Source organism: Eretmochelys imbricata, chromosome 1 (assembly GCF_965152235.1).
Source record: "Eretmochelys imbricata isolate rEreImb1 chromosome 1, rEreImb1.hap1, whole genome shotgun sequence".
NCBI lineage: Eukaryota > Metazoa > Chordata > Testudines > Cheloniidae > Eretmochelys > Eretmochelys imbricata.
The window spans coordinates 3,711,440-3,782,166 of record NC_135572.1 but is presented as its reverse complement, the minus strand read 5'-3'; the positions used below and the strand labels follow the sequence as shown (position 1 = coordinate 3,782,166).

General features: G+C 50.9%; 3 protein-coding genes and 4 pseudogenes across 3 annotated transcripts; 5 read left to right on the top strand and 2 right to left on the bottom strand.

Moving 5' to 3' along the window:
• Window positions 1-1,874: 1,874 nt before the first annotated feature.
• Window positions 1,875-2,835, top strand: LOC144278156 (olfactory receptor 52B2-like; annotated as a pseudogene).
• Window positions 2,836-8,447: 5,612 nt separating this feature from the next.
• Window positions 8,448-9,407, top strand: LOC144259561 (olfactory receptor 52B2-like). The gene has a single exon (XM_077807846.1). It carries the CDS (start codon window positions 8,448-8,450, stop codon window positions 9,405-9,407), a length of 960 nt encoding a protein of 319 aa, XP_077663972.1.
• Window positions 9,408-25,920: 16,513 nt separating this feature from the next.
• LOC144278146 (olfactory receptor 52B2-like) lies at window positions 25,921-26,883 on the top strand. Its single transcript, XM_077839349.1, has one exon. The coding sequence runs from the start codon at window positions 25,921-25,923 to the stop codon at window positions 26,881-26,883; it is 963 nt and encodes a 320-aa protein (XP_077695475.1).
• Window positions 26,884-38,187: 11,304 nt separating this feature from the next.
• LOC144259547 (ubiquilin-1 pseudogene) lies at window positions 38,188-39,826 on the top strand (annotated as a pseudogene).
• Window positions 39,827-45,121: 5,295 nt separating this feature from the next.
• Window positions 45,122-46,924, top strand: LOC144278138 (ubiquilin-1 pseudogene; annotated as a pseudogene).
• Window positions 46,925-57,504: 10,580 nt separating this feature from the next.
• Window positions 57,505-59,163, bottom strand: LOC144278129 (ubiquilin-1 pseudogene; annotated as a pseudogene).
• A 6,372-nt stretch (window positions 59,164-65,535) lies between these two features.
• Window positions 65,536-66,480, bottom strand: LOC144278121 (olfactory receptor 51I1-like). Its single transcript, XM_077839318.1, has one exon. The coding sequence runs from the start codon at window positions 66,478-66,480 to the stop codon at window positions 65,536-65,538; it is 945 nt and encodes a 314-aa protein (XP_077695444.1).
• Window positions 66,481-70,727: the final 4,247 nt, after the last annotated feature.

The window sequence follows — 70,727 nt, the reverse complement described above, 5'->3', positions numbered from 1 at the left end:
ATTGCATAAGACTGGTTTGTGGTGTCGTGTGTTTGTCAGGCCTGAGATGAGAGCTGTTTGAAAGAACAGGGAACTCTTTGCGAGGGGAGGAAAGGGTTAATTCTCTGCTGCTCTTCACCACCTGAGCCTACCACAGAGGCCAGGTCCCTGGGGATCTGGGCTGGCTCTGAGCCCCGCTCTGGGATTCACAGGGCAGCAGTATAAATATCCCTGTAGCTCAGCCCTGGTCAGTGTGGATTCCCTGCCGCCTCCTGACTGGGTCACAGACGGAGATTCCTCCTCCCCAGCTGGTGCCGGAGCCTGGTGAGTCCTTTGCATGGAAGGAATCAGTGAAGGGGCAAATGGAAACACATGAAAGCTATGAAATGTTTGAGCTGGGGTTAGGTACAATGCGGGGGAAACCTCTGACTGCAGGGGCAGGATGGGAGCCGGGGCACGGAGATAACGCTGCTGTGACTGCGCTCAGGTTCAGTGTTAGGAAGAGGTCACCGGGTTACCCTGATCCACTCCCACGGAAGTCACTGGGGGTCCTGCTGTTGAACTCAGTGGGCTCTGGACTGGGCCGTTCTTGGTTATGTGACTGTGCAGAGTAAACCTCATTGAAAACCTACTCAGGCCCTGTATTATTCTGCACCCCAAATCCTGAAGCCTTCACTAACGCAAAACTTCCATTGAAATCAGTACAGACCTCAGGACTGGGTCCGTTCCGATTGGCAGAAGTTAGCTGGTTTCAAGCAGCAGAGCTGTGAATCTCCAAACTGTAGAACCCAGGAACAACTAATTATAAGGGCTCTTTTGATGCTGATTGTGACGGGTTCCCCCCGGGTTGCCATCTGGAACTGGGGTACCACTGAGCCCGCTGACCCACCCGCCTGGGCTGCCACTCACCCTGTACTGCTGTGACAAGCTGCAAAGCCCTCCAGCCTGCACCTTCACCAGCATTCACACAGGTAGAGACACACCCAGCTGCAATTACACGCAGGCTCTTTAACCACCAGCTTTCCAGGCTAGGACCCCAGAGCAGAACCATCCTGCCCTGGTCAAATCTGGCCAGTGTGTGTGTTTAATACCCGGTCGCCTCTCCCGCAATGTGAAGAGGACCTTGCACACTTGGGGTAACCAAGCAGAGATTTTCACCAAGCACTCTACTCAACGCTCACTGGTTTAGATTATAACAAAACAAGGTTATTACCTGCAAAAGATAGATTTTAAGATTTTATATAAAGGTTAGGTTGCATTTTTGTTTATTTGCTAGGTAATCTGCTTTGATCTGTTTGCTTTCACTTATAATCACTTAAAATCTGTCTTTCATTGTAAATAACATTGTTTTTGCTTTATCTAAACTAGTGAGTTGGAATGAAGTGCATGGGGAAATCATAGCTCGAGGGACAAAGGCTGTTGTATATTCCTTTACTCATTCAGGGAGGGGCAAATTCTATGAGCTTACGCTGTACAGTTATGTGTGCAGGGTAAGATGGTAACATTTTGGGTTTATACTCCAGTGGGTGGTATGAATCTGGGAAGCTGGTGGTTAATTTGGCTGCAGCCTCTCTTTTGTTGGTTCACATGCGGTGGCTGGTTAAAGAGCCTGCATGTCACTGCAGCTGGGTGTGCATCTTGATCTGTGTGTATCCTGGTGTAATGGTAAGACTGGGAGCAGGTCTGCAGTTTTTGACAGCAGCACAGTGTGAGAGGGAGTGCAGACTGGTGGGACAGAGGGCTCAATGAAACCCCAGTTCCAGGTGGCACCCCTGGGGGAACCCGTTACGCTGTCAACAAATGCACCCCAGGGCTAGCTGACACTTGAGTTCTCACTGATTGTTTCTTTTGCTGTTAGTTATTGGAATCTGAATAGAAGATCCAAGCAATGGTAAATGATGCCAGCTGACAATCACACCTTTTTTGCCCCTGTGACCTACATCCTGACCGGTATCCCGGGTACGGAGGAGTCTCATGTCTGGATCGCCATCCCCTTCTGTCTGATGTACGTTACAACACTTCATGGGAACTTTCTCCTACTATTCATCATACTAACAGAACGAAGCCTTCATGAGCCCATGTATCTTTTCCTGCCCATGCTGGCCGCTGCTGATCTGCTGTTATCGACCACCGCAGTACCCAAGATGCTGGCTGTATTCTGGTTTAGAGCGAGGGAAATTTCTTTTGCTGGCTGCCTGACCCAGATGTTCTTCATCCATGCCAGTTTTATTGCAGAGTCGGCCATCCTTCTGGGCATGGCATTTGATCGGTACGTTGCCATCTGCGACCCCCTGAGATACACCACCAGGCTCACCAAGTCTCTGATCGGGAAGATAGGGCTGGCAGTTGTCACAAGAAGTTTCTGTATCATTTTCCCTCTCATCTTTCTGGTGAAGCAGCTGAAGTTCTGCAGAACCAACCTCCTGCCTAACAACTATTGCGACTACATGGGCGTAGCCAGGTTGGCCTGTGATGACATCTCAGTCAATGTCTGGTATGGCTTAGCCGTGGCTATTTTAGCAATCGGTTTGGATGCTGTGCTCATTGCTTTGTCTTATGGGTTGATCCTCAGGGCTGTCTTCCAGCTACCCTCCAAGGACGCCCGGATCAAGGCTCTCCGCACCTGCGGCTCCCATGTCTGTGTCATACTGATGTTCTACATGCCAGCTTTTTTCTCTTCTTTTGCACACCGATTTGGGCACATAATCCCAGGTTATATTCTCAACCTACTGGCCAACCTCTATGTGCTCATTCCCCCAATGTTAAACCCCATAGTTTATGCGGTGACAACAAAAGAGATCCTGAAACAGGTGATCAATCTATTTTATCGATGCTGCAGCAGAAGCTTTTTGCTAAGCCCAAGGAGGCAACAGAAAATGCTCTGGGACTTGGAAATTAAAGCCAGGTTTTCATTGGAACTGTAGGGGAGTATTTACTATGTACTTACACTGTGTAACCTCGAAAGCTGGTCTCTCTCGTCAAGAGAATTTGGGTCCAATGAAAGCTATTCCCTCCTCAACTTGTCTCTTTAATATCCTGGAACCAACATGTCTACAACAACAAAGCTCCCTTCCACAAAAGGCAGCCAGACTGAATGAGTCTCTGTTCTAAGATGAAGGGAAACAACAAACCAAGAAAGCACAAATGTAAAATCAGCCTGTGAGAGAGCACGGTGTGTGCATCTCCTCCGTGACAAGCTGCATCTGAGCTGCACTCTTAGTGGCAACAGAAAGCAGCAGCCAAGGGGGCCATGTCCCGGGACAGTGGGAAGTGCCCTGGACTGCACATTGGGAGAGAGGGGCTCGAGGCTTGGTTCTCCCTCCAACCTGCTGTGTCACCGTGGGAGACTTTCTTTCCTCCTCGGTTTCCTCATTGGCAAAGTGAGCACATTTTGGGGCCAGCATGGAAGTCAGGAGCAAGTCTCCTCAGGGAGGCAGCACAGGGATTGCATGGCCCTCCTCTGCACAGCCCAGAACCCGAGCAGGGGTGGCTTTGACTGTGCTCTCATGGGCCTCCTTGACCTGGAGATCCGCCCCAAGAGGACATGGCAAGGGTACCACACACCCCACACTCCACCCCACAGCAAACATGGTGATTCATAATGTTTAAGGCCAGAAGGAACCACAGTCTGACTGCCTGTATAACACAGGCCCTAGAATTTTACCCATTCACCCCTTTATTGAACCCAGTAATTTATTTTTCATTACAGCACCTTCCACAACGATATGTGAACTCCTAAATCCTTCTCAGGGTCACTGCTTTTTATCCACCTTTCAGTCCATTCGTCCAATCCATATTTCTCTAACTTGGTGGCAAGAATACTGTGGGGGACCATATGAAAAGCTTGCAAAAGTCAAGATATAAATCCACTGCTTTCCCCACATGCACAGAGCCACTTATCTCATCATAGAAGGCAATCAGGTTGGTGAGGCATGACTTGCCCTTGGTGAATCCATGTTGACTGTTCCTGATCATCCTCCTCTCCTCCGAGTGCTTCAAAATGGATTCCTTGAGGATCTGCTCCTTGATTTTGCTGGGGACTGAGGTGAGTCTGATCGGTCTGAAATTCCCCACGTTCTCTTTCTTCCATTTTTTGAAGATGGGCACTATATTTGCCTTTTTCTGATTGTCCGTCACCTCCCCCGATCTCCAGAAATTTTCAAAGATAATGGGCAATGGCTCTGCAATCACATCAGCTAACTCCCTCAGCACCCTTGCATGCATTAGATCTGGACCCATGAACTTGTGTATGTCCAGCTTTTCTAAATAGTCCTCAACCTCTTCTTTCAACACAGAGGGCTGGTCACCTCCTCCCCATGCTGTGTTGCCCAGTGCAGTAGTCTGGGAGCTGACTTTGTCTGTGAAGACCACGACGAAAAAAGCACTGAGTTCTTCAGCTTTTTCCATATCCTCTGTCACTATGCTGCCTCCTCCATTCAGTCTCCCTGACCGTCTTGGCTAACAGCTATTGATGGATTGATCCTCCATGGACTTATCTATTTCTTTTTTGATCCCAGTTATACATGTCTTGTTCTTTTTCGAATGTAGTTGTACTTTTGGCCATCACTACATCCCCTTGCAATGAGTTCCACAGGTTACATCTGCGTTGCATGAATAAATACGTCCTCTTCTTTGTCTTAAATCTGCTGCCTATCAATTTCATCGGGTAACCTCTGGTTTTTGTATATTGTGAGAAAGTAAATAATATTTCTCTATTCAGTTTCTCCACACCAATCATAATTTTATAGACCGCTGTCATATCCCCCTGTAGAGGTCTTTTTTCTAAGCTGAACAGCCCAAGTCTTTTTAGGCCCGGTGGAAACACCCAAGGTGAGGAAGGAGTTTGTGGGGAAGCCAGAGGGCCCTGCACCCGACTCCGCAGTCAGCTGTGACTCTCAGCCAGTGTGGAAAACAAAAGGTTTATTTGTCGAAGGAACAGAGTGTAGAACAGAACTTGTTAGCCCAAAGTCCGCGACTTTCAGCAAATCCACTTTGGGGAGACCGGTCTGGACACCCCAGACTTCCATCTCCCGAGTCCCTCACAGCAGACGCCCAGCTTCCAGCGGCCTAATCTCCGACATGCCCGTTGCTCCTCCTCCTGGTCTGTGTCTCCCTTCCCAGGCAAAGTGCCACCTGGTCGCATACCCCTCCTGGCTTTCAGGTGATGAAGGGCACGGGCCATTCCTTACATGCAGGCAGCTGGAGCCACCTCCCCTGGCCCCGAGGGCCTCAGCAATAGTCACACACCCTTATTCCCACCACCTAGTCATTGGTCAAGCACACAGGGAAACTGAGGCACACACAGTATTCATGCAAAACCGTAAGACTCAAATAGGCTCGCATGTAACATAATAAGGAGGAAAAACCCACTTTGTAACAGGTGTGTAGTCGTGCCGAAGGGCCCTGTAGACCGATGTTCAAGACCTGTGATCCCTGACACACAGACAGTAATGGAGACAGAGTCAAACAGGCCGATGGCAGCCTTCTCTCCTGGCGCCCTTTACTATTGCTGCCAATGAAGTCTGGACCGAGAAGACAAATTCTCTGACTCTGCCCCTCGCTGACACAAGCGATCAGGACAGCCCACCTGACCCAGAATCTCTAGGGGACATCGCCCAGTGATAATCCGAGACGTGTAGGACTGGAAGGGACCTAAACGGCTCATCAAGTCCAGTCCCCTACACTCAAGGCAAACATTTTGCAAAGTGGCTGCTGATTTAAAGATTTTCAGGTTTGGACGCAGGGGCACCAGAACGAGGCGGGCCAAGGTGCATGGCCCCATCACTTACAACAGTTGAAGGGCTGAGAACTCGCAGTGTTTACTAGCCAGAAGGGCAAGCGAGAGGGGGATGGGGTGGAGAGGAGTGAGTGGGGGGCAGAAGATTGGGGAGAAGGGAGGGGGTGGGGTATCAGTGGGAGGGGTGGTGTGAGGGTGGGATTTGAGAGAACAGGTGGGCTGGGGCTTCAGGGGGAGGGGCAGTGCAGGTTTGGGGTGCAGGGGGGGTGGTGCGAGTCTGGGGGATCAGGGAAGGGGTGGTGCAGGGCGGGGCCTCACGAGAAGGGGCCGTGCCAGGGCGGGGGCTCAGGGGAAGGGCTGTTGCAGGATGGGGGATCAGGTGAGGGGTGGTGCGAAGACGGGACATCAGGGGATGGGGCTGTGCCAGGGCAAGGTGCTTAGGGGAAGGGGCGGTGTAGGGTGGGGGCTCAGGGAGGAGGGGAGGGGCAAGTCAAGGCCTTGGGGAAAGGGGAGATGAGGGTGGAGGGGCAGGCCAAAGTTCAGGCACCGGTGCCCCCCACAACACCACACGGACACTTTTTTGGAGCTTCCGCCGCTCCTGTTTGGATGCTGAGCTTGAGTCATCCAGGGTCTGACTGTCCACAGCTGCTGAGCACCCGCCACTCCGGTGGCAGAGAGTGGGCGACACACTATGCCCTGGTGACTTACCTTCCACTCAAGTCCAGAGAGCCACTGTCAATATCAATATCTGTTATTCCTTAACTATTACCTGGACATGCCTTTTGCAATGGTTATGAAGCTTGAGACTTTACAAGGTTTCTGCACAGCCCTCACGTGCTTCTCTTTATGGGTAAATATTGCATAAGACTGGTTTGTGGTGTCGTGTGTTTGTCAGGCCTGAGATGAGAGCTGTTTGAAAGAACAGGGAACTCTTTGCGAGGGGAGGAAAGGGTTAATTCTCTGCTGCTCTTCACCACCTGAGCCTACCACAGAGGCCAGGTCCCTGGGGATCTGGGCTGGCTCTGAGTCCCCCTTTGGGATTCACAGGGCAGCAGTATAAATATCCCTGTAGCTCAGCCCTGGTCAGTGTGGATTCCCTGCCGCCTCCTGACTGGGTCACAGACGGAGATTCCTCCTCCCCAGCTGGTGCCGGAGCCTGGTGAGTCCTTTGCATGGAAAGAATCAGTGAAGGGGCAAATGGAAACACATGAAAGCTATGAAATGTTTGAGCTGGGGTTAGATACAATGCGGGGGGAACCTCTGACTGCAGGGGCAGGATGGGAGCCGGGGCACGGAGATAACGCTGCTGTGACTGCGCTGAGGTTCAGTGTTAGGAAGAGGTCACCGGGTTACCCTGATCCACTCCCACGGAAGTCACTGGGGGTCCTGCTGTTGAACTCAGTGGGCTCTGGACTGGGCCGTTCTTGGTTATGTGACTGTGCATAGTAAACCTCATTGAAAACCTACTCAGGCCCTGTATTATTCTGCACCCCAAATCCTGAAGCCTTCACTAACGCAAAACTTCCATTGAAATCAGTATAGACCTCAGGACTGGGTCCGTTCCGCTTGGCAGAAGTTAGCTGGTTTCAAGCAGCAGAGCTGTGAATCTCCAAACTGTAGAACCCAGGAACAACTAATTATAAGGGCTCTTTTGATGCTGATTGTGACGGGTTCTCCCCCGGGTTGCCATCTGGACCTGGGGTACCACTGAGCCCGCTGACCCACCCACCTGGGCTGCCACTCACCCTGTACTGCTGTGACAAGCTGCAAAGCCCTCCAGCCTGCACCTTCACCAGCATTCACACAGGTAGAGACACACCCAGCTGCAATTACACGCAGGCTCTTTAACCACCAGCTTTCCAGGCTAGGACCCCAGAGCAGAACCATCCTGCCCTGGTCAAATCTGGCCAGTGTGTGTGTTTAATACCCGGTCGCCTCTCCCTCAATGTGAAGAGGACCTTGCACACTTGGGGTAACCAAGCAGAGATTTTCACCAAGCACTCTACTCAACGCTCACTGGTTTAGATTATGACAAAACAAGTTTATTAACTGCAAAAGATAGATTATAAGATTTTATATAAAGGTTAGGTTGCATTTTTGTTTATTTGCTAGGTAATCTGCTTTGATCTGTTTGCTTTCACTTATAATCACTTAAAATCTGTCTTTCATCGTTAATAACATTGTTTTTGCTTTATCTAAACTAGTGAGTTGGAATGAAGTGCATGGGGAAATCATAGCTCGAGGGACAAAGGCTGTTGTATATTCCTTTACTCATTCAGGGAGGGGCAAATTCTATGAGCTTACGCTGTACAGTTATGTGTGCAGGGTAAGATGGTAACATTTTGGGTTTATACTCCAGTGGGTGGTATGAATCTGGGAAGCTGGTGGTTAATTTGGCTGCAGCCTCTCTTTTGTTGGTTCACATGCGGTGGCTGGTTAAAGAGCCTGCATGTCACTGCAGCTGGGTGTGCATCCTGATCTGTGTGTATCCTGGTGTAATGGTAAGACTGGGAGCAGGTCTGCAGTTTTTGACAGCAGCACAGTGTGAGAGGGAGTGCAGACTGGTGGGACAGAGGGCTCAATGAAACCCCAGTTCCAGGTGGCACCCCTGGGGGAACCCGTTACGCTGTCAACAAATGCACCCCAGGGCTAGCTGACACTTGAGTTCTCACTGATTGTTTCTTTTGCTGTTAGTTATTGGAAACTGAATAGAAGATCCAAGCAATGGTAAATGATGCCAGCTGACAATCACACCTTTTTTGCCCCTGTGACTTACATCCTGACCGGTATCCCGGGTACGGAGGAGTCTCATGTCTGGATCGCCATCCCCTTCTGTCTGATGTATGTTACAACACTTTGTGGGAACTCTCTCCTACTATTCATCATACTAACAGAACGAAGCCTCCATGAGCCCATGTATCTATTCGTCTCCATGCTGGCCGCTGCTGATCTGCTGTTATCTACCACTGCAGTGCCCAAGATGCTGGCTGTATTCTGGTTTAGAGCGGGGGAAATTTCTTTTGCTGCCTGCCTGACCCAGATGTTCTTCATCCATGTCAGTTTTATTGCTGAGTCAGCCATCCTGCTGGCCATGGCGTTTGATCGGTACGTTGCCATCTGTGACCCCCTCAGATACACTGCTGTGCTAACCAAGTCTCTGATCGGGAAGATAGGGCTGGCAATTGTCACAAGAAGTTTCTGTATCATTTTCCCTCTCATCTTTCTGGTGAAGCAGCTGAAGTTCTGCAGAAGCAACCTCCTGCCTCACACCTATTGTGAGCACATGGGTGTAGCCCGGCTGGCCTGTGACGATGTCACAGTCAACATCTGGTATGGCGTAGCCATGGCTATATTAGCAATCGGTTTGGATGCTGTGCTCATTGCTGTATCTTATGGGCTGATCCTCAAAGCCGTCTTCCGGCTCCCCTCCAAGGATGCCCGGCTCAAGGCTCTCCGCACCTGCGGCTCCCATGTCTGTGTCATACTGATGTTCTACACGCCGGCCTTTTTCTCCTTTTTTGCACACCGATTTGGGCACATCATCCCAGGTTATATTCTCATCCTGCTGGCCAACCTCTACGTGCTCATTCCCCCCATGTTAAACCCCATCGTTTATGCGGTGACAACGAAAAAGGTTCTGAAACGGGTGATCAATGTGTGTCGTCAGTGTGCTGTAGGAGCTTCCTGCTGAGCTAAAGCAGGCAACAGAAATTACACTGGGACTCGGAAATTAAAGCCAGGTTTTCATTGGAACGACAGGGGTGTATTTACTATGTACTTACACTGTGTGAGGTCGAAAGCTGGTCTCTCTTGCCAACAGAATTTGGGTCCAATGAAAGATATCTCCACTCCCACTTTGTCTCTCTAATATCCTGGGACTGACAGGGCTACAACAGCACCGATCACTTCCACAAAAGGCAGCCAGACTGAATGAGTCTCTGTTCTAAGATGAAGGGAAACAACAAACCAAGAAAGCACAAATGTAAAATCAGCCTGTGAGAGAGCACGGTGTGTGCATCTCCTCCGTGACAAGCTGCATCTGAGCTGCACTCTTAGTGGCAACAGAAAGCAGCAGCCAAGGGGGCCAGGCCATACAGCCATGGGAAGTGCACTGTGCTGCACATTGGGACACAGGGGCTCTAGTGTTCATTCTGCCACTGACCTGCTGTGTCACCTTGGAGAGTTTCTTTCCTCCTTCGTTTCCTCATTGGCAAAGTGAGCACACTTTGGGGCCTGCATGGAAGTCAGGAGCAAGTCTCCTCTACTCAGGGAGACAGTGCAGTGATTATATGGGCCTCCTGCACACAGCCCAGAACCTGAGCAGGGGTGGCTTTGAGTGTGCCATCGTGGGCCTCCTTGACCTGGAGATCCACCCTAATAGGAAATGGCTAGGGCAGCACAAACCCCACACACCATCCCAGGGCAAACATGGTGATTCAGTGTTTAAGCAGGCCCTAGAATTTCAGCCAGTGACCTCTGTATTCAGCCCAATAACTTGTGTTTGGCTAAGGCACTCTCCACAAAGATATGCAATCTCCTGAATCCTTCTCAGGGTCACTGGTTTGCCGGCCTCCGTCCCCCATTCCGTAGCCAAGGACCTTGTGTTTGGTACCTTACGGCACATTTTGCATGGATGGGCCCTACTTACCCAGGCTGATCTCACTCTCTTCCCTACATAGGTGGCTTCATGGGGCTGACCGAGAGGGAGAGAGGTCAGGGGGTGCTGTGGCCAGGTGCAGTGGGTGAGGGACTCATCTGCACGTGCTCTCTGGTCCACCGAACGTGGGAGAGAGAGACAAAAATCTTGTGTGTGGTTAGCTGTGCCTTACCCCCTGCTAGTGGGATGTTTTGCCACTGAGGATAATGTGATGACTTCTCCTGGGGATTAGAGGCTTGTGTAACCATCTGCTAATGCACAAAAATGCTGCGGGAAAGTTTTTCTACTTTTATTCCCACCTTCCATTCCTGGAGCTGTGCAGTAGAAATGTCTCATAAGAACATAAAAATGGCATATACTGTGTCAGACCAATGGTCCATCTCGCCCAGTGTCCTGCCTTCTGACAGTGACCAATGCCAGGTGCTTCAGGGGAGTGAGCAGAACAGGAAAATCATCAAGTGATCCATGCCCTGTCATCCCATCCCGGCTTCTGGCAGTCAGAGTTTTTGGGACACCAGCAGCATGGGGTTGAATCCTTGACCATCGTGGCTAATAGCCATTGATGGACCTATCCTCCTTAAACTTATGTAAGTCCTTTTCAATCCTTTTCCATCACAACATCCCCTGGCAATGAGTTCCACAGGTTAGCTCTGTGTTCCATAAAAAAAGAAAAAACTTTCTCTTTTTTGTATTAAATCTGCTGCCCTGGTTTGTGCAGTGTGTGAAAAAGTAAATCACATTTCTCTATTCACTTTCTCCACACCTTGGTTGTCTCTTTTCCAAGCTGAACAGTCCAAGTTTCTTTAGTCTCTCTTCATACGGAAGCTGTTCCATCCCCTTAATCATCTTTGTTGGCCTTCTCTGAACCTTTTCAAGTTACACTATATCCTTTTTGAGATGGGGCTACCAGAACTGGACATACTATTGAAGGTGTGAGCGTACCATGGATTTATATTGCGGCAGTATGATATTTTCTATCCATTCCCTAATGGTTCTTAACCATCCATTAGCCTTTTTAACCGCTCCTATGCCTAGACCAGAATTTTTCAAAGAACTACTCATGTTGACTCCATGATCTCTTTGTTGGTAGTATCAGCTAATTTAGACCCCATCCTTATATATGTGTAGTTAGGATTATTTATTCCAGTGTGCACCATTTTGCACTTATCAGTGCTGAATTTCATCGGCTGTTTCGTAGCCCAGTCATCCAGTTTTGTGAGATCCCTCTGTAACTGTTCACAGTCTGCTTTGGACTTAACTAGCTTGAATAATTTTGTATCCCCTGCTACCTTTGCCACTTCAGTTTTCTGGATCATTAAGGAATGTGTTGAACAACACTGATCTCAGGACAGATCCTTGGGGCACCCCAGCATTTACTTCACTCCGTTGTGAAAATGGAACATTTCCCCCCCCTTTGTTTCCTATATTTTAATCAGTAACTGAACCACATGGGGGCCTTCCGTCTTATCCCATGACAGCTTATTTTTCTAAACAGCCTTTGGTGAGGGACCTTGTCAAAGGCTTTCGGAAAGTCCAAGTGCACTATAGCCACTGGACCACCCTGCTCCGCATTCTTGTTGATGCCCTAAAGAATTCTCTTAGCTTGGTGAGGCATGATTTCCCTTGACAAAATCAGTGTTAACTCTTCTCCACATATTGTGTTTATCTTGTAAACCACTGGAGATATTTGCTGCTAGCCGTCGCAGATGTGCCATAGGCCACTAGAGGCTGTTTCATTATCCCATCCCATCCATCAACTCATCCAGCTCACTTTGTGATGAGGAAATTTCTGGGAGGCAGAGTGGGCCTGAGGGGGGCTGATACCTCAGGATGGGGGATCACAGCTGGGGGCTGCCACCTCTGCGAGGGCGGAGCCAGGCTGCGGAGCGGAGGCAGGGCAGGAGCAGGTTTGCACCTCAATGAACTTGAAGTTCACAACCTGTTTAATTTTCCCCATTTTTCCTGCAGCTTTTGGTCGGGGGTTGGGGGCCCTCTGGCTTGGGAAGGAAAGAGGCAGGCAGAGAGTTTGTTACAGATCCCGTTACACACTGGCTCTAAGTTAGTTACCTCTTGTTCCCTCTGTACCTCACTAAAGGACAAGAGAAAATGGATCTTTCCTTCCTCCCTAGGCCAGTCCTGTAACCCCTGGGTAAAGGGTCTGCGTGGCAGGGAGATATAGATCCTGGATGACATCCACACAGGCTGTGAATTGGGACTGGGACTCAGGAGATCTGGGTTCTATCCCTACACTCTACCAACAGGCTGCTGGAGAACCTTGGGCAAATCACTTCGCTGCCCTGTGCCTCAGTCTCCCCATTTGTAAAATGGGAATAATGATACTGCTGTGCTTTGAGACGCCCCAATGAAACAGCTCAAAATTATTATTATTTAATCTTGTTTCTAATGGGGCCCAATGGCCTGTGCCAGACACCTCTGAAACAGAGATCCCTGCCCCGAGGAGCTTACAAACTAGGCTAGACATCGCACCAAGGCAGAGGAGAATCTAACCCAGGGAGCTGGCCCGGTGCTGGCTTCACATCCCCGTTATTCCCAGATTCATTAATTCCAAGGCCAGAAGGGATCATTGTGCTCATCCAGTCTGATCCCCTCCGTCGCACAGGCTGGAGGCCTGCCTCCAAATAATTCCCAGAGCAGAACTTTTAGAAAAACATCCCATCTTGATATGAACAATCGTCAGTGATGAAGAATCCACCACAACCCTTGTCAATTATTCCAATGGTTATGTCAAGGTTCCTCCCCCACTCTGAACTCTAGGGTACAGATGTGGGGACCTGCATGAAAAACCTCCTAAGCTTATCTTTACCAGCTTAGGTCAAAACTTCCCCAAGGTACAAAATATTCCACCCGTTGTCCTTGGACTGGCCGCTACCACCACCAAACTAATACTGGTTACTGGGGAAGAGCTGTTTGGACGCGTCCTTCCCCCCAAAATACTTCCCAAAACCTTGCACCCCACCTCCTGGACAAGGTTTGGTAAAAAGCCTCACCAATTTGCCTAGGTGACTACAGACCCAGATCCTTGGATCTTAAGAATAATGAATAATCCTCCCAACACTTGCACCCCCCCTTTCCTGGGAAATGTTGGATAAAAAGCCTCACCAATTTGCATAGGTGACCACAGACCCAAACCCTTGGATCTGAGAACAATGAAAAAGCATTCAGTTTTTTACAAGAAGACTTTTAATAAAAAATAGAAGTAAATAGAAATAAAGAAATCCCCCCTGTAAAATCAGGATGGTAGATATCTTACAGGGTAATTAGATTCAAAAACATAGAGAACCCCTCTAGGCAAAACCTTAAGTTACAAAAAAGATACACAGACAGAAATAGTTATTCTATTCAGCACAATTCTTTTCTCAGCCATTTAAAGAAATCATAATCTAACGCATACCTAGCTAGATTACTTACTAAAAGTTCTAAGACTCCATTCCTGGTCTATCCCCGGCCAAGACCCAGCATACAGACAGACACAGACCCTTTGTTTCTCTCCCTCCTCCCAGCTTTTGAAAGTATCTTGTCTCCTCATTGGTCATTTTGGTCAGGTGCCAGCGAGGTTACCTTTAGCTTCTTAACCCTTTACAGGTGAGAGGAGCTTTCCCCTGGCCAGGAGGGATTTCAAAGGGGTTTACCCTTCCCTTTATATTTATGACAGGTTAATTCCCCTCTCTATTAGAAATCTACAATTTATTCCCAGTCTCAATGTGTCAAGCTTCCACTTCCAGCCAGTAGATCATGTGAGACCTTTCTCGGCTAGACTGAAGAGCCCATTGTTAAACGTTTGTTCCCTGTGTAGATATTTACACACTGTGATCAGACTTAACTTTTTCTTTGTAAAACTAAACAGATTGGGCTCTTTGATCCTCTCACTATCAGGCAGGGTTTCTAATCCTTTAGTCATTCCCGTGGCTCCTCTCTGAGCCCTCTCCAATGGATCAGCATTTCTCTTGGGTCTGTCCATTTCGGGGAGCAGGGAGGTAGCGGCTGCCAAGGCCATTGCTGCTCACAAAGATGTCGTCTGTGATGTCACAGTCGGCCCAGCCGGGGGGCAGTGCCAGGAACCCCTGCAGAAGCAGGAGGGGCAGGAGGGAGCTGATGCCCTGGGAGTGGAGAAGCGGGGGCTGGTATACATGATTTGGGCCTGGATTCTGGCATTACGCAGGGCAGGGGGAGGTTGGTTCCCTTCTCCTCCTTCCCCACCCATAGATCGGTGATCACGAGAGTAAGAACAATACTACGAACAACACCACAGTGAAGCAAACCCAGCCCCCACTGCTCTCCGGCCCTCCTCGGCCCTCCCTGAGCCTCACCAAGCATGGCTGACAGCGGAGAGAACACCATCGCCTGCCCAGTCATCGCCGCCAACCCCCGCATCATCCGAGGCACGAGGGAAACCCCCCGGTGAGGGAGGAGTTTGTGGGGAAGCCAGAGGGCCCTGCACCCCGACTCCGCAGTCAGCCGTGACTCTCAGCCAGCATGGAAAACAGAAGGTTTATTTGTCAAAGGAACAGAGTGTGGAACAGAACTTGTTAACACAAAATCCGTGACTTTCAGCAAATCCATCTTGGGGGTACCCCTGGCCGGACACCCTAGACTCCCCTGTCTCTGGATCCCCCTAAGCAGACTGCCCAGTTTCCAGCGGCCCAAACTCCAACACGCCCATTGCTCCTTCCCCTGGTCTTTGTCTCGCTTCCCAGGTAAAGTGTCACCTGATTGCATCCCCCTATGAAGGGTTCAGTAACAGAGACCCCTTCTGGTTCTGGTGGGACCCAGCTGAGAGTGCCAATTCAGGACAAATTGCTTACAGCAGGGCAGTTACAGCCCAAGGGTGGGGTTTCTATGCACACCGGGGCAAACACAACCAGCCAAACAGAGAAGACTTCGGTCTCACCCCACTGGCTAACCACAAGTCACACAAGCAATTCCCTTTCACACTCCAGTTTCCCAGTATCACCACCAGGGCCACTTGTTATGGGGACAAATGGTTATGAAAACCAATACCCCAGTAAAATAACAAAGGTTCTCTCGATCCCAAAGGACCAAGCCCCAGACCCAGGTCAATATACAAGTCAGATCTGACCCACAAATCATGCTGTTGCCAATCCTTTAGAATCTAAAATCTAAAGGTTTATTCATAAAAGGAAAAAGATAGAGATGAGAGCTAGAATGGGTTCAATGTACTCAATGACACACAGCAACGGCCAAGTTCTTGGTTCAGGCTTGCAGCAGTGATGGAATAAACGGCACGTTCAAATCAAGTCTCTGGAGAACATCCCCAGCTGGGATGGTTCTCTCAGTCCTTTGTTCAGAGCTTCAGTGTAGCAAAGTCTCTCCAGAGGTAGGAAGCAGGACTGAAGACCAGATGGAGGAGCTGCAGCAGGTTTTTACAGTCTCTTGCCATGTGGCCTCTCTTTCTGTGTCCCTAAGACAAGCTGTCCATCCCATGGCCTGGAAAACCGCAGAGTTCTGTCCATAGGCAGGTCCCTGCATCCCTGGCTGAGTCACAAGGTGTATCTGCCTTCTCTCAAAGAGTCAGCTGTATCACTGATGGTCCTTAATCGGCCACCCAGCAGGCTAGGCAGAGCTGACACCAGCTTGTCTGAGGTGTCACCCAGAAGCGTAGCAGAAGTTTGAAATACAGACAGTACAGATCCAATATTCATAACTTCAACTACAAAAATGGTACATACAGATAGACAGCATCATCATAATGAGCAAACCACAACCTTGTCTTAGACACCTCATTTGACCCCCTTTATATAAGATTTGGTGCCACTACAGGACCTTGCTTGCAACAATGATCTATATGGTCCCACTTCAAGTCAATAACGTCACAGCTGACGTACGAAAATTACCTCTGAGCCCGTTTTCCCTGCCAGCTTGGGACTCCAGAACACTGCCTTGTTAAGCCAGACACATTAGCCTGCTGCAACACAGACCCAGGTCTGGGCTACGCCCCCAAAGCTGCAGACTTCATCCAAAAACAGCACAGCAGATTACCTCTCTAGCACCCAGACACCCAGCTCCCAATGGGATCAAAACCCCAAACAAATCCGTTTTATTCTGTATAAAACTGATACAGGGTAAACTCATAAACTGTCCACCCTCTGTAACACTGATAGAGAGATATGCTAAGCTGTTTGCTCCCCCAGCCTTCTTGATAAAAGCGTGGTGTAGACAAGCCTTTGTTCTCCTAACTCCAGACACAGAAATAATACATGCAAACAAATAGGATGAACACACCCAGGTGATTATAAGTTTGTAATGATACCTTACAAGAGATACTTTTCATACATCATATTCCAGTTACATCATATTCACATTTATGAGCATATTTTCATAAAGCATATGGAGTGCAATGTCACACCCCCTCCTGGGTCTCAGGAGACGAAGGGCACTGGCCATCACTTATGTGCAGGCATCTGGAGCCACCACACCTGGCCCCGAGGGCCTCAGCAAAAGTCACACACCCCTATTCCCACCACCTAGTCATTGGTGCAGTACACAGGGAAACTGAGGCACACACAGTGTTCATGCAAAACCGTAAGCCTCAAATAGGCTTGCACACAACATAGTAAGTAGGAAGAATCCACTTTGTCACAGGTGTGTACTGGTGCCTAAGGGCCCTGTAGACTGATGTTCAAGACCTGAGGTCCCTGACACCCAGACAGTAATGGAGATAAACAGGCCGATGGCAGCCTTTTCTCTTGGCACCCTTTACTATTGGTGCCAATCAAGTTTGGACCGAGAAGACAAATTCTCTGACTCTGCCCCTCGCTGACACAAGCAATCAGGACAGCCCACCTGACCCGGAATGCCTAGGGGACATCACCCAGTGATAATCCGAGACGTGTAGGACTGGAAGGGACCTAAACAGGTCATCTAGCCCAGCCCCTACACTCAAGGCAAACATTTTCCAAAGTGGCTGATGATTTTAAGGGTTTCCTGTTGGGATGCACACCAGAACGATGGGGGCCAAGGTCCAGGGCCCTGTCATTTTTAAAAGTTGTAGGGCTAAGTCCTCCCAAGGTTTACCAGCCAGAAGGGCGAGGGACAGGGGGAGGGGGCGGAGAGGACTGAGTGGGGGGGTGGGGTGAGGCCTCAGGGGAAGGGGCAGTGGCAGGGCCGGCTCTGGGGTTTTTGTCGCCCTAAATTCCGAGAGCGCAACTGCCCAAGCAAAAAAAAAAATAAAAAAGAAAAGGGTGGCCGGAAAGCCCCCCCTGGAATTCTGCCGCCCCGAGCACGTGCCTTCCTGGTGCTGAGAGCCGGTCCTGGGCAGTGGAGAGCGAGGGCTCAGGGGAAGGAGTGGTGCAGCTCAGGGTTTGGGGAGGAGGGGTGGGATGGGGCCTCAGGGAGAGGGGAGGTGCAGGGCAGGGAGGAGGGGTGGTGTGGGGCAAGTCCGGGCCTTGGGGAAAGGGGCGGTGCGGGGGGGCAGGCCACAGTTCAGGCACCAGTGGCCCCCCCCACCACACACACACTTTTTTGGAGCTTCCGCCGCACCCCTTTGGGTGCTGAGCTTGAGTCATCCAGGGACTGGCTTTCACAGCGGCTGAGCACCCGCCACTCCGGTGCAGAGAGTGGGCACTGCGAGTGCTCCGCACCGCTTGAAATCTTGGCTGAGGTGTGTCCCAGGGTGGGGGCTGCAGCAGGCCAACTTTGCACCTTGGTAGAGGGACACGGGAACCACCAGACTGGATCCTTGTTGCATCCATCTAGCCCAGCAGCCTGTCTCCAACAGGGGCCAGCACCAGGTGCTTCAGAAGCAGCTGTGAGAATCTCTCATGAGGGGGAGACGGGATAATCTTCCCTTCACACCCTGCGTCCCATCCTTATCTCTAACAGAGATTGGCTTAAAGCCTGAGCCATGGGGGTCACTCTCCCTTCCAAAATGTGTGTTGTCATTAACGCTGGTAACTCTGGGTATTTCTGATACCCAGATAAATGTCCAATCCCTTTTTGAATCTTGTTAAGGTCTTGGCCTCAACAGAGTCCTGCAGCAGTGAGTTCCACAGTTTGATTACGTGTTTTGTGGGAAAGTATTTCCTTGTATTGGTTTTTATTTGCCACCTTTTACTTTCCTTGTATGTTCCTTGTTCTTCTGTAATGAGAGGAAGAGTAGCTCCCGATTTCCCCTCTCTCTACCACCTACCATCTTACGTCTACACACAGAGTCAGACAAGGGAGGGGAGGTCATATCTTTTATTGGACCAACTTCTACTGGGACAGCGACAAGCTTTCGAGCTACATGGGAGGTGGGGGCGCTTTTGAGCTATTTGGGGGGCGGCTTTCAAACTACATGGGGGCCCTACATGGGGGGCGTACATGAGGGGGGCTTTCAAGCTACATGAGAGGGGGCTCAGTGTCACAAGGTCTTTCCTAAACAATGTACAAAAGGAGAAATGATCAGCTCAAACAAATGAGAAGAGGAAAGGGTTAATTCTCTGCTGCTGTTCACCGCCCGAGCCAGTCTCCAAGGCCAGGTCCCTGGGGCTCTGGGCTGGCTCTGAGCCCCCCGCTGGGATTCACAGGGCAGCAGTATAAATATCCCTGTACCTCAGCCCCGGTCAGTGCGGATTCCCTGCCGCTTTCAGCTCCCTGACCCGGTCACAGACGGAGATTCCTCCTCCCCAGCTGGGGCTGGAGCCTGGTGAGTCCTTTGCCTGGAATGAATCCGTGAAGGGCGAATGGAAACACATGAAAGCTATGAAATGTCTGAGCTGGGGTTGGATAGCATGGGGGATGTGTAATTCTGACTGCGGGGGCAGGATGGGAGCCGGGGCACGGAGATAACGCTCCTGTGACTGCTCTGTAGTTCGGTGTTAGGAAGAGGTCACCGGGTTATGCTGATCCACTCCCATGAAAGTCCCTGGGGGTCTTGCTGTTGAACTCAGTGGGCTCTGGACTGGGCCGTTCTTGGTTATGTGACTGTGCAGAGTAAACCTCATTGGAAACCTACTCAGGCCCTGTGATATTCTACACCCCAAATCCCGAGGCCGTCACTCTCATTAACGCCATAAGGACCCCGGGGCTGGGTCTGTTCCGCTTGGCAGAAATTAGCTGGTTTCAAGGAGCCTGGCGGCGAATGTCCGAACTAAAGAACTCAGGCACAACCGACTCTAAGGGCTGCTTTGATACCCGTGTTCCAGCGACTTCGGGTGACCACATCTCCCTACGCTGAATGCGGGACAGCTGGTCAAATTACTTGTCTTCAGGCGAGTTCCACATCAATCCGTCAGAACTGTGCAGTAGAAATGTTCAAATTAACAACAAATAGACTGAGTCCCCATTAAAAAAAGTACAGCATCGTTGGATTCCTTTCATTTACCTTCTTCTCTTTAAGTTTTAGGGTCCACGCAGGAAGGGGTGACACCCCCCCAATGCCCCCCATCCCCACGGGGAGACCTGACACACACACTCCTGTACACCTCTCTCACAGAGGGGCGGTGACCGACCAACCGACCTGACCCTCCCTGTCCGGCGCGTTTCCCCCTCCATGCCTGGCTGGGACCCCGGGATGGACCTGCCTCTCCTGGTACCTCTCGCCATGTCTTCCCAAGGCAACATGTGGGGGGATGCAAGGTCACATACCCCGATGTGAGGATGTGAGGCAGCGGGGAGGGGGGAGTGTTGACCTGGGAATGTGCCCTGGGGATGGGAGACCTGAGAGCCTGTCCCCTGAGCCGGGATGGGGAGGGGGAGGTAACACCTCTATGGGGGAATGTGAACAGAGGCGGCAGCAGGGAACCTGCTGGGGGGGTTTAGTTTCAGTTTGGGGCTGGGTGGAGGAACACAGGGAACCCCAGGGCTGGGGTCTAAGCTCCCTGCTCCCCCAGAAGGACTTGACTGAGGGGTCCTGGGTGTACCCACAAGCTCTGTTTTGGACTGTGTTCCTGTTGTCCAATAAACCTTCTGTTTTACTGGCTGGCTGAGAGTCTCAGTGAATCCCAGGAAGAGGGGTGCAGGGCCTGGACTCCCCCACACTCCGTGACACCCCCCCACAGGCAGATTTCTGCCAGGGTTCACACCAGTATCTGGCCAGCAGCAGCCTTTCAGCACAGTGCAGAAGGGAAGGGACAGGAGCTGCTTCCAGCCGCAGGAGAGTAGGAGGGGGTAGAAGGGATAAGAACATAAGATCGGCCATAATGGGTCAGACCAAAGGTCCATCTAGACCAGTACCCTGTCTACCGACAGTGGCCACTGCCAGGAGCCCCAGAGGGAGTGAACAGAACAGGGAATCATCAAGTGACCCATCCCCTGTTGCTCATTCCCAGCTTCTGGCAAACAGAGGCTAGGGACACCATCCCAGCCCATCCTGGCTAATAGCCCTTGATGGACTGATCCTCCATGAAATTATCTAGTGCTTTTTTTATCCCTGTTACAGTGTTGGCCTTCTCAACATCCTCTGGCAAGGAGTTCCACAGGTTGACTGTGCCTTGTGTGAAGAAATACTTCCTTTTGTTGATTTTAAACTTGCTGCCTATTAATTTCATTGGGTGACCCCTAGTTCTTGTGTTATGAGAAGGAGTAAATAGCACTTCCTTACTTACTTTCTCCACACCAGTAAAGATTTTATAGACCTCTATCATATCCCCCCTAAGTCGTCTCTTTCCCAAGGTGAAAAGTGTCAGTCTTATTAATCTCTCCTCATTTGGAAGCCGTTCCATCCGCCTCATCATTTTTTTGCTCTTTTCTGTATCTTTTCCAATTGCAATATATCTTTTTTGAGATGGGGCGACTACATCTGCACACAGGATTCAAGATGTGGGCGTACCATGGATTGATATAGCGGCAATAGGATATTTTCTGTCTTGCTATCTATCCCTTTCTTAAAGATTCCCAATATTCTGTTTGCTTTTTTGATGGCCGCTGCACACTGAGCGGATGTTTTCTGAGAACTAGCCACAGTGATGCCGAGATCTGTTTCTTGAATAGTAACAGCAAATTTAGACCCCATCATTTTATAGGTATACTTGAGATTATGTTTTCCAATACGCAGTACTTTGCATTTATCATCATTGAATTTCTTCTGCCATTTTCTTTTCCAGTGGCCCAGTTTTGAGAGATCCCTTTGTAGCTCTTCGCAGTCTATCTAGGACTTACCTATCTTGAGTACTTTTCAGAGTAACAGCCGTGTTAGTCTGTATTCGCAAAAAGAAAAGGAGTACTTGTGGCACCTTAGAGACTAACCAATTTATTTGAGCATGAGCTTTCGTGAGCTACAGCTCACTTCATCGGATGCATACCGTGGAAACTGCAGCAGACTTTATATATACACAGAGAATATGAAACAATACCTCCTCCCACCCCACTGTCCTGCTGGTAATAGCTTATCTAAAGTAATCATCAGGTTAGGCCATTTCCAGCACAAATCCAGGTTTTCTCACCCTCCACCCTCCCACACAAATTCACTCTCCTGCTGGTGATAGCCCATCCAAAGTGACAACTCTATCTTGAGTAGTTTTGTATCATCTGCAAATTTCGCCACCTCACTGTTTACCCCTTTTTCGAAATCATTTATGAATCTGTTGAATCGGACTGGTCCCCGAATAGACCCCTGGGGGACACAACTATTTCCCTCTCTGCATCCTGAAAACTGACCATTTATTCCTGCCCTTTGTTTCCTATATTTTAACCAGTTACCAATCCATGAGAGCACCTTCCCTCTTATCCCATGACAGCTTTCTTTGCTTAAGAGCCTTTGGTGAGGGACCTTGTCAAAGGCTTTCTGAAAATCTAAGTACAATCTATCCACTGGATCCCCTTTGTCCACATGCTTGTTGACCCCCTCAAAGAATTCTCGCAGATTGGTGAGGCGTGATTTCCCTTTACAGAAACCATGTTGACTCTTCCCCAACAAATTATGTTCATCTATGTGTCTGACAATACGGTTCTTTACTATAATTTCAACCAGTTTGCCTGGTACTGAAGTCAGGTTTACCGGCCTGTAATTGCCGGGATCACCTCTGGAGCCCTTTTTTAAACATAGGGGTCACATTAGCGATCCTCCAGGCATTTGGTGCAGAAGCTCATTTAAATGATAGGTTACAGGCTAAGTTAGTAGTTCTGCAATTTCACATTTCAGTTCCTTCAGAACTCTTGGGTGAATCCCATCTGGTCCTGGCGACTTATTACTGTTTAGTTTATCAATTTGTTCCAAAACCTCCTCTAATGACACCTCAATCTGGGACAGTTCCTCAGATTTGTCATCTACAATGAATGGTTCAGGTTTGTGAATCTCCCTCACATCCTCTGCCATGAAGATGACCTGGCTCGTGTCTTTGCAGAGCTCATCTTTTCTCTTTGACAGCTGCCCTCTCCCCCTACCTCCCACAACCCCCGCATTCCCTTGGGCGGAAGCAGCTTCTTCCTTCCTGCCTGCCCGGTATCAAAAGGCATCTAAACCTTCAAGGCTGCTGCTGGCCACCGATGTAACCAAGCTGCCTCCTGTCCCCCAGCTGCAGCACGAGCAGGAAGGGGTTAAACCCTAAGACTTCATTGTGCACCAGGACCCTGGGAACCTGACTGCAGGGGCTTCAGCAAACCAGGGCAGAGAGGTGGCTGAGAGGGGAGGGTGCCTAGGGGACAGAGCAGCCCAGCACCCCTAGGGGCAGGATCCAGGGCGGGGAGTTCGGGCGTGAAGATGTTGCTAAGCCCAGCCCGGGGCAGCGTGGGGAGGAAGGAGCCTGATGGCCAGGCTGCTAATGAGGGGCTGGTTCTCCACACAGTGCTGGGGGGGATATGGAGGATCAGTAGGGCTGGGGGGGGTGAAGGGGCAAAGCAGGGAGAGGACATGGGGTTTAGCCAGCACATAGTGGGGTCTGAGCTGAGGGACCAGCATGGGGAGCAATTGGTCCCATGTGCTGCATCTTCGCACTGCCACCAGCCTTGCACACCCACCCGCATCGTCGGGCAATAGACCCCACCCCCCGACTCACCGCAGGAAGGCAGGCATGTGGGAAGCAGGGATCTGGCCAGCAGCAGAACCTGCTGGTATGGATGGGGGGAGATAGAAAATTCAGGACAATATGCCTGTTTGAAGAAAAAGTCAGGACACCTGCAGGAGGGATTAAATACAGGACTGTCCCTTTAAAAACGGGACATCTGGTCTCCCTGCGCCGACTGCAGCTGCAGTTCCCCGGAGCAGAGCTACCAGTGCGGCTAGGCTTAAAATGCTGCCCCGGCGCAGCTGCACCGCTGTGGTGCGTTAGTAGAGACGCTCTGTGTGACGAAGTAGGACTGTTCTTAATGCTTTCTCTGAATAGTGTGGGGGTGCCTCAGTTTCCCCTGGGCAGTTCTTAAGTCTGTAGGTGGTGGGGTAAGGGTGTATGATCATTGCAGAGCCCTAGAGGGCAGGTGTGTGCAGGGGTCTGGACACAGAGAATGGCCGACACCCTGTTTCCTGGCAACTGATGGCCTGGGCCCTTCCCCCCCTGCAAGGTGAAAGCTGAAGGGTTGGAGAACAAAGGAATCAGGTGCCCTCCTGGCCCGGGAAAGGGACAAAGCCCAGAGGAGGAGGGGCTGGGGGGAGTTTCAGTTGGGGGCTGGCTGGAGACATGGAGTGAAGGGCAGACGGGGTTGTCTGGCTCACTGCCTCCCAAAATGGACCCGGCTGAGGGGTCCTGTTCTCTGCACCTACAAGCTCTGTGTTAGACCATGTCCCTGTCGTCTAATAAACCTCTGTTTTCCTGGCTGGCTGAGAGTCCCGTCTGACTGCGGAGTTGTGGGGCAGGACCCTCTGGCTTCCCCAGGAGCCCCGCCTGAGCGGACTCACTGTGGGAAGCGCAGGGAGGGGCAGAGGATGCTGAATGCTCCGAGGTCAGACCCAGGAAGGTGGAAGCCGGGTGAGCTGTGTGTCCTGCAGACAGGCTGCTCCCCGAGAGGAGACTTCCCCAGAGTCCTGACTGGCTTCATGGGGAACAGTTCCAGAGCATCGCCCAGGGACTCCGTGACACTCTGCGCTGATGCGGGAGAGCTCTCCCGCCAGCATAGTTAATCCTTCTCCCTCAGATGTGGTAGCCATGTCTACATAGGGGGTCAGGTTGGTATATCTATGTCACTCACAGGTGTGGACTTTTCACCCCCCTGGGCAACGTGGTTATCCCGATATAGGTCTGTAGTGCAGACTAGAGCTTAATTGAGATTGGCTTCACATACTTAGGACCAAATCCTGAAAAAATTTGCAACTATACTCAGGTGAGTATTTTCATAAATGTCAATGGGAGTTGCTCATGAATGAGTTTACGTGTCTACTTGAGGGTTGGTTGGGTCAAGATGTCAGCGCCAGTAGGATCCAGCAGGAGGATTGTGGATGAAAGAGGTTCTGCTCTCACACCATGACTAACCGGGTGTGACTCCGCAGTAGTGAGTGTGAAACTGGGGTAAGTGCCAGAAGAACCAGTCCTGTGGCTGCTTTAACTCACGTTCACAGTCACCGCTGGCGCCCTGAGAGCAACTGTAGCACACACGCGGAGGAGAGATTCTGCTGTGGACAGCAACACCAGGAGGGCGCGCCCTGCGTCACCTGGGGCCAGAACCGTCCGAACCATCGTCCCTCTTCTGGAATGGAGATGTTACGTCACAGGGGCAGTACGTAACTTGTCGTGGGTCACCAGTGTGGTAAAATGTTCGGCTGTGTGTGTCTGTGTTCTCGCTGTGTCCTTCCCAGCTCTGCGCAGACAGCTGGCCCAGCAGACCTCGAGCGAACAACCCAATGACCACAAGATCCCTTAAGGTACGAAAGCACCCAGCCAGGTTTATTGTCGATGAAGCATGTTACTACTATCCCGCGGACCCTACCGGACCACTAAGGCATGTCTGCCTGTTACAGTGAACCAGCTCAGTGAACAGCGGGACTTTCCGTTCCTCCCTAGGCTAGACAGAGACACTCCCTTTGAGGCTCCATTTCATACATCAATACAAACAAGATACATATTGCTCCTCTAATGTAGTTAATTGACACCCTCTGACATAGCCGGTTACCACTGATCACCTTGTACATCTCTATCCATCACACTGTCATCCTGACCTTATCTTTAGGATGGGTCACCAGGTTCCTCTTATCTTTAGGGGATGTGTTGGTATCAAGATGTTCTTGTACCACTCTTCTGGAATGTGTTTGAGTGAGTGCCCTCTGCCCAGCACCCTTTAGAAATGTGTGGCTTTGAAATGTCAGCCCTGTGCTTGCCAGATTCTGTGAGCAGGGCCTGCCTCTAGCTCACAGCCTAATTTTCCTTTATATCAAAAAAGTTTTGACCATTACTTTAGCCCAGGCCTCAGGCCTCATACTAGGCCTCTAATACAAGGGCTTATGTCTCAGACTCTCTTCCTACTACAGTTCCACGGTACGAGAGTGTTTCTGGATTTACGTTCACGCATGACAGGCAGTTGTCACACAACAAAGTTTTTGATGGTATCTGTGATTCTCTCAACAAATGCATTCCAGTCCTAGCTGACACTCCAGTTCTCACTGATTTTCTCTTTTGCTGTTAGTTACTGGAAACTGAATAGAAGATCCAAGTGTTGATACGTGATGCTAGCTGACAATCACACCATTTTTGACCCTGTAACTTACATCCTGACCGGCATCCCGGGTACGGAGGAGTCTCATGTCTGGATCGGCATCCCTTTCTGTCTGATGTATGTTATGACACTTTGTGGGAACTCTCTCATACTATTCATCATACTAACAGAACAAAGCCTCCATGAGCCAATGTATCTATTCGTCTCCATGCTGGCCACTGCTGATCTGCTGTTATCTACCACGACAGTGCCCAAGATGCTGGCTGTATTCTGGTTTAGAGCAGGGGAAATTACTTTTGCTGGCTGCCTGACCCAGATGTTTTTCATCCATGTCAGTTTTATTGCCGAGTCGGCCATCCTGTTGGCCATGGCGTTTGATCGGTATGTTGCCATCTGCGACCCCCTGAGATACACCAGCGTGCTAACCAAGTCTGTGATTGGGAAGATGGGGCTGGCAGTTATCACAAGAAGTTTCTGTATCATTTTCCCTCTCATCTTGCTCACGAAGCAGCTGAAGTTCTGCAGAACCAACCTTCTGCCTCACACCTATTGTGAGCATATGATCTTAGCCCGACTGGCCTGCGACGACATCAAAATCCACGTCTGGTATGGCGTAGCTGTGGCTATTTTGGTAATTGGTTTGGATATTGTGCTCATTGCTGTATCTTATGGTTTGATCCTCAGGGCTGTCTTCAGGCTCCCCTCCAAGGATGCCCGGATCAAGGCTCTCCGCACCTGTGGCTCCCACATCTGTGTCATACTGATGTTCTACGTGCCGGCTGTTTTCTCCTCTTTAGCACACCAGTTTGGGCACATCATCCCAGGTTATATTGTAAACCTACTGGCCAACCTTTACGTGCTCATTCCCCCCATGTTAAACCCCATTGTGTATGGGGTTACAACAAAAGAGATCCTGAAACGGGTGATCAACGTCTTTTATCTATGCTGGAGCAGAAGCTCCTTGCTGAACTAAAGAAGACAACAGAAAATGCTTTGGGACTTGGAAATTAAAGCCAGGTTTTCATTTGAACTATAGGGGTGTTTTTACTATGTACTTAAACTGTGTAAGCTGGAAAGCTGGTCTCTCTTGCCAACAGAATTTGGTCCAATGAAAGATATCTCCTCCCCCACTTTGTGTCTCTAATATTCTGGGACTGGCATGGCTACAATAGCATTGCGCAAAGCCAGAAAAAAACACCCAGACCAAGTGAATCTTGTTCTAAGTTGAAGGAAAACAGCAAAACAAGAAAGAACAAAGGTAAACATCAGTATGAGAGAGAGCACAGTGTGTGCATCTCCTGTCTGACAAGCTGCATCTGAGCTGGACTCTTAATGGCAACAGAAAGCAGCAGCCAAAGGGGCCAAGCCATGGGCCAGTGCGAAGTGCACTGGGCTGCACGTTGGGAGAGAGGGATTCTAGTCTTGGTTCTGCCACCATCCTGCTATGTCACCTTGGGAGAGTTTCTTTCCTCCTCAAATTCCTAAATCCTTCTCAGGGTCACAGTTTTGCAGGCCTCAGTCCCCAATTCCATAGCCAAGGACTGTGTCCCACGGACCTTGCTTTGGCTGCCTTATGGCACATTTTGCATGGATGGGCCCGGCTTCCCCAGGCTGATCTCACTCTTCCCTACACGGGTAGTGGGGGTGGCTGGGTGGGAGAGAGGTGAGGGGGTGCTGTGGCCTTGTGCAGTGGGTGAGGGGTTCATTTGCACGTGCTCTCTGGTCCCCCCGACTGTGGGAGAGAGAGAGAGGGAATAGAATTGTGTGTGTGCGATTAGCTGTTTCTTACCCTGTGCTAAAGGAATGTTTTGCCACTGAGGATAACATGCTGACTCCTCCTGGGGCTTGGAGACTTGTTTGACCTTCTGCTAACATCACACAGCATCCAGCAAAAATGCTGTGGGAATCTATTTTCCTTTTATTCTCACCTTCCATTCCTGCAGCTGTTGAGAAGAAATGTCTCATAAGAACGGTATATACTGGGCCAGGCCAAAGGTCCACCTAGCCCCGTATCCTGTCTTCCAACAGTGGCCAGTGCCAGGTGTTTCAGGGGATGAACAGAACAAGACAATCTTCAAGTGATCCAGCCCCCCTCATCCTATCCTGGTTTCTGGCGGTCAGAGGTTTTGGAACACCAACAGCATGGGGTTGAATCCTTGACCATCGTGGTTTATAGCCAAAGATGGACCTAATTTATCTAATTTATCTAATTATTTTTTAATCCTTTGGCCATCACAACATACCCTGGCAATGAGTTTCACAGGTTAGCTCTGTGTTCTATGAAAAAAATACTTCCTCTTGTTTGTTTTAAATCTGCTGCCTATTAATTTCGTCAGGTAACCCCTGGTTTTTGCATTCTGTGTATAAGTAAATAACATTTCTTTATTCACTTTCTCCACAACAGTCATGATTTTATAGACCTCTATCATATCCCCTCTTCGTTGTCTCTTTTCTAAGCTGAATGGCCCAAGTCTTTTTAGTGTCTCCTCATATGGAAGCCGTTCATTACTCATAATCATTTTTGTTGCCCTTCTCTGAACCTTTTCAAGTTACACTATGTCCTTTTTGAGATGGGGCTACCAGAACTGGATGCACTATTGAAGGTGAGGCCAGACCATGGATTTATACACTGGCTGTATGATATTTTCTATCCATTTCCTAATGGTTCTTAACAATCCATTAGCCTTTTGACCACTGCTGTGCCTAGAGCAGAAGTTTTCAGAGAACTGTCCACGGTGACGCTACAATCTCTTTATTGGGTGGTAACAACTAATTTAAACCCCATCCTTGTATATGTGTAGTTAGCATTATTTATTCCAGTGTGCATCATTTTTCACTCATCAAGGCTGAATTTCATCAGCCATTTCATATCCCAGTCATCCAGTTTTGTGAGATCCCTTTGTAACTTTTCTCAGTCAACTTTGGATTTAACTATCTTGAATAATTTTGTATCCTTGCAAACTTTGCCACTTCACTCCCTTTTCCGTAACGTTAAGGAATGTGTTGAACAGCACTGGTCCCAGTACAGATGCTTTGGGGACCCCCGCTGTTTACCTCACTCCATTGTGAAAATGGACCATTTTTTCCTACCCTTTGTTTCCGATATTTTAACCAGTTACTGATCCACGAGGTGGCCTTCGTCTTATCCCATGACAGCTCACTTTGCCTAAGAGCCTTTGGTAAGGGACCTTGTCAAAGGCTTTCTGAAAGTCCAAGTGCAGTATGGCTACTGGATCACCCTTCTCCACATTCTTGTTGATGCCCTAAAGCATTCTATTACCTTGGTGAGGCATGATTTCCCTTTACAGAGACTGTGTTAATTCTTCCCAGCATATTGCGTTTATCTTTTAAAGCCATTGGAGATATTTGCTGCTAGCTGTCACAGATGGGCCATACGCCACTGTAGGCAATCACATAATACCATCTCCTCCATAAACTTATCCAGCACACTTTGCAGATGAGGAAATTTTTCTGGGCAGACGGGGCTCGAGGGGGCTGATAGCTCAGGATGGGGGGATCCCGCTGGAGGCTGCCCACTCTGCAAGTGTGGAGCCAGGTTGGGGAGTGGAGGCAAGGCAGGGACAGGTTTTATAGATTCATAGATGATTAGGGTTGGAAGAGACCTCAGGAGGTCATCTAGTCCAACCCCCTGCTCAAAGCAGGACCGATCCCCAATTAAATCATCCAAGCCAGGGCTTTGTCAAGCCTTACCTTAAAAACCTCTAAGGATGGAGATTCCACCACCTCCCTCGGTAACCCCTTCCAGTGCTTCACCACCCTCCTAGTGAAATAGTTTTTCCTAATATCCAACCTAGACCTCCCTGTGACGGTGCCCCCCATAAGGCTTTATGGAAATATGCTTATGCATGTATATATCAAATAACTGGAATATGTTTTATGCTACATATGCCATGTAACATATATCTGCAAAGGTCATGATCTACTGAATATATTCATCTTATTTGTATGCACGTGTCACGTGTCACTGTTGTATTCAAAGTTATGAATACTGGCTATATACTTGTTTGATTTTAAATAACCTTAGTAAGGCATTTGGTCAGCTTCTTTAGAAAGGAATTTGCAAGTTAAGTGCCCAATCAAGAAGCACTTAACACTCTGAAACTTAACACACAATGGATCTTGGAAGGCTCCAATCCACATAAGAAGTTGTCCTGGAGACATTCAAGATACCATGTGGGCGATGGCTGCTGCCTGTAAAAACTGAGTCATGCATGGACATGTGACTTGCCTATGTGACTCCAGAACTCCATTTTGTGGCTGGATTCTACACAGGGCGAGGGAGGGGTGTCCACCCACAAGAGAAAGTCTATTTAAACCCCTGGGAGACCCCTCCATTTTGTCTTCAGCTGGCTCAAGAGAGAGCCTCTCCACCCCCAAGGATACCTGAAAGAAACTGGAACAAAGGACAGTAACTACAGGGGGTGTGAGTGACTGCTGGACCCAGACTAGAGGGAGACCAGTCTGTAAAAGGAAGCTTACTGGAATTCCCATGAGGGTGAGGTTTTTATTTGTATTCAGTTTTCTTACTGTATTAGACATAGACTTGTGTGCTATATTTTATTTTGTTTGGTAATTCACTTTGTTCTCTCTGTTACTACTTGGAAACACTTAAATCCTACTTTCTGTATTTAATAAAATCACTTCTTATTTATTAATTAACCCAGAGTATGTATTAATATGGGGGGGGGGGAGAGGAACACCTGTGCATATCTCTCTATCAGTGTTATAGAGGGCAAACAATTTATGAATTTACCCTGTATGAGCTTTATACAGGGTAAAACGGATTTATTTAGGATTTGGACCCCATTGGGAGTTGGGCATCTGTGTGTTAAAGACAGGAACACTTCTTAAGCTGCTTTCAGTTCAAGCTTACAGCTGTTGGGAGACGTAAGTCAGACCTGGGCCTGGGTTTGCAGCAGGCTAGTGGGTGTGGCTCAAACCAGGCAGGGCACTGAAGTCCCAAGCTGCCAGGACAGGAAAGCAGGGTCAGAAGTAGCCTTGGCACATCAGGTGGCAGCCCCCAGGGGGTTTCTGTGATCCAATCCGTCACACTCCCCCACTGCAACTTGAGAACATTGCTCCTTGTTTCGTCATCTGCCACCACTGAGAGCAGCCAAGCTGCTATCAAATCCCCCCTCACTCTTCTCTTTTACAAACTAAACAAGCCCAGTTCCCTCAACCTCTCCTCATAAATCATGTGCCCCAGGACCCTAATCATTTCTGTTGCTCTCTGCTGGACTCTCTCCAATTTGCCCACATCCGTTCTGTTGTGGGGGGCCCAAAATTGGACCCATTACTCCAGATGTGGCCTCACCAGTGCCGAACAGAGGCAAATAATCACTTCCCTCGATCTGCTGGCAACGCTCCTGCGAATGCAGCCCAGTATGGCATTGGCCTTCTTGGCAACAAGGGCACATTGATGACTCATATCCAGCTTCTCATCCACTGTAATCCCCAGGTCCTTTTCTGCAGAACTGCCAATTAGCCAGTCAGTCCCCAGGCTGCAGCAGTGCATGGGATTCTTCCTTCCTAAGTGCAGGACTCTGCACTTGTCCTTGTTGAACCTCATCAGATTTCTTTTGGCCCAGTCCTCCAATCTGTCTTGATTACTCTGGACCCTATCCCTACCCTCCAGTGTATCTACCTCTCCCTGCTGCTTAGTGTTATCTGCAAACTTTCTGAGAGTGCAATCCATCCCATCATCCAGATCATTAGTGAAGATATTAAACAAAATCAGCCCGAGGACCAACACTTGGGGCACTCCGCTTGATACTGGCTGCCAACTAGACATTGAGCCGTTGATCACTACCTGTTGAGCCCGATGATCTAGCCAGCTTTCTATCCACCTTATAGTCCATTCATCCAATCCATACTTTTTTAACTTGCTGGGAAGAATACTATGGGAGACTGTATCAAAAGCTTTTCTAAAGTCAAGATATCTAAAGCCACTAGCTGTCACCTACAGCCCTCAACTAAAACCTCTCCAGCGTATCATCAGGGATCTACAACCTATCCTGAAGGATGATTCCTTATTCTCACAGACCTTGGGAGACAGGCCAGTCCTTGCTTACAGACAGCCCCCCAACCTGAAGGAAATATTCACCAGCAACCACACACCACACAACAGAACCACTAACCCAGAACCAAGCCCTGCAACAAACCCCAGTGCCAACTCTGTCCTCATATCTATTTAAGGGACACCATCATAGGACCTAACCACGTCAGCCACACCATCAGGGCATTGTTCACCTGCACATCTACCACTGTGATATATGCCATCATGTGCCAGCAATGCCCCTCTGCCATGTTGTGACGTTATTGACATAATCTGGGACCATACAGATCACTGTTGCAACCAAGGTCCTGTAGTGGCACCAATCTTGCATAAAGGGAGTCAAATAAGGTGTCTAAAACAAGGTTATGGTTTGCTAGTTATGATTATGCTGTCTATATGTGTGTATCATTTTTGTAGTTAAAGTTATGAATATCGGCTTTATACTGTCTATATTTCAAACTTACACTATGCTTCTGGGTGACACCCCAGACAAGTTGGTGTCAGCTCTGCCTAGCCTGCTTGATGGCCCATTAAGGACCATCAGCTATACAATTGACCCGGGGACTTGCCCATGTGACTCCAAACTCCATTTTGCTGTAATTTTCCACAGTAAGAACAAAGAGGTGTTCTTACACCTGGAGAAGACTAGAAAAGGCTGATGTCTCATCTCCATCTGGTCTTCAGTCCTGCTTCATACCTCTGGAGGGACTTTGCTACATTGACGCTTTGAACCAAGGACTGAAAGACCCACCCCAGCTGTGGATGGACTCCAGAGACTTGATTTGAACCTGCAGTTTGTTCCATCATTGCTACAAGCCTGAACCAAGAACGTTGCCATTGCTGTATGTAATTGATTCCATTTAACCAATTCTAGCTCTCATCTCTATCTTTTTCCTCTTACGAATAAACCTTTAGATTTTAGATTCTAAAGGATTGGCAACCGCGTGATCTGTGGGTAAGATCTGATTTGTATATTGACCTTGGTCTGGGGCTTGGTCCTCTGGGATCGAGAGAACCTTTTTTCTTTTACTGGGATATTGGTTTTCATAACCATCTGTCCCCATAATGAGTGGCACTGGTGGTGATACTGGGAAACTGGAGTGTCTAAGGGAATGGCTTGTGTGATTTGTGGTTAGCCAGTGGGGTAAAACCAAAGTTCTCTCTCTCTGTCTGGTTTGGTTTGCCTTGGTGTGCATAGAAACCCGAGCCTTGGGCTGTAACTGCCCTGCTTTAAGCAATTTGTCCTGAATTGGCACTCTCAGCTGGGTCCCACCACAACCAGCATTGTTATACATGTACATTGGACAAACCGGACAGTCTGGTCGCAAAAGAATAAATCAACACAAATCTGACATCAGGAATTACAACATTCAAAAACCAATAGGAGAACACTTCAATCTCCCTGGTCACTCAATAACAGACTTAAAAGTGGCAATTCTTCACCAAAAAACCTTCGAAAACAGACTCCAACGTGAAACTGCAGAACTGGAATTAATTTGCAAACTGGACACCATCAAATTAGGCCTGAATAAAGACTGGGAGTAGATGGGTCATTACAAAACCTAATTTTACCTTACTAATTTCTGCCTACTGTTACTCACACTTTCTTGTCAACTGTTTGAAATGGGCCATCTTCATTACCACTACAAAATTGATTTCTCCTTCCTTGATATTCTACTGATAATAAAATTGTCTCATTAGACTGACCCCCCCACCTGGTAAGGCAACTCCCATCTTTTCATGTACTATGTATAAATATACCTGCTACTGTGTTTTCAATTCCATGCCTCTCATGAAGTGGGTTTTAGCCCATGAAAGCTTATGCCCAATTAAATTTGTTAGTCTCTAAGGTGCCACAAGGATTCCTCATTGTTTTTGCTGATATAGACTAACACGGCTACCACTCTGAAAGATATATCTCGTCCACCACTTCCCCCAAATCCGCAGAGCCAGTTATCTCACCACAGAAGGCAATCAGGTTGGTGAGGCATGACTTGCCCTTGGTGAATCCATGTTGACTGTTCCTGATCATATTCCTCTCCTCCAAGTGCTTTAAAAAGGGATTCATTGAGGACCTGCTCCATGATTTTTCCAGGGACTGAGGTGAGGCTGGCCCGTCTGTAATTACCCAGATTTTCCTTCTTCCCTATTTTAAAGATGGGGACTATATTTGCTTTTTCCAATCATCCAGTGCCTCCCCTGATTGAGGTTTGTACCTCAATGAACTGCAAGTTCACAACTGTTTAAATTTCCCCATTTTTCCAGTAGATTCTGGTTGCGGGGGAGGGAGGGGGAGGGGGCTCTGGCTCAGGGAGAAGGAGGCAGGCAGAGAGTTAGTTACAGACCCAGTTACACACCAGCTCTTGGTAAGTTGCCTCTCGCTCCTGTTGTACATCACTGAAAGACAAATGAAAAAGGATCCTTCCTTTCTCCCTAGGCCAGTCCTGTAACCCCAGGGGAAAGGGTCTGCATGACAGGGAGATGTAGACCCTGGATGACATCTGTGACAGGATCCACATGGTCCAGCCTGCAACCATGGGACTGCTGTGTCCCCTGAACTCTCTCAAGCCTGGACTGTCTCTCACAATGCCTTGCTACTGACCAGCAGGAAGCCCCTCCAGGTTTTGTCATCAGCACCACCACATGTGGAGCCTCGTACCCAGATAGATTGCATGAATGCTCCCAGAACTACTCATGAAACAGACAGGGAAAGGGACCAGGCAAATCCCACCCCAGCTTCCAGCCTTGTACCTCAGGCATATATCATGTTACACTACGCCAGATGAACAGTGCAAATATATTAATTGTTTCACCACTTCATCAATGGAAAATGGAAAGTTTTGCACAAACTTCATACAAACTCACTGGTAAAGATCAACAGTAAAACAAATTTATAAACTACAAAAGATAGATTTTAAGTGATATTAAGTGATAGGCAAAAAGTCAGATTAGTCACCAAAATAAAATAAAATATAAGCACGCAGTCTAAACTCTCAACTCTATTAGACTGGGCAACATCCAGATTAAGAATTTTTTATCACCCCACTGGATATTGCAGTTAATAGCACACAGATTTCACCCTTGAAACCTGGGCCAGTCCCCTCTGTGGGAGTCTTCAGTTTTCTGAGTGTCTTTGTTGCTTGCAGCATAGGTGGGGGCAGGAGAATGGCCCAGCATGGGGCCCCTGTATTCTGTTTTATACCCTCAGTCCCTTGTGCTTGGAGAACCCAAGTCCAGGCATGTCTGGAGGCACCGCTGAGTCTCCAGGCAAGGTTGAGCAATTCTCCTGGTGTGGCCTCATGCAGGTGAGACACTGAATTGTAGCTCCCCTGTTGGACAATGGCTGTTGATGGCTTTTTTTGACAACCTGCCTGGGCATTGGTTACTTTCCTTGCTGTTACCTCTAGGGAGCTTGTCATAAATATAAAGGGAAGGGTAACCACCTTTCTGTATACAGAACTATAAAATCCCTCCTGGCCAGAGGCAAAACCCTTTCACCTGTAAAGGGTTAAGAAGCTAGAATAACCTCGCTGGCACCTGACCCAAAATGACCAATGAGGAGACAAGTTACTTTCAAAGCTGGAGGGGGTGGGAAACAAAAGGTCTGTCTATCTGTGTGATGCTTTTGCCGGGAACAGATCAGGAATGCTCTTCAGAACTTCTGTTAAGTTAGTAAGCAATCTAGTTAGGTATGCGTTAGATTCTGTTTTGTTTAAAAGGCTGAGAAAATAAGCTGTGCTGAATGGACTGGATATTCCTGTTTTTGTGTCTTTTTGTAACTTAAGGTTTTGCCTAGAGGGATTCTCTATATCTTGAATCTGATTACCCTGTAAGGTATTTACCATCCTGATTTTACAGAGGTGATTCTTTTACTTTTTTTCTTCAATTAAAATTCTTCTTTCAAAAACCTGATTGCTTTTTCATTGTTCTTAAGTTCCAAGGGTTTGGGTCTGTGTTCACCTATGCAAATTGGTGAGGATTTTTATCAAGCCTTCCCCAGGAAAGGGGGTGTAGGGCTTGGGGGGGGGGATATTTTTTGGGGAAAGATGTTTCCAAGTGGGCTCTTTCCCTGTTCTTTGTGTAACACTTTGGTGGTGGCAGCATAAGGTCCTAGGACAAAAGCTAAAAGTTTGTACCTTGGGGAAGTTTTAACCTAAGCTGGTAAAAATAAGCTTGGGGGGTCTTTCATGCAGGTCCCCACATCTGTACCCTAGAGTTCAGAGTGGGGAAGAAACATTGACAGAACTAATAACTGGCTGATTCCCCAACTTGCAGCATGTTTTAGTGACAACCATACAACATAATTCTCATAACTTCATATGCACAAAAGATGTACATAGTTAGGTAGAACAGTGGGTTTCAGCAATTCATAACCTTTCCCTTGATAGCTCACATTGCATGATTTTTAGAGAAGATCAAAATTAAATATAAATTAGGCATATGGGTGACACAGTGTTGCTGGCATCCAGTGCCAGAGGCGAGCAACAGCAGGGGTTTGTTCCCGGTATGGCTTATCCAATAATTATAACGGGGTGGAGAAGCAAAAAAGTTTATTTGAAGCTTCAAAGAAGGTACAGGGAGAATACAATTTTAAATTTTGTATATAGAGCAGGAAGTTATATAGGCTTTTATATTTTTTTAGCATATTTATTTAATAGTAAGCTGCTTTAAGTATTTATATAGCTAGCTAATTTAGTTACTAATTAGTTTTTTTGTTTGTTTGTTTTTTGAATTATTTGTTAAATTATATATAAAGCTGCTTTATTTAGCATTGTTTTTTTATATTTTTTTATATTTGCCCTGTTTGGCTTTGTTTAGTTTTAGGCAGTTTGACTCTGCAACATATTGTTGCAGATCCTCAGCATAACTGCTGCGAGTGCCTCCAGGAGGGGGGCCAAGGACACTTGGGCCTAGTGCAAGGGGGCTTCATCAACACTTATGGTCTTTTATCCCCTCAAATTACTTAGTGGCCATGCCCAGTGTCCCCAACAACAGGATGTTCCCTTAAGGTATAAAACTCCACAAAATCCACACAGGCTGTGAATCAGGACTGGGATTCAGGACAAATGGGTTGTATCCCCAAGCTCTGCCACCAGCCTCCTGTAGAACCTTGGGCAAGTTACAGCACCTCCCAGTGCCTCAGTTTCCCCATCTGTAAAATGGGAATAATGATACTGACATTCTTTATAGACTGCTTTGAGATCCACTGACAAAAGAGCTAAATATTATTATTTAATCTTGCATCCAATGGGGCCGAAAGGCCTGTGTCAGACACCTCACAAACTGAGACATGATCCCTGAGCTGAGGAGCTTACAAACTAGGCTTGACATCGCACCAAGGCCGAGGAGAATCTGACCCAGGAAGCCCTCCCATTGCTGGCTTCACATCCTCATTATTCTCAGATTCATTAATTCCGAGGCCAGAAAGATTGTGTTCATCCAGTCTGATCCCCTCCATCGCACAGGCTGGAGGCCTGCCCCCAAATAATTCCCAGAGCAGAGCTTTTAGAAAAAACACATCCCATCTTTATTAAACAATGGTCAGTGATGGAGAATCCACCACAACCCTTGTAAATTGTTCCAACAGTTAATTCCCTCCCAGTTAGAAATCTACACTTTATCTGAATGTGCCTAGCTTCCACTTCCAGCCAGTGGACCGTGCGACACCTTTCTTTGCAAGGGACAAGAGCCCATTGTTAAACGTTTGTTCCCTGTGTGATATTTACACACTGTGATCAAACTTAACTTATTCTTTGTTAAACTAAACAGATTGGGCTCTTTGAGCCTCTCACTGTCAGGCAGGGTTTCTAATTCTTTAATCATTCCCATGGCTCTTCGCTGAGTCCTTTCGGGGAGCAGGGAGGTAGGGGCTGCCAAGGCCATTGCTGCTCACAAAGATGTCATCGGTGATGTCACAGTCAGCCCAGCCGGGGGGCAGTGCCAGGAACCCCTCCAGAAGCAGGAGGGGCAGGAGGGAGCTGGTGCCCTGGGAGTGGAGAAGTGGGGGCTGGTATGCATGATTTGGTCCTGGATTCTGGCATTACGCAGGGCAGGGGGAGGTTGGTTCCCTTCTCCTCCTTCCCCACCCGTAGATCGGTGATCACAAGAGCAAGAACAATACTACGAACATCACCACAGTGAAGCAAACCCAGCCCCCACTGCTCTCCGGCTCTCCTTGGCTCTCCCTGAGCCTCACCAAGCATGGCTGACAGCGGAGAGAACACCATCGCCTGCCCAGTCATCGCCGCCAACCCCCGCATCATCCGAGTCACGGTGAAAACCCCCAAGGTGAAGGAGGAGTTTGTGGTGCCGGAGAACAGCACCATCAAGCAGTTCAAGGAGGAGATCTCCAAGCACTTCAACTGCCAGACCAGCCAGCTGGTGTTGGTGTTTGTTGGGAGGATTTTGAAAGACCAGGACACCCTCAGGCAGCGGGGGATCCAGGACGGGATCACTGTCCACCTCGTCATCAGGACTCAGAAGAGACCCCAGGACAATCCGCTTCCTCACATGTACGTGGCCAGGAATGTTGCCCCCGCCCCAGAGCCGTCCGGCATCATCCCTGCGCACAGCAGCGCCTTCGATCCAAGCAGGCGGGGCCTGGGTGTGAACGTCTCCAGCACGGAACTGCAGAGCCCACTGCAGCTTCTGGCCAGCTCCGAGATGATGGCTCAGAAGGTGGAGAACCCGTTTATCCAGAGCATGCTTTCCAACCCCGACCTCATGAGGCAGCTGATCATGGCCCACCCGCAGATGCAGCAGCTGGCCCAGCAAATCCCAGAGATCAGCCGCATCCTCAACAACGCAGACATCATGAGGGAGATGCTGGACATTGTTCGGAACCCAGAAATGATGCAGGAGATGAGGAGTCAAGACCGAGCCTTGAGCAACCTGGAAAACATCCCAGGCGGGGACAATGCCCTGCGATGTGCCTATGCCGAGCCCCAGGAACCACTGCTGAGTGCCGCCCAGGAGCAATTTGGAAACCTTCCCTTTGCTATGCTGGTGAGGAATCCCTCCTTGGAGGGTGTGGGCGGCCAGCCGTCTTGCATAGATCACAGAGACCTGTCGGCTCCTCCCTCCGTCTCCCAGAGCGCCACAAGCGTCTGCACCAGCAGCACCTGCGGGGACCTGGACAGTGGTGTCACCAACCCTCTCGGGCAGGGCTCTTCCGTGCCCAGCCTGGGACCGGGGATGTTCACTGCAGGGGGGATTCAGAACTTGGTGCAGCAGATCACCGAGAACCCCCAGCTGATCGTGAACTTGTGCGCATCCTACACCAAGTGCATGATGCTGTCGCTGATACAGAACGCTCAGCTGGCAGCCCAGGCCACCTTCTCGGCGGAGAGCCCCCAGCACCAAGAACCAGTGACCCAGAGGCTGCCCAATGTCCTTCAGCAGATCCAGAACCCTGAGATGTTGGTGGCCATGTCCAACCCGAAAGCCATGCAAGCTTGGCTGCAGATTGAGCAAGGGCTGCAGACGCTGGCAGCAGAGGCCCCTGTCCTTCTGCCGTGGTTTACTCTCCGTTTGTGGGGACTGGGAAATTCTGGGACCTCTGTAAGTGCAACGGGCCCTAGCCCTGCACCCAGCGAAATGTCACACCTAGAGCCGGCAGCGTCTGAGCCGGGACACCAACATCTAAACATGCTGCGGATGCTGAAAGTTCTTCCTGGGACGAATCCTCAGCACTTACAAGCGCCAGAAATCAAATTTCAGGAAGAACTGGAGTAGCTGGAATCAATGGGCTCCTTGAACCGTGACGGGAACGGGCATAGCAACCGGAGAAGATATCAGCACAACCGTGGGAAGACAGAAACATCCAGCCCACCCATCCTAGCACCGTGTCTGTTACGTGTTCACTTGGATTTCGGTCTTATAAACAAAAGCCAATAATGGTGCACCTTTCTGTGGGCAGCTGTCACTTTCTTGTCAGAGACCGGAAGTCAGTAGCTTTTGCCTAAAGATGTCGCATGCTTCAGCCTTTTGATAACGGGCAATTACCCAGCAGCTGTCCTCTAGGGAGTTTGAGATAATGAGTGAATTAATTAGGAGCTTCACTACAGCTCTGTGAAGTAGATATTATTTAGAGCTGGGCAAATATTCCATCTATCTGCCTGGGCCCGGATGAGTGCAGTATCTGATTGACTGACATGCAGTCAAGAATTTATCCTCACACCACCCATGTGAGCTAAGGGTATGGCTGCAAAAAAGTCTCCGAGCCCAAGCCAGCTGACTCAGACTTGCAGGACTCACGCTGTATGGCTAAACAGATAGCAATGGAAACATTCGGGCTGAGTCAGTTGACCCGGGCTCTGAGACGCACTGCCATGGGTTTGTGTGTGTGTGTTTTTGCTGTATAGCCGTACGCTTAGACCGTGTTATGATCCCCATGGTGTAGATGAGGGAACTGAAGCACAAAGAGATTGCTTCATCCAAAACTACACATGGCGGCTGTGCGAGGCCTGGAATAGAAGCAGATCTTCTGAGTCCCAGTCCAATAGTTGTGAAGCTCCAACCACCGTGGCCGGCTGTGTTGGCGCCATTTTTCATTCACTGTTCAGCGCACATTAGGGAACTTGTGTTTTGTTCACAAGGATGTTTACGGAGGAGATTTTTATTGGTCTAACTATCAGTATTTGTCAGTGATGAAGTGTTGGAAGCGCTAGCCTTATGTCATCCAATCAGGAAGCAGAAACCATGCCATGTGACTTAGTTGCTCACCTAGCAAACCTTGACTATCAAACCTAAACACTTTGCAAACAAGTCAGAGGCCAAAACATGGTCATAACTGCTCTTTGTCTAACAACCATGGATGGCGAAAAAGATCAGGAATGTTACGATTGGTGTGGGGCCAAATTGCAGACAGAGAAGGGTTATGTAACCCTTCTGCCAGGCAGAGTTGATAGCAGCATGTGCCGGATTCAGTACACAGGGGCTCCCTCTCATCAAAGCAAATGCAAAACTGGCTCGAGCCCCGACCCAGTGACCTGGGAAAATCTTACGCACACCCCTGGGCGCCTCAAAGAGGCAATACTTCCCCTCTCGCAAGTACAGAGTCTCGGTGTAGCAGAGAATCTTTAATAACATGAGGTAAACAACATCAGCATTAAATTGGGAAAAAACCACAACTAGGGTTCATCAACCAAACCATGAGCAAAGACCCACCCCAGCAAATTGGGCCATGTCCTTTCCCTCAGGTTCTTGAGTCCCACAACCCAAACGTTTCTTGAGTCCAGCAATCCAAAAATCACCCAAAGTCCAAAAAGTCCAACAACCCCAAAAGTCCAGCCCCAGAGTTCAAAAGTTCATCTGCAGAGTGTTACTCCCCAGTCTGGGTAAAAATGTGCGTGTGCGGGGGGGAGGAAGAGGTAAGGGGCACCTTACGTGAGCTGAAGCTGACTGCCCCACAGGGCTTCACTATGAGCCACTCTGGTCCGCTCCACCAGCCGTCCCACAAATGGCTCCTCTCCGCTCCACACAAGCAGCTCCCACTGTCCCATGAACTGCTCTACCAGCCCATCCACGAACAGCTCTGCTGGGCTCTAGATCTTCAGGCTCCCCACTACTTGACACAGTGCTCAGTGATTTCAGCTTGTAGTAGTGGGAGCCTCAGTGCTGGGGCACCATAAGGCCAAAGTGAATTCAGCACAGTACCTGTAGCTAGACTCCTAACAGACCCAAAATTAGCTCTGACATTCTACAGTGGAGAGACAGAGGTGCAATTGATGTTTCAGACCCCCACCACCAGCTACTAATACCTGCCTCCAGCCTCTCCCAATTCACACAGTTTTGCAACCCATGTCCCTTGCCTAGCGAGTGCTACTTAGTTGATGGCAAGTCCCTCCATCACAACAAAAGGACAAGTACAGTTCCACTGTCCTTGATTCCCATAATCAGGGTAATAACAATTTATTCTTCCTGCCCCAATAACAGAGACACTGGGGATCCCACAGCAGCCAAAGTGACCATTTGGGCAGCTATGGCCTCACTCTAGGCGGGGTGGGTGTGCCTATGCAAATGAGATCGGCCCCTGAAGTTCTTTTCCACAATTTGCCACACCTCACCACCAGATGTCAGGGTGGAGCTCATCCTGATTCTGCTTACAGTTAAATTTGAGGAACAAATTGTTCTCAGTGACCAGTTAAAGCAGTTTTACTAATATTTACCAAATGCACACAGGGGCTGTACCCGGGCAGTATCTGAGCATACTTTACAGGTGGGGAGACTGAGGCACAGGTAGGTGAAGTGACTTGTGCCAGGCCTCATGAGTGGCAAAGGTGGGAGCGCAATCCAGGTTTACTCCTCTTCGCTCTGCAATGGAAATGAACATCCACTTTCTAGCTGGGTGCAAAGGGGTTTGTCTTTCTTAACCGTTCTCAATGCATTTCCTTTGTAAACACTGATCTCACAGGCACGTAACAGCATGGAGACTAGAAACAGTCAGGGCCAAATTCTTTATGGGGGCAAACCATCATGAGATCCATGGAGTTACACCACGGATTAATGCAGCCCAGTACACCCTTGTATCCACACCGAGGGCGGTGGTGGTATTCAGATGGAGGGCAGCTGGTCTCTCTGTCATCTTTCATCAGTGGGTAGGATTATAGGAAATCACCTCGTCTCCCTCCTGGAGGAACGGGTGAGCTGACCACCCTCTTGCTCTGGGAGAGCGGGACCCAGAAACACCAGCCCAGAAGGGCCCAGTTGGACAGTCTGTATGGCCAGGCCAGAAAGCCCACCCCGTGATTCCTCCATTGCACCCTGTCACTTAAAATGTGACTACTGGATTGAATCACCTACCATGCCCTGTGGGGTGGAGTTGCTTCTAAGTGCTAAGGGGCCAGAGCAGTGGGACCAACAGAAGGTGTTTCGGGGTCCTGCTGCTTGTCACTGGAGGAGCAGGCCTGTCTCACGGGGCGCAGAGGGACATGGGAGGTAGCAGGCCTCCCCACTGGAGAGCTGAGAGAGGGGAGGGCCAGCTGGGTGTCTGAGAAGACAGATCCTGCAAGGAGGAGAGCTGCACGTCCCATGGGAAGATGACCGGCAGCTGGCGAGAAGTGGGACACAGGGACATGGTGTGGGTGCTGGGACAGGGGGTGGACGGTGCCCTGCAATCAAGAACAAGAGCCACTGCAGCCCCACTGCTGTCGGGTGGCAGGAGGGGGGCAAGGATGTTTTCCAGGGGGATATGCTTTCCCCAGAGGGAGCAGCTAGGCAGGGAAGGAGGATAACACGGGGAGGCCAGGCACGGGCTGGTTCACACTCCATGCTAGCCCACTGTTTCTCAAATGCGGCCACCGTGGCCTCAAGCGGCCACCGGGGGGTTTCCCTGCAGCCAGGATGGCTTCCTCGGCGGTGATGGGGGCCGGGGGTGGCAAAGCATCGGACCCTCTCCCTCTCTCCCTGTTGCTCCTGGATGCACCGCCCTGCACGGCCCCTGGAGAAGGGGGGACACAACGCTGCGGGAGCGCTGTGAGTTTTCCACCGGATGGGGGGGCTTCGTGGGTATCGGACTTCAGCCCTGGGGTGGCTTTGCGGAGGGGACTAGGGGACCCTGGCTACAGACTAGGGCTCCGGCCACGGGGCCTCAGACGCCAGCCCCTGGCCGCGCAGTGGCAGGCTCCGATCTCTGGCTCTGGACACATGGCGCCGACCCCCCAATCCCACTGGCAGCCGCTGGCCCCTGGTGCTGACCCACATCCGTGCACACTGACCCCCAGCCCGAGTCACTGACCCTGGGTGCCGGCCCCAGGCTCCAACCCTGAGCTCCATCAGCTGCCAGCCCTGGGTGCAGATCCCCGGCACTGACCTTGAGCTCCAGCGGGTGCTGGCTCTGGATGCTGACCCCTGGCCCTGGCCGTGCGGTAGCAGGCGCAGACCCCAAGTGCCATCCCCAAACCCCGGTGGCAGCCAAACCCCGGCCGCACGCTCTGACCCCCAGCCCTCGCTGCTGACCCCGGGCACTGCTCCTGGGCGTTGATCCTGGGTTCCAGCAGGTGCTGGCCACGGGCGCTGATCCCCAGCCCTGGTCGCATGGCAGCAGGCACCAGCCCCAGGCCCCGGCGGGTGCTGGCCCAGGACACTGACTCCTAGCCCCGGCTGTGTGGCAACGGGTGCGGACCCCAAGCACCGACCCTCGGCCCCGGTCACACAGGAGCAGGTGCCGGCTCTTGGTGCCAACCCCCGGCTGAGTGGCAGTGGGTGCTGATCCCCGGCCCTGGGCGCCGATCCCCGGCCCTGACCACGTAACTGCAGGCACCAACTCTGGTCTCCAGTGGGTGTTGGCCCACGGCGCTGACCCCATCCCCAGGCACCAACCCACATCTCCAGCCATGTGGTGGTAGTGGTGGGGCCCCCCATCCATCGTCCCTGGCCCCCGCTGCCTCACCCCCCCACCCCTCCATCCAGGTCTTAACTTGCCAGGACTTGCTGTGAAAAGTGATATTAACAAACATACAGACATCACTTTTCACAGTAATATTTTTATGACTGAGTCTGCAAAAAAAGCCAAAAACCCCTACATAAATTATAATGATCTGGATGTGGATCTGTGCTATGTATTTGTTTTTCCTAAACTTAATGAAATATTTCAGGGGAAAGCGTCAGTGCGGCCAACAGCGAGAGTTTGGGAGCCCCCAGATGCCATGGGTACAGGGACACTTGTGCCTGGGTGCTGGACAGGCTGATGGAGGGAAGGATGGGCCAGGATATGGTGATCCCGGGCCTGTTTTCAAGGGAAGTGCCAGCCACCGATGTCTTGTCTGCTTACTGTGATGTCGGCAGTGATGTCACAGTGCCCCGGGGCAGGCCGGGTGGAAATTCTGCATGGCAGGCAGCATCAGCCGCAGAAAGACCATGAGGGAACCTGCCAGGTGGTGAGCGAAGGGAGGAGCAGGCCAACATCGGGCTGGTGTGCGTGCTCTGGCTTTGGCTTCCAGCAGTACCACGGGGAGAGCAGGCCAGTTCCCCCTTCCCACCGCTCCGCCCCGGAAGCCCGTAACGAGAGCGGCAAGAACGACCGCCGCCGTACATCGGCCGAAAGGAATTGTCCTCCATCACGTCCCATCTCCTTCCCCTGGCGCCTCCGCTCCCTGAGGAAGGACCAACGCGGAGCTCCTGGATCCCGGTCACCATGTCCGAAAGCCGACGGGTCCCCGGGGCCAACCAGGAAGCCATCACCACCGAGTCCGGCGGCGTCCTCAAGGTGACAGTGAAGACCCTCAAGCAGAAGGAGCAGTTTGAGGTAGCAGAGAGCAGCACCATCCGGGCGTTTAAGGAGGAGGTCGCCAAGCGCTTCAAGGCTCCCTCTGACCTGTTGGTGCTAATATTTGCTGGGAAGATCCTAAAGGATCAGGACACACTGAGCCAGCATGGGGTCCGCAGTGGATTCAGCATCCACCTTGTCATCCGGTCCCAAAAGAGGCCCCAGGACCACCCGGCTGAGCCGACGAACACTGCCACCCCACCCATGCCGTCCGCGAACAGCAGCGCTTCTGACCTGCTTGCCTGGGGACGGGGCCTGGCTCTGCAGCGCCTCGGCCTGAGCTACTCCCACGTGTCCGAGCTGCAGGGGCGCTTAGAAGAGCTGGTGGCCTCCAGCCAGGAGTTAGTGGCCCAGATCATGGAAAACCTCTTATTTGAGATCATCAGTTCGGACCTGGATCTGAACACCATCAACAGCAACCCATTCATCTTGGGCTTCCTCATCGGGGTGACAGGCATGAGCGTGCTCGGTCTGGAGCCAACCGAAGTGACAGATTTAACGAGCGAGGCCTCAGAGGCCAGTGGTTCCATCCAGGACTTGATGAGCGAGGTGGCACAGAATCCCTTGGTGCAGAACATCCTCACCAACACAGACCTGGTCCAGGAGATCCTCCTCTCCAACCCGCAGATGCAGCAGCTGGCAGAGCAAAACCCTGAGATTAATCACATTCTCCACAACCCAGATTTCATCCGGGAAATGATTGAGGTCTCCAGCAGCCCGGCAATGCTGCAAGAAATTATCAGGAACCACGACCGAGCCTTGAGCAACCTGGAGAGCATCCCGGGTGGATACAGTGCCCTGCAGCAGCTGTACAGCGAGATAGAGGAACCGATGATGAACGCCATGCAAGCCCAGTTTGGGAGCAACCCATCTGCATCATTGGAGAATAACCCACCCTTGGGTGGGGCCAGTCCGCCAGCCCGCATGGAAAACAGAGACCCTTTACCAAACCCTTGGGCCACTCGGACGAATAGGGGTGGTGATATTGGGAATAACCATGACAGCAATCGTAGCAGCCATAGCACAGGGCACAGCTTTATTGTACTAAATTTTGGGCCTGGAGCAGGCCCTGGGGTTGCCAACACAGGAGGAATTCAGAGTATGGTTCAGCAGCTAACAGGAAACCCAGAGTTCATGCAGAACATGGAGTGCGTGTTGTCCAATCCCAACGGCCCAGCGCAGATGCTGCTGAATAATACCCACCTCTCCAGTGATGGGCGTTCTCAGCCTCAAGGCGAAAGGACACACCAGGTCCCCCTGGAGCTGGAGAGCGCTGAAATCGCCCCCTTACTGACCAGCCCTAGAGCCATGCAGGCTTTGTTACAGATCCAACTGGGCTTGCAGACGCTCTCAGCTGAGGTCCCAGATTTTATCCTAGGGCTGGGGGACCGGGACGTGGAACTGGAGCTGGAAAGCATGGAAGAGTCCGTGCCCAGCAGTGAGTCCGAGGAGGACGTCAGTCTGGCATCAGAAAAGGATGATCCTGAAAGTGACGAGTGCGTGGATCAGCAGATGCCAGATGTCAGATTTGAGCGACAAATGGAGCAGCTCGGAACAATGGGCTTTCAGGACCGGGAAGCAAATTTACAGGCTCTAATCAACACAGAAGGGGAAATCAATGCAGCCATTGAGATGCTAACAAAGTCCCAGCCATCAAGCAAGATATTGTAACGTGTTCATTTTGCCTGTTGTAATCCTGTCTTGTTACATACTAAAAACAGCTTGGTGCATACGAAGGTCGTGTGCAGTGGCTTGCTTCCCAAGTGCTCCCTGCCCGTGTTTCATGCCGGACCTGCCTCTTGTGCTCGGCGCTCACGTCACACATAATAAGAGTCCGTCCCTGCCCCAAAGAGCTTCTGCTAGAGAGGGGACAGGCACAGGGTGGGGGAAAGGAAATGTTTTTATTTCCATGTTACAGAGGTAAACTGAGGGTGGGGGGTCCCAGAGCACGGGTCCCAGCCCAAGCCTCGATGTCTACACAGCAGTTTGTAGCCCTGCAGTCCAAGCCCGAGCCAGCTGACCGGGGCCAGCCGCGGCTGTGCCACAAGGCATTTATCCCTGTGTAGATGTATCCTAAGTGACTTGACCCAGGTCATCCAGAAAGTCTGTGGCAGGGCCAGGAATTTGACCCAAATCTCCTGAGTCACCTAGTCCAGCTCATGAATTGCACCCTTCCTTCACTTGGCTCGGCAGGGAGTGTGATTTTGAACCCTGGATTTGCTGTCACCATTGTGTGACTCGTTTTCGTGTGACATACGGTTCTGTCATTGCATTTGTCTTTCTTCAGCAGACCTAGTCCTCGCTGGCCATTCAGACAGCCCACAGAGCATCCCGAGTAACGGAAATTGATGGGAGCCAGGATTAGGAAGCCAGGGTCGCAGCCGCCAAGTTAAGTTTGCAAACAAGCTTCCAGTGTCAGTCATCTCTCTGCCCCACAGCCCTGTACACTGCTTGTAACCACCACTCCTGCCCCAAACACTTCTGCCTCCCAGGCCAGACAGGGGAGGTAGGGCTCTGGCCGAATCTCAGTTCTTCATGTCTCCTTAGTCCCAGGTAGGAGACAGCGGCTCTAAATTTCTCAGTCCAGGCCCCAGGAGACTTGGATTGACAGGGCATCTGGGTGTAGTGTGGAGACTGCACTGCTTGTGTTAGTTTGTGGGATTTCTGACAATGGGCATGAGAGACACAAAGTGCCTAGCCAAGGCTCCCAATGCCTGTTGCATATATTTCAAAATACAGCCATGAGATCTGATTTCTTCCAGGCCCAGAGCAATCCGGTGTCATGAGAATGGCCACACTGGGTCAGAGCAATGGTCCATCTAGCCCAGGATCCTGCCTTCTGACAGGGGCTAGTGCCAGGAGCTTCAGAGGGAATGATCAGAACAGGGCAGTTACTGTGTGATCCATCCCCTGTCACCCAGTCCAAGCTTCTGGCACTCAGAGTCTTAGGGACGCCCAGAGAGTGGGGCTGCATCCCTGCCCATCCTGGCCAATAGCCATTGATGGACCTGTCCTCCATGAATGTATGTAATCCTTTTTTGAACCCACTTATACTTTTGGCCTTCACAACATCCCCTGGCAAGGAGTTCCACAGGTTGACTGTGTGTTGGGTGAGGAATACCGCCTTATGTTTATTTCAAACCTGCTGCCTATGAATTTCACTGGGTGATCCCCCCCACCCCGGTTCATTGTGTGAAGGGTTAAATAACATTTTCCTCCCTAGACAAGTCATTCCAGTTCTACCCGTTAATGCTGCTGCTGAGCAGAAGGAGTAGCGGGCCGGCCGCTAGCCCCCAGCTGATATGGCTGGGCTCCATCAGGGGTAGCTTGTCTCCATTGCGAGAGCAGAGCCATCGAAAGAGGCTGGTCACGCCTGAGCTGTGCTGGCTCTAGTGACACGGGGGTCCCACGCTCTCCCTCCGCCTGCCCAGCACCCCGGGGGCGGCTGGGACTCAGTTCAGAAGGGATGGGGAGGGATAGCTCAGTGGTTTGAGCATTGGCCTGTGAAACCCAGGGTTGTGAGTTCAATCCTTGAGGGGGCCATTTAGGGATCTGGGGCAAAAATTGGGGATTGGTCCTGCTTTGAGCAGGGGGTTGGACGAGATACCTCCTGAGGTCCCTTCCAGCCCTGAGATTCTATGAAGCACGGTGAACGGAGAAACCTCCAGGGAGGATCGGCTGAGGTTATGTCAGCTCCCTCGGCTGGGTGGGCCGGGGGTTGTGGATTTGCCTGAGGGTCTTATTGGTTCCTCCTCTGCTGGATGGAGGCAGCAATGGCCAGGGATCTGCACTTGACCCTGGGCTTGTGACTTTCCCGGTGGGGTGTGAGCACCTCTCCCCAGATAGGAATTCACACAATCTCCTGTGTTGTGGCCCCCGTCAGGGTTCAAGGCCTAATCCAGGCCCCGGCCGGGATTAAACTGTGGATCTGGCTTGGCAGCCAGGTGGCTGTTCTTGGCTGATGTCAAAGGTGCACCAGGATCTGGGGACACGGCTCGGGGCCGGCTGCTCTGAGGTCGATTGGCCTGACGGGGACCTGGCGTACTGCGGTCTGGTCCCTCCCACCCAGGGTGGGATCGATAGTGTAAACAGGACCTCAGTCTATCCAGCCCCCTTTCCTCTCGCCCTGGCCTTTCTGCCCTGGTCTCCCCACACCTGATCTCTCCTCACATCGGAGCCCAGTCTGTGGGTCTTTCACACCCCCTGCCCCGCCCCGTTTCATTCACTCCCCTGGGTTTCCCTTCATTTCTTTTGTCTCTCTCTCTCTCTCTGTCCCCCCATCCTGGGGACTCTTCACCCATGAATCTCCTCCTTCTGTGATCTCTCCCCTTTCCTTCCTGCCCCATGACCTCGTGACTCCACCTTTGGCCCACAGCAGCCCCCCTGGAGCCCGTAGGGCATCCTCTTCCCACATCTCCCTCTGATCTGGCATCCAGCCCCCCTCTGTCCGTGCAGCCCCACTTTTCCCTGCTGTTTCCCTCTGGCCTTGAATGGGCTAAGTGATCTCTGCCCGGGATGCAGGACTGGAGGGTCCGGTCCGTAGCGCATTAAAACTCCCATTGGCATCAACAGCTGCACCAGAGGTTCGCTCGGTGCCCAGGCCGCCTGCATGTGAGCAGTGCGGTTAAGGGCTGGGGACTTCGGCTCTGGGCTCTCCCTCGTGACCAACAGAGGGATTGTTAACAGCAGAGACAGAGACCGACGGGGCGAGAGGAGGCAGCTGCGCCGGCTGCGTGCCAGGTGCCTGCGGCTGGAGCTGCCCACGTGCTAATTTGGCCCCCTCTGCTCAGTAAACAATGCAGCAAATACCCCGCGGTGTTGTCAGCAATCTCTGCTCCGGCCATTGCAAAGCCCCGGAACCAGCTCACGCTTAGCCAGACGGCGTATGCAGGTTGCCTGAGGTGCAGTAAGGCGCAGCCTTGTAGGGGGCCCAGGCAGCTGGGCTGGATGTCCGGTGGATCTGGCCACCTCTCGTTTATAAATGCCCCTGCCCGAGCCTGTGTAGGGAAGTGTCTTTCCCTTTATTGACAGATTTCAGAGTAGCAGCCGTGTTAGTCTGTATTCGCAAAAAGAAAAGGAGGACGTGTGGCACCTTAGAGACTAACCAATTTATCTGAGCATAAACTTTAGCTCACGAAAGCTTATGCTCGATTAAATTGGTTAGTCTCTAAGGTGCCACAAGTCCTCCTGTTCTTTTTCCCTTTATTGGGCATTTAAGAAGATAAGAACAGAAGAGCTGTGGTATTGGGTCAGGCCAATTGTCCATCTTGCCCAGTATCGGGTCCCTGGTGGGGCCAGTACCAGAGGTTCAGGGGGCATGTACAGAACAGGGCATATTACAGCGCGATCTACCTGTCTTCCCCCTGTCAGGCAGAGTTTTAGGGAAACCCAGAAATGATTCCAGGGAAGGCAGCAAACGTTGGAGATAACTAGCCTGGTCCCGACGGAATTGTTTAGGGGAAGAGACCCGTTGTTAGGGGTTTGCAGGGCTCCTGGTAAAGGCGCAGGTTGATACGACAACAAGCTGAATGATTCTAGAAACAGGAGGAAATCACTGAAAAGTGTTCCAGCGAAAACCTGCCTGGCCCCCACAGGGTGAGAGTTGGGTTCCTGCTGTCACCCCTCCCCTCCTGTCCTTTTAATTCACCACCTTAGTTCGTCTCTCTCCTCTCTCTCTCTCTCTCTCTCTCTCTCCTTGCCTTCTTGGAACAGGGCTGGTTCTGCAGTGCCCTGCCTCAGTTTCCCCTTCTCAGGCTCCTGGAGGTAATCCCCAAAGGCTGTCTGGCCCAGTAGCAGCCTTTGGGCCTGGGTTCATTAAGGAGACAATTTAAAACAATCCTCAAAGTGAAGGCCCCAAATCAGCCACACCCAGCCCTTTCTAGCTGCAGCCTTTCCACGGGTCTCCGCCTCCCTTGTCTAGTGCTCTGGCTGCAACCCCCCACTGCAGCTCCCAGAGCTTCGCAGGGTCTCTGCACCTGCCTAGATGCTCTCTGCAGCTGTCTCTGAGTATCCCCTGGCCCTCCCACAACCTCCGTCAGCCCTCTGGGTCTGGCTTCCAGGCCCAAACCTGCCCCGGTCCAGGGTCTGCAGCATGCTACATAGCCACCCCCAGCTTCCTCCCTCTCTGTCCTGCTCCTCTTTGGCTCAGTTACCGAGCCCAGCTGCCTCCATCCGGACCCATGGAGATGCCGTTAATGAAGTACAGGTGTGGACTGAATCAGTAATAGAGCCAGTGTCTGGCTTAGCCAGCCCCTCCTGCAAGGGTTGCAACATGGCTGAGAGCCTGTGGCCAGAGAGGAAGCTGAAAGCAGGGCCCCAAACCACCCAGCGCTGGCCCCAGGTTGCCAGGTCTCGGGGCGGGCGGTCAGACCGTGGGCTGGGTCTGTGTTTCTCTAGTCAGCATCAGAGACAGAAGCTGCATTTTCTCTCTTTGCTGGTCTTTCCTCTCCCCTCTTGTCCGTGTTGGTCTTGGAAACGGGATCAGATGTTACCAGCAGCCAGGACAGCTCCAGCCCCTGTGAACTCACTTCTTTTCTGACCTAGCCCCCAAAGAACAGGGGTTCTCAAAAGCTGCCACCAGGGCTTTTCCTGGTGGCCACAGACTCCTGGGCTGTTATTAGGCGGGGCGGGGGGAAGTAGCAGCCCCTCCCTGTTGCTCCTGGATGCACTGCCTTGGTTGCTGGGGCCACCAGCAGTCGTTGGGCCCTGCTCCCCCTGTGGAGACACCCGGGGCACAGTGCTGGGGGACCAGGCAGCTGGTGAGTTCCCCACCTTCCCAGGGCCAGTGGGGGTCAGGCTTTGGGCTTCAGCTTTGGGGTGGCAGGGCAGAAGGGCTGCAGGCCCTGGCCACAGGGCTTCGGGCTCCAGCCCCCCCGCCCAGTGCCTCCCCCCACCCATCCCCATTGCCCCTGGCCCTCCGCTGCCTCCCCTGACCCCCCATCTGGGGCTTAATTTGCCCCCAGGCTTGGCAGGGCTGAGTAAGTCTGCTGTGAAAAGCGATCCTCCCATGCTTGTTAATATCACTTTTCACAACAGACTTGCTAGCAAGCCATAAATAAATGACGATGATTTGGCCTTGTCTCTGTGCATATTTATTTGTTTATTTGTCCTCAAGCTCATCAAGGATTTTAGGGAAAAGTGTGAGAGCGGCCACCAGCAAGAGTTGGTGGCCGCACTCTGAGGCCACCAACTCTTTGTGTCATGAGAACCGCTGAAGAGACTGTCAAACCGGGGCTTGTCTCCTTCTCAAACCTCTCCACGGGGAAAGGGAATAAGGGGGAGCGTTAAAACGAAAGCCTCACTTAATAATTTACATTGCAAAGGCTTTCATGCTTTCCCCCTCTTTTTTGGTGTCTTTGATAAAAGTAGACAGATTCGTAATGACAGGTGTCAGAGTCGCAGCCGTGTTAGTCTGTATTCGCAAAAAGAAAAGGAGGACTTGTGGCCCCTTAGAGACTAACCAATTTATTTGATCATCAGGTTTCGTGAGCTACAGCTCACGCTCAGATAAATTGGTTAGTCTCTAAGGGGCCACAAGTCCTCCTTTTCTAGATTCATAATGGTGGTTGTTACCCTGGGAGCCACCAGTAATAACCTGGCACAAAATCCTGGGCCACATTGAACTGTTTAATGCTGCAATATGGAGCAAGGGGTTCATCTAACCCTTAGCCCTGGGTGGGCCCCTTTTCAGCCCCTCAGTGCTCATCAAAAACTCTGGATGAAATGTTCATTGGACTCCAGCAGCGCCTTGGGGGGGCAGATTTGACATGTAATGGAGACTTGCTCATCTGCACGTGTTTAAACCGAATCACCAGACGTGAGGGGAGGAAACAGGGAACAGACTGGGAGGGATTCTGGGAAGAAGGATGGCCACTTGCCTCTGATCCAAAGTCAGCTGAAGTCAATTTCAGTGGGCTTGGAATCGAAGTTTCGTTTAAGGGCTGGGATTCAGGATGTCTGCCACAGGCCTCCTGGAACAGTCACTGAGCTACACCTTCCCCGTCTGTACAATGGGCACCGTGATACCACCCTCCCTTCCTGGACATTTCTGAAGTACCACTCCAAGCTTCTACATAGTTTACAAAAGCTCTTCTTCCCCAGGGAGATCTGCAGAAGAAAGAGCTCACAGGTTCTTATCAACCCCATGAAAAGGAACGGCGTTTGGGTCTACGTCCTGCCCTACCGATCTGAACATTCCTCGCATTTGGCTAACCTTCCTTTACGATTTTCAGAGCAAGCCCTTTCACCTTTGCATTGCGTTCCTGGCGTTGAACTGTTCTCTCTTTGCACACGTCTAGGGTGGGGCGGGGACTTCCCCAGCGCATTCTGTTAGCTCTTTATAACACCCACTTCAGACCGGTGCCTTCATCCTGACCGGTGTAGTGGTTATTGCACAGAGGGGGCATGGGGCAGAATGCAGCAGAGCATGGCCAAGAGTTGCAACAATAGGTGCCTAAAGCCAGGACCCTACATAAGACGCCTGTTTTTCAAAACCGCGGAGTCCCCCAGCAGTCCCCAGGGGTCTGAGTGAGAACAGCTGGGGGCTCGGCCGGAGCTGGACTTTATGTTTGACTATCTTGGCCTTGTGCCACGCAGCCTGGTCCTGCGGCGTGCAGCGATTCCAGACACATGCACAAGTCAGGTGAACTCCTGCTCCGGTTAATATTTAACCCTCGGATGAGCGATACAGGTGCCCAGGGCACTGCAAGGAAAGCTTCTGGACGGGGAGGAGAGGGCGAAGTCAGAGGTGCTACCGGGAGCTACAGCAGGGGAAGGGCTGTGCCACGCTGAGCAGCTGTAACCCACGCTGCCCGTTTTCTGTCCCATGAATCAGGCCAATCCAGATTACATTTTGACCCAAAGGCATTGGGTGTCCCCTGCTCTGGGGCTTGTGCAAATTGAAAACAAACACAAAAAACCCACCAGGTCTATCAGAATCCCAGCGGGATAAGCCAAAGGGCCTGCAGCAAAGGCAATTACAGACCACACCATTTTGCAAGCCAAATAACCGCCAAACCAACATCCCCCCCCCCGAACCAAACAAAAAACGCTGGCTCCAGATGCTGCGGAGGAGGGAGGGATAAGAGCACTGGAGGAATGGGCCAACCTGCTCTTCACGGAGATCTAATCCGGGTCTCCAGTCGACTTAAATTCTGAAGCACAAGCTTGAATTTCCCTGCCAACTTTTGAGTTGTCATTAGCTATGTGAGGAAGTGGGGTTTTTCCCTTTGTTATGTTGCATGTGAGTCTGACTGTGCTGGGTGTGGCTCAGTTTCCGTGTGGACTGCACCGATGCCTAGGTGTTGGGAATTGGGTGTGTGACTTTTGCTGAGGCCCTCAGGAGCAGGTGAGGCTGCCCAGCTGCCTGCACGTAAGTAAGTGATGGCCGGTGCCCTTCATAATCTGAGACCCAAAAGGGGGATGTAACCAGGCGACGCTTTGCCCAGGAAGCAGGACAAGCCCCGGGGAGGAGCCACAGCCCTGTTGGAGGCCAGGCAGTGGGGGGCAGGCAGTCTGCTGTGGGGGACTTGGAGACGGGGAGAGACAGGGCATCGGGCCCGGGATTCCCCCAGGATGGGGTTGGCTGAAAGTCACTGATTTCTGAGCTGACAAGCTCTGTTCTGTGCTGTGTACCTGTCGACTAATAAACCGTCCGTTTTACAAGGCTGGCTGAGAGTCACGGCTGACGGCAGAGTGGGGGTGCAGGGCTCAGGCAGACTCGCTGCGGGAAGCGCCTGGTAAACGGGGGTTGCCGACTGCTCTGAGGTCAGACCGAGGAAGGCCGAAGCCACGCAGGCTTCTTGCCCTGGCAACAGTGGGCAGGCTACCCCAGAGTCCCGACTGGCTTCATCTGGAGCAGTTCCAGCGCATTGGCCGGCTGACTCCGTGGCAAGCCATGATCCCTCCGGACCCTTTTCAATTTCACTCAGTGGCGCGTTGTTCTTGTGTTAGGAGACAGGGAGCAGAGACGCTCCCACCCTCCCGTCTCCAAACCATTCATTATGGTCTAGACTTTTATTTCATCATTTGGGCCGTGCTCCGAACGGCACATTTCACCCACCCACTCCTCCAGTACGCCCCCTGCCAGCTACTGGCCCAAGGAATAACTCTGATTAACCAGCTGTCTTACCCTGGAGCCATCAGGGCCTCTAAACACGGGGGGTAACCCACCAGGGAGCGGGGGTTAGGAGTCCCAGTCTGTGCCCAGTCCACAAAGGACAGGAGTCTGCTACAGACCCAGCCTGAGAGCCTGGGTCTTTAGCTCTCCGGGTGTCCAGGGCCAGTGGATACTGGCTCACCTGCAGAGAGGGCAGAACAGAGCCAAGGGCCCAGCACTTGGGGCTTGTCTGCACAGGGTTGGCTTTTGTGGGATATAGTTTTGCACATAACCTTTTGTGGAATCACTCGTCTGAAAAGATTGCGTCCACACGGCCGGCTCAACCTACTTGCCTCTGAATCAGCGCGAACCTTTCTCCGCACGAACGACACCCCCATCGCAGGCCTCAAAAAAGGAGCCAGTTCATTTGAAAGAAGAATTGCAACGTGTTGGAAGAAGTAATTTTCATGCCAAAAAAACTCTGTGCAAAACACAGGCCCATGTGGACACGCACACACACACATGCCCAAAGCCATGTAGACAAGTCCTGAGCATTAGCTGCTGTGCCCAGGAGCGGGGCTTTGTGGAGAGGGAACAGAGTGAGGCCCCAGAAAGCCTGCGCTCGCTTCCTCGCTCTGCCACAGGTTTACTCTGGGGAAGTCACTGAAGCAGAAATTTTCTACCTTGGACACTAATTTTGGGTGCCCGAACTGAGACACCTTAAGGTCCCTCCTGTAGGTCACTTTTGGACAGAGGGGCCTTAATTTCTCTTTCCCTCAGATCTCCGTCTGTTACATGGAGACGCTAACCTTCCCTGCCTCACAAGGTGGGGGGTATGGGGAAATAGTCACAGTCACGTAGGAGACATCCAGGTATTTGGGTACCTATCTGCATCTTTAGGCACCAAATAAAATCTTTAAAAATCTGGCCTTCAGATACCACAGTAATGGGGAACTAATGGGAGAGGCTAGTTAGCTAGGATCGGAAGTCAGGACAGACAGGTAGGTAGGATGGATAACAGGAGCATATCCGTCCTGAAATCAAAAATGTTGAGAAACAGTGATGGAGAGAGCTCAAACGTCCTGCAAGAGCCAATCCAAACTTACCATCCCCAGGATGCCGAGAGGAAAGGAGTATGGAGAATGTGTGACTCACCCAAGAGACAGTCACCAGCCAAACTGGGAAAGGAGACCGGGCCTCCTAACTCCAGTCTAGTGCCCCATCGTCTGGACTGCACAGCCTCCTTCGGTGACTATCAACACCTTAAACGATGATGATGATTCATTATCTGTATTATCGTAACGCCTAAGAGCCCATTTTGCTGGGCGTTTTACAAACACAGACCAGAACCACAGTCCCTGCCCCCAGGATAAGTGATGGCTACAGCCCGATGAGGAAACACAACAGTGAGGCACGAAGGCAGAGGTCTCAGCACAGCAGCAGTCTAAGCACTGGACAGTTTTTCGTAGGTCTCACAGCAAAGGGGAGCTTTGAGGTGGGATTTGAAGGAGGGCCAGGAAGTGGGTTTGTGGATGTTGAGGGGGGAGTCCCCCTTTGTGTCAGAGGCAGCACCCAGAATCAAAGCGGGGGGGGGGGGCATGGCAGTGCCCAGATCCTTTTGCAAGACACTACCAACACTGGGTTAATCGCGCGGAAGGCTTGAGAGCTCGTGCCCAGCTGAAGAGAACAGGTGGTTTTGGGCCGTGATCCTCCCCAGGATATCGAGTAGTTAGGGACCTAAAAAGACCCTCTGATAATCGACCATGAAGACAAGCAGTGGAGGGAGAGACCAGCTCCTCCATGTGTTCCTCTGCCCACCACGTTCCCTCCCCTTGTGTGGCTGGAGCTTAGGCCATCAGTAAACAAATGACAGCACATCTATTACTGCTGAAGGCTAATATTTTAATAGGAAATTAATTTTTGAGAGCTATAGGCCAGACAGACCAACGCTCATGGATTAATGATCGCTGATAGTCACAGTGCACCCTCAGCTTGCTTTGAACTCAGAGGCATTGATTCCCCACTGCTTGAAGAAAACTACAGCTCAAGACGCATGGCGATCAGCTTTAGTTTATAGCAAGAGAGGGTAACAGGAGTCCAAAGGATAGATCCCCAAGCAGTTTAGTCTTCAGAGCCATCAGCAAAACCAGAATGGCTAACATGGCCAGGATGGCTGGGAGCCCAGTAGTTTGTCAATCGCAGTGTTGACGTCTCCTCCAGCTGCTCTCAGAGCTTGTACGTTGGCTTCGTGGTTTAGGAAACCCATTAGGTAGAGCTGCTCCAGCTGCTGCTGGAACTGGGTTTCTGGAGTCTGGGGACTTGGGGGACTTGCTTGACCAAGACCCTGCGTGATTTGCTCAATATTACAGAGCTGGCACCCCGACTTGGCTGAGCCTGGTGCTGGGCTTGCATTCTCACATGGCTCAGAGCCAGTCCCAGTTACTTCCCCGCCATCGGCAGGGCTTCCCACTGCCCCTGAGCCAGGAGCTCTGCCTTGGGCGAACCTTAGCACTTCCATCCCCAGGGCATGGAAACCCTGCTGAATCTGGGACAGAGCCTTGGTGGCTCTCGGGTTTGCCATCACTAACAGCATGTCTGGGCTGTGCAGCAGCTGGAGGAGAGCTTGGAGCTCCCGCGTTGCTTCTTGTTGGGGATGCATGATTCCAACGAACCGGGGGTTACTCAGCATGAAGTGCACAATGAGACTGGGGTTCTGGCTCAAGGCCTGCATTATATTCCTCATGTAGGGGACAGACAGCATGCTCTGGAAAGGCAGGGCATTCCTGGTTATCGCTTGCAGGGCGTTCTGCACTTCCGGCGGGTTACACATCCCAGCTGCGACTCCAGGTCCTCCAGGCGGCACCCAGGGGCTCTGCCCCGTGCTGCAGTTTGGGCTGTTGCTGACATGAATACTCCCAACGTCAGTGCCACTGTTGCGATGAGGGGTGGAACTCTGGGGACCAAACTGAGAGGCCCAAGGATTCGGCAAAGGGTCTCTGTTTTCTGTCTGGGATGGTTGGCTGACCCCCGCTGGGGATGGCTTTTTCTGGGACGGGTTATTTGCACACTGCGCCTGTGGTCCATTCAGTGTTGGTTTTGGAGTATCAGCGAGCATTTGCCACAAGACTTTGTCTCCACCCAGCAGCAGAGTCTGGCTCCTGTTTCTCAATATTTCCCGCATCATCGCTGCATTCCTAACGAACTCGATTGTTTCTCGCATGAGGGCTGGGTTGTTCCAGATGTGGCTGACCCCTGGATTTTGCTGCACAAACTGATGGAACAGGGGGTGTTCCCTTAAGAACTGTGTTATCAGGTCGGTGTTTGACAGCACCCTCTGGACCAAGGGATTTTCCAGAATCTGTAGGATCATTTCGGGGTTGACCACCAGAAGCTGCTGGAGCTCATTTAGGAAACCTAAAAGGCTGGGTGCATTCCCACAGAGTATGCTCCGATCTGCCAGACCAGCTGAGCCAGGGGGGCCTCTGCCCAGGGACGCGCTGTTGGCTGGTGCTGGAAGGGTGGCTGGCTGGTCGTCTGCTCTCGTTTGCGGCCTGATGACGAGGTGGATGGTGAATCCGTCATGGATCCCAGCCTGGCTGAGAGTATCTTGGTCATTCACAATTTTCCCAGCAAAGATCAAGAGGAGCAGGTTGGTGGGAGCATGGAAGCGCTTGGCGATTTCGCCCCGAAAGTCAGCGATGGTGCTGTTCTCCCACACTGCAAACTCCTCCCTTTCCTTGAGGGTCTTCACAGTCACTTTGATGATCTGGAACGCTGCAGGGTTGCCGCCAGGGCCCTGTCCCTTTCCAGCCATGGTTAACCCGATGCTGGTCCCTTCCAGGAAAGCAGAGAGACCAGAGACTCAGAGGGGCTGGGAATGTCTAGAGACCAGATCCAGAGCACTCATGCCAGCTGGTGCACCGCCCCATGCCGCCCCTCTGCTCATAGCTTCCTAACCTCCTGGCTCTGCCCGGGTGGACTGTGACATCCCTGCTGATGTCACTGTAAGCAAGAAACCACATGGACACCTGCCTTATTCCCCATGCAGTAAGTAGTCCCCAGGTGGGGTGCAAGGGCCAACACCAATGTCGCTACCATGAACAGGTAATGTGAGCTGGGAAACAAATGCCCCTGGTGCTGTTAAGGAGAAGGTAAATCTTGAAGCATCAAGCTGCAGCAAAGGGGATCCACCTTCCTGATAATGTCATGGTCTCCTCTCAGACTGACAACACGCCTCCAGGGCAGCGACCCCAATTATTAGGAAGAAACAGGCAATAGCAATGGGGGGGTTTCATTATTAGAAATATAGATAGTTGGGTTTGCGATGGCTGGGAGAACCACACGGTGAATTGCCCGCTGGGTGCAAAGGTAGTGGATCTCATGAGACATCTAGATAACCTTACTGAGGACGAGTCAGTCATGGTATATGTAGCTACAACGACATAGGGATAGGTAGGAGAGATGTCCTGGAGGCCAAATGTAGGCTGCTAGGTAAGAGACTGAAGTCCTGGACCTCCATGGCAGCATTCTCGGAAATGCTCCCAGTTCCACTTGCAGAGCCAGTCAGACAGGCAGAGATGCAGGTCTCAATGTGTGGATGAGATGGTGGTGCAGGGAGGAGGGATTTAGGGTTATTAGGAACTGGGGAACCTTCTGGAGGGAGAGTGGTCCATACAGGAGGGATGAGCTCCACTTAAACCAAACTGGAACCAGATTGCTGGCATGCAAAATTCAAAAGGTTGTATGATCACTCTCTATAAATACATCAGAGGGACAAATACCAGGGAGGGAGAGGAGTTATTTAAGGCAAGTGCCAGTGTGGACACAAGAACAAATGGGTAGAAACTGGCCATCAACAAGTTTAGGCTTGAAATTAGAGGAAGGTTTGTAACCATCAAAGGAGTTGGTGGTGAGAGATACAGCCATTTACCCTTCCCTCCACCTCCCAGAGGGGCCTGTCTTCAGGGCGAAGCCCCTCTGGAAGGCTGAGGAGTTTGGTGCCCCTTATGGGACACGCCCTGGAGGCAATGCAGCACTGCCGGGTTATAACGTCCCTCTTGCTGCATTTCAGTCACCGAGGAGCCTGTGAAAAAAAAATGAAGCTGACCCATGTGTTCCCCTCCCCGCCCCGCGCGGCTGCTGCTGGAATCCATAAATCCCTGTTATTGGACCAAAGCCAAAGTGCCAAAGGGAAGAGTCAGTCAAACCTAAAGCACCCAATCCTGCCCGGTACCGCGTGTGGGAAAAGTGAGCCGTGCGCCTGGCTGTCCAATGGCAGAGCCTGAGGATTCGCCCACTTGCAGGCCTTTACCGTCCATGAACAGCGGCTGTGTCATTCGCTCCTGCTCAGTCAGACCCGGCAGCCTTTCTCTGGGCTGTGGACCGACTGCGGCTCTCAGTTGCACCCACTGACCCGCAGCTGAAGGCAACTCTCTGGCTAATTGATCAAATATATCAGCATTTCCATGGGGCCTCTCATCCACCGCGACACGTCTCCCTGCAGGCCGGATCCTCCTGTTTCCCTGTACCGCCCCGGGAGCGGTTGGTGAGCTGAAATTAGCCAGGCAGCTCCCAATGACCCATGCTGACGTTGCTATTTAAAATGCTAATAACTTTTCAGACAAGAGCCTGGGCTGGGCAGTCAATCTCAGCGAGCTGGCTCCAGCAACCCATGAGTTCTCTCTCTGCTGCAAACGGCAAAACGCCATTGCAAGAATGTTCTGAGCTTATCAGCTATTTGCTTTGGTCTGATTCTGCCGTCCTTGCCCAGGGAAAGCTTCTACTGACAGCCGGTCAATGCGAATCCGAAGGGGGGATGCTCTTGGGTGATGGGCTGGATTTTCCTAACCCTCAGAAGGCGTATATTAAATCGAGTAAATAAATGTAAGTTCCTGAGCATGTTTCATCGAGTGCAGACCTGACCTCCTGCATGGCACAGGCCAGAGCACCTCGCCCAGGTGCCTCACTACTGAGCCCCAAAACTTTAGTTAGACCAAAGCATTTTAGCCGGCAGGCAGAGAACCGGACGGACCGAGGGGCCCCCAATGCCTGAGGCCCCTGCAGTGGCAGGGGATTGATCAGGTGAGGCCTGCCCAGGTGATCCCAGCAGGCGATCCACATCTCAGGCTGCAGAAGAAGGCAGAAAACCACCAAGGTCCGTGCCCATCTGACCAGGGGAAAATCCCTTCCCTATCCCAAATCTGGTGACCTTTTGGACCCTGAGCACGTGAGCCAGACCCACTGGCCAGGCCGCTAGAAGGAGGAGTCTCTGATGAAGCATGTACCTCGCCCAATTTGTGCGCCATCAGAAGGGGGGGAGCAGGTGAAACGTCCCCTTTGCATTAAAAACCCGGGCAGGGGGGATATTTATCTCTCATTATCCTCACCCCCACAGCGGGTCACAATCCATTTCTTCCTTTACCATTTGCAGCCTGCCAGTGCACTGGGAGGCAGAGCCCCCAGCCCTGCTGCTGGCACTGAGGATTCAGCAGGGATTAACTCTCCCCTTCCCTTCGGGGCTTGTTAGATGCGGAGCCGGGAGTCAGGGGGACCCCGCTGGATTTAGCCATGCCAGCGATTGCATGGATAGCACACGGCTCACAGGGGAGTGTTGGAATTAGGCCTGGCCTCCCTCCATCCCCTGCCTCTCCACCTCCCACATGCATCCCTGCCACCACCTCCCACACACCTGGGGCCCCCTTTCCTGACCTCACACCCATTCCCCTCCGCCCTCCAGACAGAGCAGGGCGGGGCGAGTGGCCCTTGTGACGAATGGGAGCATTGAGCCAGGGGTGCCAGTCGAATGGAGGAGGAGGGGGTGGAATTGGGCAGCTCAGAGGTGCGATGTCTCATCCACACGGACGCTGCCGTGACCGAGGATGAGTGCGGGGCATTGCGAGGAGAGGGAGGGAGCGAGCCAGGAGCTGGAGCTGGAAGGAGGCCGATGGGGAAGAGCTGGGCAGATGGCAGAGGATGGTGACAGGGAGGTTGAGGGGGTGAAGAGTTGGATGCAGGGATGTTCCTCAGAGGGCTGGGGAAGCAGGTGGGGTTGGTGGCTGGACCAGGAGAGGAGAAACCCAGCCCTCCCTTCTCAGTCTGACCAGGGTGGGGCGTGTGAGAGACGCAGGGGCCTCCCTAAGAGAGGGCAGCTGCAGAGGCCAGATTTCAGTCTTTGTCCTCAGGCCATCCTTGCCTAACTTTGGGGTTGATTTATTTCATAACCAGATAATAAGCTGAATTTCTGTATGACAACGGCTGCTGGCCCTGAATAGTGACAATCCCTAGCTCTGTATACCACTTTTCGTCAACAGAGCTCAAAGTGTGCTACTAAGGAGGTCAGACTCATATCCCCATTTTTATAGATGGGGAAACTGAGGCACAGGAGGGTGAAGTGACTCATCCAAGGTGACACATAAAACCTGTGGCAGAGTTGGGACTAGTATCCAGGTCTCCTGAAGCCCAGTCCAGTGCGCTGTCCCCTAGGCCACACTGCAGTCTCTGGGGTAGTGTCCTGATTCACACAATCATGATGCTCCCTCCACCCGCTATGGTCCTTTCATTCTACTCCCATCCTGCATCCCCAGGGGGTGGGGAGTTTCTCTGGCCACTCCAGTCCCAGCTGTTTGTCACTTTGGGGATGAATCTTTCCGTGTTGTTCAGCCACAGCCCGTCACAGGGTTGCCCTGGCATCATCTCCCTGTGCCTGGGAGAGGTGGAGTCAGGGCTCTGCCCGTGAGCAGGGGTATATGGTCTGCAGCCTCTACTGATAGCCCGAGGTTTGGCTGCCTCCAACACCCTGCTGCTGTTCATCCAGGAAGGTCTTTGGCATCTCGTGGCTTCCCGAAAACCTCATGGGCCATGCCTGGTCCCTCTCCGATGTCACAGCTGGATGTTTCTAGGGGACATAATTAGCTTCCTTCCTCCTTAAATTATTGACAAGGGATGTACAAAAAAAAACCCTTACGAGAATTTACGGGAGTAACAACTGAACTCTAAGCACATGATAACGAGAATGAGCCACACCGGGTATGTTTAGGAAGCGTAAAATCTCCATCGCTGGCAGCCAGCCATAGCGAGTCACTGCTGAGCGCTGCTTCTGTAAGAGGGGTACAGGCATTTTTACAGAATGGACATGCTGTAAACCTGTGATTCAGAAATATCTGATTGTTTCATTCCTATAATGTAAAGTATTAAAATGACTTAAAATGATTAAAAATCATATGATATATTCATGTCATAGAACAGTCCAAATGAAATGCAAAAAATAAAAATAAAGTCAACCTGGAATGTTTTTACCTTATTTAAACAAAAAAAGATTGACATTAAATGAAACAAGCAAGTCAAAATGATTCATTTTGACGCGTCTCTGTTGGGAATGTCATCAAAGTAGAACAAGGAGCAAATGTCTCAAGTTGCAGTGGGGGAGGTTTAGGATCTCCTTCCTTAGAGGTTTTTAAGGTCAGGCTTGACAAAGCCCTGGCTGGGATGATTTAATTGGGGATTGGTCCTGCTTTGAGCAGGGGGTTGGACTAGATGACCTCCTGAGGTCCCTTCCAACCCTGAGATTCTATGAAAATTGACACTTTCCTGTGGCCCATTTTGGTTCTGGATATGGCATTTTCAGACAGGAAAGCGTTCTGTGAGAAATGTCCCACTCGCTCTAGTGAATAGCCTTTCCTATGCAAATTGCAACACCACTCTGCAGCACTGTCCTCACCTTCCCACTGCTCTTGCCAGTTCTTCAGTCCCAGCAATGGCAACTTTAACAGTGCCTACCTACGAACATGTGGCCGGCCAAACTGAGTCAGGCCAATTCCATCCAGCCCAGTATCCTGTCTCCCGACAATGGCCAGTGCCAGGTGCCCCAGAGGGAGTGAACAGAACAGGGAATCAATTGATCCATTCCTGTCACCCATTCCCAGCTTCTGCAAACACAGGCTAGGGACACCATTAGGCTAAAGACAACAAATACAATTTATGTCATGGGCCCATTGTATTGTCAAGTATTTCTGTCCATCTTCTTATTCCTCAAAGCTGTTTTCTGTTCTTGAATATATATAGCCAAGCAAGGTGTGGTCGCCCATGTAACCCAATGGCATATCTCTGTTTATTTGTCTGTCTGTAATGTGATGACGTTTGAATGCAGCAGAACAATTACAAAATTTCAGGGAATGTTCTAGCCATCAATGGGTGCAACCCTGTGGATTTTGGTGGCAATCAGCAAACCAGAAAAGGAGAAAAGGGGAACACAAGGAGGAGTCCTTGGCATCTGGCTAGCAGAACCAGCAGCTTCAGCCACCTCAGGAATTGGATCTAGATTAAAGCAGTGGCTGGTGGGAGCATAACAACTGCCCCCCGTCTCAGCTCTGGCCATCCAAAGCAGTTTAAAATGTCGCCCATTTGGAAGACTGACAGACAGAGAGAAGAGAACTGAGAATGCGGGGGGATGGGGAAAATGGAGTGAGGGATTTGCATGAATCCCCTTAAATAGGGGGTGGCTTGTGGGGTTGAACAGAAGGACCCCTGGAGCCCCTGGTGTGTGGAAGTTGCTCAATTTGCAGCTGCAGAAAAGTGTGTGGCCTCTCCCCAGTTACAACTATTGTTAATCTGCTGCTTTCGAGACAGCACTGGCCCCCCCATCACAAACAGGACAGACATGGTCCCTGCTGCAGAATTTGGCTTGATTTAGCTCAGAACGTTATAGATTTGAGAGGTGGGTTTCCGTCTACCGATTCACATTTTGTATTCGGGTCACACCCACAAAGTGCCGGGCACTGCTCACACCCACTGGAAGCCATAGTCCCTGCCTCAAAAGACTGACTGACTTTGGTTTCCTTTAACATCTGAGACTGTAATTTAAAGACATAAGGCAGGGGTTCTCAAACATTTGTACGGGTGACCCCTTTCACACAGCAAGCCTCTGAGTGCGACCCCTCCTCCCCATACATTGAAAACAAGTTTTTATATATTCAACACCATTATAAAAGCTGGAGGCAAATCAGGGTTTGGGGTGGAGGCTGGCAGCTCACGACCCCCCAGTAATAGCCCAGTGACCCTATACACAGCTTGAATTGTTCTAGTATTTTATCGTTGGAGAGGTTTGAATGTCCTCTGAAAAGATACGATGTTCAGCCAACAAGCCAGTCAAAGCTCATCCAACAAAACCATATCCGACACAACTCCCACTTCACATTACGCCTCTGGAGAATATTCGGGAGATCCTCTTGCGGATCTCCCTCGTCTTCACACTGTAAACAATTGGGTTTAACACAGGGGGGACAAAGAGGTAGGCATAGGACAGAAGAATATGCACAAGCCCAGGGGCATTTTTCCCGAACCTGTGCATAACAGAGACAGCAATTATTGGGACGTAAAACAGTAAGACAGCGCAGATGTGCGAGACGCAGGTGTTCAGGGCCGTGAGGCGCTGTTCATGGGATGAAGTATTAAAAACAGTCCTTAGAATCTTAACATACGATAGGATGATGAACACTGAGTCTAAGCCGTACGTGACGAGGATGGCAAATAATCCGTAGATGTTATTGACGGTTGTGTCCGCACATGCCAGTCTCATCATGTCTGGGTGCAAGCAGTAGGCGTGGGAGAGGACATTGCCTTTGCAGATTGGCAGCCGTTTAATCAGAAAGGGGAAAGGGAAGAGCATGCTGGTACTTTTAATCACAATGGCCAGCCCGATTCTCACTATCCTGGGGTTGGTCAAGATGGCCACATAATGCAGCGGGTCACAGATGGCGACGAAGCGATCCAACGACATGGCCAGTAAAATCCCCGACTCCATGAAGGAAAAGGAGTGAATCGAAAACATCTGGGCCAGGCAGGCATCAAACGGGACATCTGCAGCATCGAAGAAGAAGATGCTGAGCACCGTGGGCAGGGTCGACAGAGACATACCAAGGTCATTGACCGACAGCATGCAAAGGAACAAATACATGGGCCGGTGGAGATGCCGGTCTGCACAGATAATGCAGAGAACAGTGCAATTCCCTACCATGGCGGTGATGTACAACACACAGAAAGGGATCGAAATCCAGTGGTAAGCAGCTTCCTGGCCTGGGAACCCGGTCAGTTGGAATGTGGCAGGATGGAAGCTGGTGCTATTGAAATCCATCATGATGAGCAGTCACTGTGCCAGTCAGCTCCAATCCCCTGTGTAAATGAAAAATGAACCTGACAGTTACCTTGAGACCAGGTGACAGGGAAGGGACCTGCAGTTCAGCATTGACTTGCAGAATCCCAATGTACAAGGGCCCTCTCTGGCAAGCCTGGGGCTGCTCTCCCCAGTGAAATCAATGAGGAGTTGTTCTGAATCAAGCCTGAGGAGCCAGGTTCCAAGAATTCATTTCTAGCCCTAGCTCTTTTAAAGGGAACCAAGAGATTCTGCTCCCACAGTTCTGCCATCCACAGTTCAAGAAAGTTCATCAGGAAGGAGGCTGATAAATTGGCCCCCCACTAGTCACATTCAGAGTAGAAGTAAGGTGCACATTGTCAACCGCAAGGGAAATTAACTCTTGGAATGACTTAGCAAGGGCAGCCGTGAATTCCCCGTCACTGGCAACCGAGACTGCTCTAGTTCTAACAGGAAATAATTCAGGGCAGGTCTCTGGCCTGTGCAATGCAGTTGATCATAGTGGCCCCTTCTGGCCTTAAATCTATGCATCTCTGCCAGCCTGCGAATGATGCACGTAGCTCCTCTCCACCACCCGTCACCCTCATGCCGCCCTCTCCCCCATACAGCCATGGGAAGGCTGGAACCTGCACGCCGGCTCCGAATCTGGCACAGTGCGAAGGGTGGCAAGCCCCATGACCCCTCCGTGCGTCTGACTGTGTAGTCGGGACCTGCGTTTAACTGGCCACACGATCGCCAGCCCTCTTAGACTCTTTGAAGGCAGGGAAAGGACAGATTTATTATTGCGAACGAGCGTTAGTAGGATTCCCCAGTTGCGCATCAACACTTTGCAAACGATTAAAGGGACAGGCCCTAGCCATGAGAACTCACAGGTTGCAGGCTGGCCCCTGTCCTCACCTACACACCGGCTGTGCAATGTTGTGGAGTTCGGTAGGGCTGGACAGCCTGTAAAGCCAGGCAGGATTTGTCCCAAAGGCTAAGTCTGCACGGCAAGCCAAGGGGGGTGATTCCCCTGCTCACGGACACCCGCTGGTGCTAGCTTCCATCCAGGGGGGCGTGGGGCGTGGGGCGTGGTGGCAGAGGCAGGGCTGAGCTGTGCTGAGGACAAACCGACCTGCAACCGTGTGTGTGCGTGTCTGTGTGTGTGTCTGTGTGTGTGTGTCCGTCCCTGTGAGTGTCCGTGTGTGTCTGTGTGTCTGTCTGTGTGTGTGTGTCCATGTGAATGTGTCTGTGTGTCTGTGTGTGTCCGTCTCTGTGTGTGAGGGTGTGTGTCCAGTGAGTGTCTCTGTGTGGGTGTGTGCGATTGTGTGTCTGCGTGCCCATGTGGTGTGTCTGTATGAGTGTGTGTGTGTCTGTCTCAGTGTCTGTGTGTCTGTCTGTCTGTGTGTGTCCATGTGAATGTGTGTGTCCGTCTGTGTGTGTCCGTCTGTGTGTGTGAGGGTGTGTGTCCAGTGAGTGTCTCTGTGTGGGTGTGTCTGTGTGTGCGATTGTGTGTCTGCGTGCCCATGTGGTGTGTCTGTATGAGTATGTGTGTGTCTGTCTGTCTCTGTGTGCGTGAGTGTGTGTGTGTCTGTCTCAGTGTCTGTGTGTCTGTCTGTGTGTGTGTGTCCATGTGAATGTGTGTGTCCGTCTGTGTGTGTCCGTCTGTGTGTGTGAGGGTGTGTGTCCAGTGAGTGTCTCTGTGTGGGTGTGTCCATGTGAATGTGTCTGTATGAGTGTGTGTCCAGTGAGTGTCTCTGTGTGGGTGTGTCTGTCTGTGTGTGTGTGTCCATGTGAATGTGTCTGTATGAGTGTGTGTCCAGTGAGTGTCTCTGTGTGGGTGTGTCTTTCTGTGTGTGCGTGTGTGTGTGTGAGAGAGAGAGTGAAATATGCGGAAATGTTCTCCTTAAGGTTTGAAGAGCCCAGGTCAGGCCAGACGGCAGAGGTGTCGGCTGGGGTTTAGCAAGGGAATAGTGAGACGAGCTTGAGGAGATTTGACATTCCTGCGGCATCTTGGTGCACCACAGAGCCACCCAGCTCATGCAGGTCCCACAGGAGGCAGAGGAACACTGGCCAGAGGCAACGGGGCAAATCCCTCCTCTTATGATAAAGCCCCGGGACAATGAACTCTCATGCAGAGCTGAGGAGATCTCAGGCTTTAAACTCATCTAAAAAAATCCACCCTGCCCCTTCCCCAGCTGCCTGCTTTTCTGTCTCAGAGCGACGCGGGGCTTCGCTGACCGTGCTGCGTTTCATCCGATCTGTCCAGGAGGAAAATCGTCCAGAGCCAACTAACAAGTAAGGGGCAGAATTTCAAAAGTGGAGATGAGAGTTAGGCACCTAGGTTATCTCCTGCTAAACGGTGAAATCAATTTTAAAAGTGTCCTGATTATAAACTTCTTTAAAGCTTTATTGGATGCATATCTCCCCGTAAAACTCAAAATAGAGGGTGTCAGGTAATCAGCCCTCTTCTCTCAACTGCAGCTGACTCACCAGGGTGGACGTGACAAAAATCTTCACCATTGAGGAAAAAAAACCTCCAGACCTAGCCTGCCTGGAGCATGCACCACAGACTGCCAGGCACGGGAGAGTATTTACACTGTATCCTTGCAGCAGCTCCTTGGAGGTCACAAAGTCCACTGGGAACTCAACTGGAGGCTGAGTCTGAACACAGGCTAATCAGGCAAAGAGGTCACATACAGTAGCAAGAGCCCTGTGGCTTTTGTTGCTTGTATCCATTATCCTACATGAAAACATCAGAAAATAAGAATAATGAGGAGTCCCCTGGCACCTTAAAGATGAACAGATTTCACAAATTCAAATTGGTTAGTCTGTAAGGTGCCACCGGACTCCTGGTTGTTTTTGTGGATACAGACTAACATGGCTACCCCCGACAGAAAATAAGAACAGACACACTGAGTCAGACCAGTTCCATCGAGCCCAGTATCCTGCCCTGTGTCAGTGGCCAGGGCCCAGGTGCTTCACAGGGAATGAACAGAACAGGGCAATTATCAATTGATCCATCTCCTGTCGTTCACTCCCAGCTTCTGGCAAGCAGGGGCTAGAGAAACTCAAAGCATGGTTTTGCATCTCTGCCCATCTTGACCTCCAAAAAATCTCGTGTTTTTTTGAATCCTGTTATAGTCTTGGCCTTCACAACGTCCCCTGGCTATGAGTTCCACAGGTTGTACATTGTGTGAAGAAGTCCTACGTTATGCTTTTTTTTAAACCTGCTGCCTATTAATTTAATTGGGTGACCCTGGTCTCTGTGTAATGGGAAGGAGTAAATGACACTTCCATATTCACTTTCTCCACACCAGTCATGATTGTATAGACCTCTGTCATAACCCCCCTTCTCCCCCCCCCGGCTTGTCTCTTTTCCAGGCTGAAAAGTCCCAGTCTTATTAATCTCTCCTCAGATGGAAGCTGTTCCATCCCCCTCATCATTTTTGTTGCCCTTTTCTGTACCTTTTCCAATTCTAATATATCTTTTTTAAGATGAGGTGACCAGAACTGCACTCAGGATTCAAGGTGTGCGTATGCCATAATTTATATAGAGGCGATATGATATTTTATATCTGATTATTTATCCCTTTCCTAATGGTTCCCAATATTCTGTTCACTTTTTTGGCTGCCACTGCACATCGAGGGGATGTTTTCAGAAAACTATCCACAATGACTCCAGATCTCTTTCTTGAGTGGTAAAAGCTAATTTAGACCCCCTTGTTTTATATGTATAGTTGGGATTATGTTTTCCAACGTGCATTTCTTTGCATTTATCAACATTGAATTTCATCTGCCATTGTGTTGCCCAGTCACCCAGTTTTGAGAGATCCTTTTGTAACTCTTCACAGTCAGCTTTGGGCTTAACTATCTTGAGTAATTTTGTATCATCTGCAAACTTTGTCATATCACTGTTTCCCCCTTTTTACCAGATCACTTATGAATCTGTTGAACAGTAGTGATCCCAGTACATACCCCTGAGGGACCCCACTATTTACCTCTCTCCCTTCTGAAAATTGACTATTTATTCCTACCCTTTGTTTTCTGTCTTTAACCCGTTACTGATCCCATGAGAGGACCTTACTTCTTGTTGCTTCTTGTCCTATGACAGCTTACTTTGCTTATGAGCCTTTGATGAGGGACCTTGTCAAAGGCTTTTTGAAAGGCCAAGTCCATTATATCCACTGGATCACCCTTGCCCATATGTGTGTTGACACCCTCAAAGCATTCTAGTAGATTGGTGAGGCATG

Excerpts from the sequence above, each read along its gene's own strand:
- LOC144278121 (XM_077839318.1), bottom strand. The coding sequence starts at position 66,480 with ATGATGGATTTCAATAGCACCAGCTTCCATCCTGCCACATTCCAACTG.
- LOC144278146 (XM_077839349.1), top strand. The coding sequence starts at position 25,921 with ATGCTAGCTGACAATCACACCATTTTTGACCCTGTAACTTACATCCTG.
- LOC144259561 (XM_077807846.1), top strand. The coding sequence starts at position 8,448 with ATGATGCCAGCTGACAATCACACCTTTTTTGCCCCTGTGACTTACATC.